We start from the raw sequence: 72,089 nt of genomic DNA, 5'->3' as shown, positions 1-72,089 counted from the left end.
GGATCTGATACGTCTGACCACGTGGCAATTATCGATCATGATCATACCTGGAGTCTACGGACTGCAAAATTCTGCGAATGGATTTGACTACAGGATTTTTTCTTATTATTCGCAAAAAAGCGAATCCTAATTTCGATTCGAGTCTGACTAAATCTGGGTCTCAAGCAGACTTGCAACAACTACTTGATCTTCACCATATGAAACTATTACTAGGACTACTCACAATTTAAAACTAGAACCTATTATTAAAACTAACGGAGCCAGGGACAATTGCAACAGTTCTCACACTATTTGCGAACATTCAATATTTATATTATCAACTTTACACTGGATATAGAATCAAAATCGGAGATAACATTAATAATACAACATATAACTATTGGGTTAAAAATTAAACCACTTGGTAACATTGGTGATATAAAAAAGGTCACAGTAGAAGTAACAGGATATTACAATTGCCCCTGACACAACGGCTGATGAAACTTGTACGGTGCTTCCCTAGTCTGGCCAGTCCTAGTTTGCATATCAACATGGTACGCCGTAGCAGCAGCATCCCAACTAACACGGTATATTGAAACCACCCAAGCTCCTATTCTTCATAACTCGACATCGGGATAATGGCTAAGGGTACCCTCAAGACACCTCTCCGGCTGGAAAGCAATACCCTAGGGCAGTTGTTATCAACCGCCGGTCCGCCAAATCGAGCAAAATAGTTGAACTAACTATTCATGCAACAACAGAAACAGGACTACAGACACAGACGCCGTATTTATTACTCAGGCTACCTGTGATGTTTCATCGCTCTAATGAGCAATTTGGAAGTCAAAATCTCGATTTACAGGCAGTGTGTATGTACCCTCAAGTTTGTAAGTTTGTGCTTAAATCGAAACGTGATTTCATGGCTACATTTGAGATATTATATTTATTCTATTTTCTCGACGGTTGCGACAAAACATTCTCTTCTGCCATGCTGAAACTTAGATTGTATTGCACAGCAGGAAAACTTGAAACATTAAAGTTTTTAAGCGTAAGTTTCATTGGTCCCCAGGTCCTGTTCCTTCCAAACCAGCGGGTGGGGACCGATGATTCGTTCGAGCAACAAATTTCGAACGTTCATAAATATTCTTTCAATTGGTGGATATTCATGTATATATATCCGGTAGGTAGAGCTTGCATCAAAGTGTTGAGCCAGCAAAATTTATGCTCTTATCAACTGAAGATTTTGAGGCTAGAGATCATTTGCAATTATTGAACCATCGGTACCACATCTCCCCTATATCTCGCAGGACGTTGAATCATTTTCGCGGCCAATCGGCCCTTTTGATGTTTTCAACCCCTTGTTTCACAAAATCACCTTCTGGGGGGCGATATCGCCCACGTTGGAACCACTGCTCTAGGCTAAAGGACTTGTGTGCCTATACGCCACATGTAACATAGTGATTCCCAAGTCTCGGAGGTTCACTGGAGGTCAAGTGATGCTTGGACAATTAGATCACCTTTTTTTATTAAATCATAAAGGGCCGTCACTCCGAATCGAATCCCGAATGACCCGCTCGATCGTCCGCATTGCGTATTTCGCTTCATTTATGGCGATTTCCCTCGGGGGACATTTTCTATTACCTGATAAAACAGGACAAATACTCCCAAAGGAGGGTATATGGCAGGGGTGGGCAACCTTTTTGCTTACTACACACAACGAAATCGCGAGTGGTCATGTCATGAATAGTATCTGGGATACGCGATGGGCGCACGAAGCGAAACATTTCTTCATTAATATTAGTAGTTTCACATACTACAATCAAACATTTATCCTTTCTAAGCCCATGTGATCAGATTCGCCGGAAGAGTTGATCGATGTGGTGCTTTGAAAAATTTAGGACAAGTTATAATGATCATGGATCTTCGGGTGGACCAATTGTTATTAATCACTTTATTGCAAGCTGTTACTTGTTGACATCCCATCAGGATTGTCGGAATGACGCATAGTGGATAGATAGATATTGGAATCCCCCAAACGTACCAGAAACCAATTTATTTTGTGAGGAGCACACGACTGCAAGTTGATATTTCAATACGGGGCGCATCAATCGCTAAGAGCATTGCTATAATAAAATCGAAAAATGAAGTTGTATTGAATCGCGTTCAGCGCGAAAAAAGTTTCAGGATTAATTATAATCACTCAACAATTCGGGAGTGAATTCATAAATTCTATTCGCATGTTGACGGCCGCGAACACATACTAATTGAATTACGTGTCGACGGCCGCACAAATTCCTTTCTTCGGCCGCTGGTTGGGCACTCCTGATCTAGAATGAAAGAGCTCAATAAGTTGCCAAGCAGGTGGTGATGAGCGGCATTTATTAAGGCCATAATGCGTTCCGCAGATCAAGCCAAGCAAAGGCAATGGAAAAGTTTGTAATCTTTGGACTGATGCAAAGGTTCTCAGACACGGGCATGCGACTGTATTTTCGGCGTCACGCGGTCAACTTCATTTTTATGGCCACAGCTTTATAACCAGCGTGTCTTTTCTCTCAGCAATGGTCACTAATCAGTAGCCAATTCTGCAGATCTCTGATTAGTTCTTTCATAAAACCAGAGTCATCCAGTTGTTATGAAGGCTACCTGATTAGCACAAGACGACGCATTGCTCTATCAAGTATGCCGGACTCCAATTGTGGAACAGCATCTCACCGGCCGGCCGACAGTCGTCGAGCACGTCCGCATTCAAGTCGAAATACAAGCAATTTCTTCTAAATGAATACTAGCCAGCAATGTTCCCTCTAATTTTTCAAGAGTCTGCGCAAACACGCCAACTCACTGCGCAGGCCCTCGGACAACAGTGCGCAACCACCCTCCAATAGGGTGATAAAACTAACTACTGGGGGGCTTCGCCCCCCAGACCCCCCTACGGCTTTAGGCTTCTTCCGGTACTTATCATGTATATTGGGTGACACTTAACCGCCTTAGACACCACGTCCCTTAGCTCTATCGGTAAATCTGATCACGTGGGAAATAGTATGATATGCAATTACTAATATTATTGACCAAATTCAGTCAGGAATTAGGAAATTATTTTGCTACATAAGACATACACGGTGTGGCTACGTGACAACGAAGTCGGGGCGGAGGTAGCGCTTAAGCTCAAGTGTACTATTTTTCGATGGTACAGATATTGTACTGGAGCTTAAGCTCTCTCTCCGCCCCGATGATTCGATATTTTATGCCGGTGATGTCATATTTAGTGGTAAGATTGCTGATATATAATGTTTTTTTTTTCAACCGTCCACTATTTGAAGAGCTTCTTGGAGGCACAGAACTTCAATATACAATTGAATAGTGCATTCATATTGAAATAAACTGAATATATTCGACTGACACTCATCCGTGGTCATCGTCAGCAACTAATGAGAGAGAGTTGGAAAGAACATTGTATACAAACAAATCTCTACTAGATGCTGACGATTACCCCGACGAGACAAATCCGTTAAGGACAAATATGTCAATTCTCCTACTAGCTGAGACTAACAGAACAATATAACTACATTTCGCTTATTGCTTTTGCTGGTATCGCTTTGCCGAATTTTGTATATAGTTATACCGTATCTGTATGGTCGTAAATCACTGATTCTTACTCGTTTTTACATAACAAACCGGTAAAACATCAACATGAATGTTGCGGAACGGCGAACCTTCGACAAATCAAAATGAACCCAAATTGTAATTTCGACAAATGTATGCAACTAAAAGTTAAATACTGGAAACCTAATTTAATTCTACCTTTTGATTATAGACGTGATATACGCGTTTTATACAGGTCTCTGCCATGCGTAGAAGAAATGCGAGGTTGCTATTTGCAATCGCTATTGTACTGCTAAATGCCGCTAAATTGTACTGTAGAAATTTAGAGCAATTGGTTTCACCCCGTTGTATAGCGTTCACATACAACTACATTTAAACAATTTCGTACAACACTTGCAGCATTTGTGACGTATACGCCAAGTACAAAGAAGATCGTGAACTCTATGTTGTGACACCGCATCCAGTAAAATTCATTTTATTCAACAGATAATTTTATGTTCTATTTCTCTAATGCATGGACAAGCGTCCCAGTTCTTGTATTTTGGATTTAAGATATAACGTTTTAATATATTTGGCGTGTTGGCAGAAAACTTGCTGCAGACCGGAGGTTGAAAACCTTTGCTCCAAAACACTTCACGTGACTTTTGTAACTGGATCTTTGCTGCAAATGGTTGAGCCATCAACCATTGAGAATATCTAACTATTTCCGAAACTCTGCACCAAACTAAAGACTATAGGACTATATTCAAAACATGGTTTGCATGCTACAGGACGCGGACCCGACGCTTCGTCGCTCGCTGAGTTATCGACACGTTATCTTTCCTGCAAAAACTCGCGCGGATTTGAACTAAGAGCTCGGATCTCTCATACTTCGAATCCCAAACACCAAATTCTATCAGCGGTTCTATGTCGTGCTCGTTAAGAAGGAGGAAAACATCTAGTGAGTTTGATCGCGCGTGAAAATTTGGGCCAAACGCGAACTGAGCCTGTTTCGAGCGGAGGCATTCGGGTCGGAGCGAACTGCACGCGGCGTTCTACAACGAAGTCCCGCTAGAGAGCGGCGTAGAGTTACCTTTTCTTTTGAAAATCACCGATACTCCATGGAGGAAAGGACGGGTAGCGTATTGATCGATACGATCAGATACCGGGTCGATACTCAAAACCGGATCTGATACGTCTGACCACGTGGCAATTATCGATCATGATCATACCTGGAGTCTACGGACTGCAAAATTCTGCGAATGGATTTGACTACAGGATTTTTTCTTATTATTCGCAAAAAAGCGAATCCTAATTTGGATTCGAGTCTGACTAAATCTGGGTCTCAAGCAGACTTGCAACAACTACTTGATCTTCACCATATGAAACTATTACTAGGACTACTCACAATTTAAAACTAGAACCTATTATTAAAACTAACGGAGCCAGGGACAGTTGCAACAGTTCTCACACTATTTGCGAACATTCAATATTTATATTATCAACTTTACACTGGATATAGAATCAAAATCGGAGATAACATTAATAATACAACATATAACTATTGGGTTAAAAATTAAACCACTTGGTAACATTGGTGATATAAAAAAGGTCACAGTAGAAGTAACAGGATATTACAATTGCCCCTGACACAACGGCTGATGAAACTTGTACGGTGCTTCCCTAGTCTGGCCAGTCCTAGTTTGCATATCAACATGGTACGCCGTAGCAGCAGCATCCCAACTAACACGGTATATTGAAACCACCCAAGCTCCTATTCTTCATAACTCGACATCGGGATAATGGCTAAGGGTACCCTCAAGACACCTCTCCGGCTGGAAAGCAATACCCTAGGGCAGTTGTTATCAACCGCCGGTCCGCCAAATCGAGCAAAATAGTTGAACTAACTATTCATGCAACAACAGAAACAGGACTACAGACACAGACGCCGTATTTATTACTCAGGCTACCTGTGATGTTTCATCGCTCTAATGAGCAATTTGGAAGTCAAAATCTCGATTTACAGGCAGTGTGTATGTACCCTCAAGTTTGTAAGTTTGTGCTTAAATCGAAACGTGATTTCATGGCTACATTTGAGATATTATATTTATTCTATTTTCTCGACGGTTGCGACAAAACATTCTCTTCTGCCATGCTGAAACTTAGATTGTATTGCACAGCAGGAAAACTTGAAACATTAAAGTTTTTAAGCGTAAGTTTCATTGGTCCCCAGGGCCCAGGTCCTGTTCCTTCCAAACCAGCGGGTGGGGACCGATGATTCGTTCGAGCAACAAATTTCGAACGTTCATAAATATTCTTTCAATTGGTGGATATTCATGTATATATATCCGGTAGGTAGAGCTTGCATTAAAGTGTTGAGCCAGCAAAATTTATGCTCTTATCAACTGAAGATTTTGAGGCTAGAGATCATTTGCAATTATTGAACCATCGGTACCACATCTCCCCTATATCTCGCAGGACGTTGAATCATTTTCGCGGCCAATCGGCCCTTTTGATGTTTTCAACCCCTTGTTTCACAAAATCACCTTCTGGGGGGCGATATCGCCCACGTTGGAACCACTGCTCTAGGCTAAAGGACTTGTGTGCCTATACGCCACATGTAACATAGTGATTCCCAAGTCTCGGAGGTTCACTGGAGGTCAAGTGATGCTTGGACAATTAGGTCACCTTTTTTTATTAAATCATAAAGGGCCGTCACTCCGAATCGAATCCCGAATGACCCGCTCGATCGTCCGCATTGCGTATTTCGCTTCATTTATGGCGATTTCCCTCGGGGGACATTTTCTATTACCTGATAAAACAGGACAAATACTCCCAAAGGAGGGTATATGGCAGGGGTGGGCAACCTTTTTGCTATTCACGGTCGCATTTCGATTTCTCATGTAGCCTACCTACGGACGCATTCCTGGGGGTAGTCTTGATGTACTATCTGGATGCCAAATATGCACGTTAAACTGCCCATGTCCATTTCCGAAAAACTCTGGATTTATCTATTTATTAACTTCGGCTTACTACACACAACGAAATCGCGAGTGGTCATGTCATGAATAGTATCTGGGATACGCGATGGGCGCACGAAGCGAAACATTTCTTCATTAATATTAGTAGTTTCACATACTACAATCAAACATTTATCCTTTCTAAGCCCATGTGATCAGATTCGCCGGAAGAGTTGATCGATGTGGTGCTTTGAAAAATTTAGGACAAGTTATAATGATCATGGATCTTCGGGTGGACCAATTGTTATTAATCACTTTATTGCAAGCTGTTACTTGTTGACATCCCATCAGGATTGTCGGAATGACGCATAGTGGATAGATAGATATTGGAATCCCCCAAACGTACCAGAAACCAATTTATTTTGTGAGGAGCACACGACTGCAAGTTGATATTTCAATACGGGGCGCATCAATCGCAAAGAGCATTGCTATAATAAAATCGAAAAATGAAGTTGTATTGAATCGCGTTCAGCGCGAAAAAAGTTTCAGGATTAATTATAATCACTCAACAATTCGGAAGTGAATTCATAAATTCTATTCGCATGTTGACGGCCGCGAACACATACTAATTGAATTACGTGTCGACGGCCGCACAAATTCCTTTCTTCGGCCGCTGGTTGGGCACTCCTGATCTAGAATTAAAGAGCTCAATAAGTTGCCAAGCAGGTGGTGATGAGCGGCATTTATTAAGGCCATAATGCGTTCCGCAGATCAAGCCAACCAAAGGCAATGGAAAGGTTTGTAATCTTTGGACTGATGCAAAGGTTCTCAGACACGGGCATGCGACTGTATTTTCGGCGTCACGCGGTCAACTTCATTTTTATGGCCACAGCTTTATAACCAGCGTGTCTTTTCTCTCAGCAATGGTCACTAATCAGTAGCCAATTCTGCAGATCTCTGATTAGTTCTTTCATAAAACCAGAGTCATCCAGTTGTTATGAAGGCTACCTGATTAGCACAAGACGACGCATTGCTCTATCAAGTATGCCGGACTCCAATTGTGGAACAGCATCTCACCGGCCGGCCGACAGTCGTCGAGCACGTCCGCATTCAAGTCGAAATACAAGCAATTTCTTCTAAATGAATACTAGCCAGCAATGTTCCCTCTAATTTTTCAAGAGTCTGCGCAAACACGCCAACTCACTGCGCAGGCCCTCGGACAACAGTGCGCAACCACCCTCCAATAGGGTGATAAAACTAACTACTGGGGGGCTTCGCCCCCCAGACCCCCCTACGGCTTTAGGCTTCTTCCGGTACTTATCATGTATATTGGGTGACCATTTAGTACACTCTTAGCGAAAAGAGTGGGTATACTCACCCCAAAAGGTGGTACACGAAAACAGAACTTACGTAACCCTGCGGGTGTATATGACCAGAATCCGCCCCATTCCTTGCGGTGTATATCGCATATCTCACCCTAGCCATTAGAATTGATAGGGGCGGAATTTCAATATATACACCCTACTTGAAATCCTGTATCTTCTGCCAAATGACACACTATTGCAAATAAACATTCTTGATTGCAATGCATATATTCGATATCAATTGAACCATGTTAACATAAAATGGAAACATAGTTCGTGAAATAACAAAAACAGAGATCCCAGCGACGGAGAAAAAAATTCACTGAAAATAAGACTCGAAGAATATTGCCCCTGTAATATTGGGAAGCCGCCTCCTCCAGGTTTCCTCAAAACACTCTTTGTACAGCGAAGGTTGAGTCACTATCTTCAGCAAGAACTTGTGGCATCATCCTGAAATCAAAATGCATACTCACAACCCAATTAACAGGCACATATGCTATGATAACTTAACGAAGTCCACAAAAATAGAAGCCGTTACCAAGTATATATATTTTCAGAGTACTTACAAAAAATCAGATGTTTCACTCGCTAAGGCATTGCAGTACAGACTGCGGCCCGATACTGTGAACTTACCGCTATAGGAAACATATTCACACACGTTCACTGATGTGTGGGCAATTAGGCATCGACAAGATGGAAATTTATGGATAAACCGCATGTACCAGGCAGACTTGGACAGGACAACTAGAAAATGCTCCCTTTTTCCAAATTAGATTTTTTTTTCGAATTAAAGTAGAATTAAAATTATAGCTACACAGTTTGAAATTAGATTAAAATTATAATTCTAGCTAACAAATTAGATTAGAATTAGCATGACTGAATCGCGAAAAGTTGAATCAAACTCAGTTAATATCAAATCATAGTTCATCTTATGAGCATGAGAATAGCAAATGTCTGTACACTGTACGTGTACAGTAGTTTTCCCAAATCTCACTCGCTTAGTGTTTAAATTATCAGGTTGTCTAAGAAGACGATGCACACCAAATTTGAGTCAATTCCAACCAGTAAAGGCCGTGCAATCTTGAATTGAAATTTTTAATTTATTAGGAAAAAAATGAAAAAATTTTCAAATTTTCCTGTCAACCTCATGAAATTGTTGGGTTGTCTTCAAAAACGCTGCACACCAAATTTGACTCAATTCCGACCAGTAAAGGCAGTGCAATCTTGAATTGAAAGTAGAAGGAGAGCTATTTTGAGTTTTTCGTTGATAATCCCCAGTCCAATGGGGATTCCAACTAGTAGAAGCAGAGCTCTATGAGTTTTTCGTTGATAATTCCCATTGAATTATTGCTACATTGCATTGCCGCATTGCTACAGGAGAAGAAAGTTTTTGTTTATTATATAAAAATGAATAAAAAAAGACTTGAAATTTTCTGTTCACCCCATTAAATTGTTAGGTTGTCTATAGAAACAATGCTCAACCGATTTGGCTCAATTCCAACCAGTGGAAGCGGTTGGATTTGAATATTATAGCATTTAAGGGGACTGATTCTTTAATCATTTATTACAATTGTGGCCACCGTAAATACTATTTTATTCAATTTAAATTTTTTCAACATCAATAACTCCGCTTCGGCTGGTTTGTATTGAACCAAATTTGGTGGGCATCGTTTCTATAGACAACCTAACAGTTTCCTGGGTAGACGGAAAGTTTTGAATTTTTTTCACTCATTTCTAAATAATAAATAAAAAACTTCCTTCTGCAGCAATGCGGCTTCTGGTTGGAATTGAACCATATTTGGTGTGTAGCCTTCGATTCGCTAATCTAATAATTTTATCAAGTAGCCAGTAGAATTTGAGAATAAAATCATTTTAACACCCTTATTGTACAGCAAGCTTGGCCGTTTCGCACTATACAGTTCTGCTGTAGCATTTCCAAGAAAACCAAACATTAAATTAGAAATGAAACCAGGCTATAGAAAGATTTCATACATTCGATTAGAATTGGAATTAGAGCTTAGAAACATTTCACAAATTAGAATAGCTTCATTTAGTATAATTAGACAACTAGAATATCTATAGTTGTCCCAGTTCGGCAACACCGCTTGTATCAGAAATAACTGAATATATTTTGAAGATTCTTTCTGTTAGAAGTGTCATATGCCATTAGTAATTTTATATTAGTCGCAAACATTCATATGGTAATTTTCAAAGTAGAAACCACCGAAAAACTGCTTACCATACTTGTCTATTTTTCCGACATTTCGTATTCTACTTCTACTTGACGTAGCTTTGACTTGTACTGGGGACTGTGCATCTACTTGTAATCGAGTATAAATTGACGACGGTATTTCTACATCGACTTGAGTAGCAACGCTGGTAACTTTGACCATCTCTGCTTTGGTTTACCTCATATATGCGACTACGAAAGTTGACATCAGGTGTCGCTAACAAAATTGTCATACCTGCTGGCTTGATAACGATTCTTTCAGTTTTCGCATCATACCCTCAAACTCCGTTAGTTCCTGTGATAGAATCTTGCTCTTGCAGCATGCAGTCTTTAAGCAGCATCCTAAATTTGAAGAAAATCAGAGAAAGACATGCATGGACTTGATTTAAATCTGACTACTTGGTATTAATACAAAACACGAAACGTTTCCTGGTTGGGCAATATTAACTTTCAGAGTGGATTCAAAGCGACCACAGATACTAGTCTGATTATACAAACCTTGACTTGCCTCATATATGGAAATTAGCAAATTAGCTGGAAGCTAATGATTACCTTGCAATATGTGCTGTTTGATGAAGGTCCATCACTGTTTCTAAGCATACGGTTTTACGGTTCAATGCGACGTCGACTTGGTTGATATGCCCTGACATGATCGTGTATCATAACATCCTAAAATTGAAAAAATAACCACGAAGTATAAACCCAAGTCATCTGATATGTGCACTAGGGGTCTTCAAAAATGACTTTTTCTCTCAAATCGTACTGGCTACTTGATAAAATTGTTAGGTTACCTAATTGAAGCATGCACACCAAATTTGGTTCGATTCCAACCAGTAGCCGCATTGCTACAGGAGAACAAAGTTTTTTACTTATCAGGCCTATATGAAAATGAGTAAAAAAATATTTAAAATTTTCTGTTCACCCATTATATTGTTAGGTTTTCTATAGAAACAATGCTCAACTGATTTGGCTCAATTTCAACCAGTGGAAGCGGAGTTATTGGCGTCGAAAAAGTTTGGATTTCAGTAAAATAATATTTACGGTGACCGATTTTTTAAATCATTTATTACAGTTGTGCCCACCGTAAATACTATTTTATTCAAATGCAAAGTTTTCGACATCAATAACTCCGCTTCGGATGGTTTGAATTGAGGCAAATTTGGTGGGCATTGTTCATAGACAACCTAACGGTTGCATGGGTGCACAGAAAATTTTGAATTTTTTTGACTCATTTTTACATAATAAATAAAAAAAACTTTCGTCTCCTGTAGCAATGCGGCTGCCGGTTGGAACCGAACCAAATTTAGTGTGCAAGCTTCAACTAGGTAACCTAACAATTTCATCAAGTAGCCACAAGAATTTGAGAATAAAAAGTCATTTTTGAACACCCCTGCAGTACAGCAAGCTTGGCACGTTTCGCACTATACAGTACTACTGTAGCATTATCAGGAAAATCAGACATTGGATTATAATTAAAATTAGACCATAGAAAGATTTCGTAAATTCGATTAGATATAGGACTTTGCTATGAATTTAATATTGATTCAAAACACGTTTGAAACGTTTCCTCCTCAGGCAATATTGCCTTTCAGAATGGATTCAAAGGGACCACAGATCAGGATTGTACTGGCTCGAGTCATGAATTGACTCGACTCACGAATTTCTGATGACTCGACTTGACTCGAGTCATTTTCTCAAAATATGGAAATGACTCGACTCGAGTCAATCAGTGTATTGACTCGACTTGGACTTGAGTCATTGCGCATGACTCGAACCTAGTCATATGACTCAAGATTCAGACGGCCAAAACCTACATTTCTTTGAAATTTCGGAGAATAGTAAAGTACCTCACTATTTAGATTACGCCTATTGGTACTGGTACTTAAAATTTCGACCAGTGAGGGAAATTAGTATATTTATGAATGCGAACCATTCGATATCACCAAACAGAGTTATAAAAAGTGGATTGAACAAGATTTCAACTGGAAGCTGATCAGTCAACACAATGACTTGGACTCGGATTCGAGTCATAATACCATGACTCAGTGGTCAAAGAAAAATGACTCGACCTGACTCGAGTCAAAACTATATTAGTGAGATTGACTTCTTACTCGGAGCCTCGTGACTTGGTTACAACCCCGCCACAGATACATGTCTAACTGTGTCTTGATTTGAAAACGTTGACTTAAGTCTTATACTTCGAAATTAGCAAATTATCTGGATGATAATGATTACCTTGTAATATAAGCTGTTTGATAACGATCCTTTACTGTTTCGCATCATACGCTTCTACCGTAAAATGCGACGTCGATTTGGTTTAAATTCCCCGATATTTTGCTTGTATAGCAGCATCCTAAAATTGAAAAAATAACCATGAGGCATACGGTAAACATTCAGTTGATAATTTGGGTTGGATTCGAAACGCCCAAGACATCCAAAATGTGTACTGATGTTGTAGCCTTGACTTGCTTTATTGCTTGTTAATAAGCAAGTTAAAATACAATTTTGCAACTCTCCTACGCATAGTATATTACTCACCAATAACATATTTGATTTCACATTCACAGAGTAAGAGTCTGCTACTAATAGCAATCAGTCCTTGAATCTAACAAAAAGCAGATTTGTGCATGTCATGTCATTTGTGTATGTCATATCATGAGTCAAGAAGTGCATATATTATGATTTGTTTATATTGATCAAAAGGACAGTTTGATCAACTTTGGCAAGGCTATGTTTGCCTCTTCATATTGGTCAAAACATTGAAGACCCAGCTAATCCGTGCATTGTTGCACACCCAGTTGACCGCAGTAATGCGCATTGCTACTCAAGCAATAGATGTAAATTTCTACTCAATGACAAGCATATAGAAGTGACTAAGCCAAATCCATGTCAAGCTGCTTTAAATTAAAATAAATATATGAACAGAACTCAGAGAAGTAGTTTCAAAAGAAGTAGTCTAGTTGATGGGTCACATACTCTTAGCAGATAGTCTGAGGGGGGCACTGCAAAATATGTTCAATACTACTGGCAAGCCTGCTCCTAGTCAAGTCTCTCATATTCATAGTGATAGCAATATAGCATTGTCATATTTTCACCCATGTCATAATATCATTAACATTTACTGGCCCCAATTTACGGGGATCGAAAGCTTTCATCATCAAATGTCCATTGCTCACCTCAGATACCATTGCTTCATATTCTTCAGCCCTTTGCTGTTTGTATGTTACACTTGTTTTCTCATGAGCAGAAATCGATAATTTCATTCTTCAAGAGCCCCAAATTTGCGATCTATGCCCATGCAAGTCTGAAGTAGAATAGATAATATGTTTACCTTCCTGCCATAACATAACATATAATGTGTATATAGCTTAGTGATAATGACAGGGTGATAGGCTGATAACATAACCCTGCATAGTCAGTGGTAGGCTACCTTTACACTTAAACAGGTCGTGATGTGCTTTGATAATCATAATACTTACCTATATAACGACAATCGATTTTTTTTCAATGCACTTACAAACGATGTTGATCGAGCCCAAATTACCGTAGTTTATAATCATAGCTGATGCTGCCCCTGTCAACAGTATCTCCATTAGAGCCATTGAGCTAATGTGTCTTGGATATTGGTATCGGTACTGGTGATACAACAATGTATGTGAATTCAATGTATCGTCACTACCGGTACGTTTAAAATTCCAGCTTGCAACATATAATTCTGTTCAGTACAGCTGCAACACTGAGTAACAGGAATCGGATCTGTACCGGAAACGCAACGGAACAAATGTTCTCTACTACTATAGTACTGATACGAAATGTAACTCACCATTCAGATATTTTCAATCTCGAATGAGACTTTCTTCACAGATTCGCGACAACTAATACGGCCAGTCGATAGCCAGTCTGGTCTCGTAAGCGCGGAAATACGGCATATAACGAAACATTTTACATAGCTGTAGCGAAACATAGCAGCAGCTGTTCTGGTGACGACGGTTTGTTTGTTCCATTATGATGTCACAATTGACAAACTGATGCAATAACTATATTGAAGTTAAGGATCTCCGGAATATTTGTATGTATACTATAATTGATTTATCAGAAATGTGGATTTGATAGCTGTGAAGCTGCAGATTACATCATAATAAGCTTAAAAAAGTCTTGCAGTACTAGATTCATCTTCATAGATCGAACCATTGATACGATCCGAAAGCTGTATGCGAATTGTCGTTGTCGGTTAGGCTTAGTGTGCAATTCATAAAGCTACCAAATAGTGAATAACATAACAATATAGATATGAAAATAACCAGGAAACTTTTCCCCAATTTAGTCCCTCTTTCGCCCACATCAATGATTGTTCCGTGACGTAACCTCGTGTCCCATTTTAATTTGAATTCTTGCTACGCCCATATTGCGTACTGCTCACGTAAGTTTGTGGCTAAAATTTGACTCCTTCTCGTATTCCCAGCTTTAAATACCCGTAACCTGCATTATACTGTGGTTATACACTAATTCCGTGCGGCATAGGCCCGATATGTTTTGTACATAGATATAGCCTACGTACATTCGTACAACCGTGCATTTGACGTGGCATGAAAGAAATTATAAACCAATATCGTGGCAACTTCATAATGTGTCGTATTTTTGCCACACACTTGAGATACATCGGTCACACTATAGTAGCCAGGGTGAAACTTCAGCCAAAGTACGAGTACTGCAGTGCACGATAAATGTGAATTACAATATGATATTGTGGACTTGACTATTATTCATTCATGTCGATGTAGCACAACACGAAATAATACAACGAATGCTTATTTGTCACTGAAGCTGAAGCTATATGCGTAAGCGAATTTACTTGATCGAACCGGGTTAAATCCATAAAAACTGAACAATGCAACATTGCCTAAGCCTACCCAAGAAGCCTTAAAGACACGGACAGCAATAAAGTGGGTGAAAACACGCATTTTCGGTGGATAATTAAAACCCAAAGAGAATATGTCCTACACGACCTACAGTTAGACACAATAGGCTTAACCAGGCTTCTGACCGACACAGACTTAAAACTTCAACAGTTTTGTGGAAGCTTGAGGAAGCGGTTAGCGCGGATTGAATCCCAAACTTCATATTTGTCTGACAAAAGGTGTGATCTCTAACAATTCACCCCAAATGCCAATGCTTCGGGTGTATATTTTATGGTATGTGTGTATAGGGGTGTATTTGGCTTATTTCCACCAATAGCTTAGGTGTAAATGACAAATTTAGTACCCAATAAGTGTGATGACTCAAAACTCACCCTACGCTAGGGTGTGAATTGCGAAAACACACCATTTTCGTTTACAGTGTAGTAGCGTCCCTAAACGCGCGAAGCGCGAAAAAATTTATATAATTCATAATTGCTTCGGCCAATATGATCGGGAATTGCATATTTATTGCTATCAATTTTTATCCTCTCCCTGCTCACATAATCAGATTTACCGGTAGAGCTGATCCAGTGAGGTGTGTTGGAATAGATAGGCCCTCTAAATAATAATAAAACATCTTCGGGCGTACCCGTTGATATAATGACTTCGTTACATGATGCTATTTCGTGACCCCCTATCAGCTATGTCAAAAGATATTGAAATCGCCAAAACGTACTAAAGTAAAAGACGTACACGATTTCAAATTGGTATTTCTTAACTGGAAAATAATGCTCCCTCGATATGGCATTTGTCTTGTTGTGGGACTCGGATCGCCAGGACAGGAACATTCGGCGCCAGCCATTTAGGCGTCCATGGACATGAACAATTACACATATAGTTGTATATATCGAAGTTTTCGGTCAGCACCGGGGCAGTCTTTTTCGCCCAAGGTTTTCTCGCGGCTGATCGTTCTGGCGCACTTCTTGGATTCGCATGTTACATAGCCTTTAGCTTCATATGTCTTGGCGCGTCATGATGTGGTAACGACCGACGCCTAACTGCCCATTTCTATAAAGCATGCCTAATTTTTGTTGGGAAAGGGTACCCAATAATCAGATATCTTACAATAATAAAACGCGCGTAGCGCGAAAAAAAATTCCTGAAAATTTCAAAAAATACACCATGATTTATGATAATTCTCGAAATAATTTTGGACCCCCTTCGAGCTCGGCCCCTCCAATTGGGGGGTTTGGGGTGCGAAAGTCACGGTCCTGAGTAAATCTTACGCAATGTTCATGCCACGCGGAGAAGACTATCATTCGTTAGTTTCTCGCAGATTAACTTCGAGCTAGCCCATTGTTATTTATAACTTTGTTCAACCATGTTATTTCGCCATTCCCAGAAAATAATGCGCTATTGAAATGATATCAGTATCGCTCACGTGTACGAGGCCATACTAACAAAATATCTTCCGTGAGGCGCAGGTGATTGTGAACTCTCATTTCTTCACGGAGCGCAATAGTTACTTTTGCGGGGCGCACTTTTACCTCGGTTTCAGACTTCAGTGATAACACTATTTGGCCCTGGCAATGTTCCATCTTAATTTTCACGAATCTGCGCGCCTGCGTGGTCCATTGGACAACAGTGCGCAACAACAACAAAAAAAAATCACTTCTGATTTTTTGTGCGCAGCGTAGATTTTCTGTGCGCAGAGACCGTTTCAGCACTGCGCATTTGCGCACGTGCGCAGCTTAGAGGGAACATTGCTAGCCAGCCTTCAGGATTACCGGACCACGACCTAATATCGACCTCGCTCTCCGCCAGATGCCACCTCATTTTGTCGCTTGCGTCTTAATTCTCAGCATTACTTTTCATTCAGTGTGCATGCCGCTTCTTTACTTCGCCTAGGCTAACGTGGGTGTCTGATCTCAAAGGCTACTCCAAGTTGTTTCGACACCTTCCTTCCTTCCCATCTTTTCATTGTATCGCAGTCTTTTGACGTTTTGAAACGATGAAAATATTATTAAACCTGATTGATTGATTGACTATTGCAATTTTCAGTTCTTGGTTATGCACAATGATAAGCAGGATATAGTTTATGGGGCGGGTCTGTAAAAGTAAAGTCGAATAAAGTAGTGCCAAATGTACAGTTGCGACTTGCGAGCAAGATTTTACAAGCCAAGACAGATTCCGCGCTACAGTTTACGTTGTGCATGAATCATGACGAGTGTCATTTTAAAACACTGGCAAGAATGGATTTATTCTCGGAGTAACGTCAAGCTCAAGCGACGCAGTGAAATGATGTGCGGTAAATGCGCGGTAATTCCTTGTTCTTTGACAAATTCCGCAGATAAAGTCAAGCTGTATAAATGGGAAAGTTTGTTATGTTTGGACTAGAAACAGCGACATAATCTCTCATAAACCAAAGCGAGTTCTTGATTGATTCGATTCTAAATCAAGTATTAGGCTTCGAATCGAGTCAAGTTTTCGAGGATCGCTGGCTATGACGTTATGACAGTATGAATGACGTGGAGATCTCAAAATACGCACCTTTGATTCGACCGCAAAGAAAATATTGCCGCTTCCGTCCTGGTAAAGATAAGTTGGTATTTTTGACCATGACTCCACGGATCTGTCATTTATAGTAATTCTTACCGTTAGGATGACCACTCAGATTTCCGTGAGTTGAAGGTTTTTGTAGCAAAACGCTTTTCGTCAAAGTCACACTTTCAAAGAGTGAAGAAAAATCGTGTATATCATGCTGATTTGCATCATGGCGTTGGTTGGAAATCGAGTAAACACGGTGCTTACACGCAGACTTGGAGAACTTGAAAATTATTCAGTTTTTCTAAATTAAATTAAAATTAGAATTATTGATACGCAGTTTATTCCCAATTAGACTAGAATGAGAATTATAGCTACAGTGTTTTTTTTAGATTAGAATTAGAATTATTCTGAATTCGCGAAATTGGAAGACAAATCATCTGCAGTTCGTATCAAATCCTAGTTCTCATAAGTTTGACAATGACAAATGGCAAAAATGGAGAAAATGACAAATGTATGCACAGCGTGCTTGACTTGTTTCTCACTATACAGTTGTCCTGAGCATTTTCAGGAAACCCGGAAATTTGATCGGAATTAAAATTATGACATGGAATCATTTAACAAATTAGATTAGACTCAGATTACCGGTATTTCGCTGTAATTAGTATAATTAAGCAACTAGAACTATCTAGTTGTCCAAGTCTGCTTCCAATTACCAAACTGTGCATTCACACCCTAACAATGGGTGAAAATGAGTCAAAAACACCATTAGTATTGATATGAAAAGGGTGTAATGGATTCTCTTTCCGTGTAGCAACCATTCGGAATTTTATGGGTGATACGCGAATACAAAACCCACTACACCAGGTATTTATGTTTATGTAAAGATTGCTGTATTTGAATCATTTTGACCAATTCGAAGGATGTGCAATTGAATCTAGTTAGTTGCGGATCTTTGAAGGTCGCTAGTTCTAGCTCTGGTTCTAGTAGCGAGATATATACAGCGAGTATTTCTAGTTGCGATTTTTAAAAGTCATTCGGTATAGTTGTGCACTATGAAAATCCAGTAGCTTCTACAAGCGTGATTTGGACTTCAATCTATATTGCAGTGTGATCTTCACGCATAACAAACTTCAAAGCACGAGAGATACTTTTGTTGTTGCCAGATGGCAACAATGTCACGATTTCCGTTTGCAAAGTGGGATTCTCCTGCAATATCGACTCGACAACGCAATTTGAAAGAAACTCAGTAAAAGAGTGCGTATCATATGCTTATCTGAAAACTGTTATGTACAAGTAGAAGTAGTTCCGAATCATAACCACTTGTGTAATGTGGTCAAGTATTCAAAACCTATAAAGTGGTCTGAAAAAAGTAAAAGTACTTCTTTACTAACCACGTCTGCTTGGAGGTGTCCAGATGCAGCATTTCTAGTTTATTTCATGTCCATTGTCCATTCATAGCGTTGGCGGCATAACTGTTCAAATAAATGCTGTGAAGTTTTGGAAAAGCCCTATTAGCTCGACAGGACTTCTCAAGCTGTGGGCCATGGCCCACAGGTGGGCCAGAGGATCATTTTGAGGTGGACCACGGATCTAATTGGAAAATTGTAGAATAAGTGAACGCTTAGTTATATTCGTTATGTAATTCGCTCATAGGCTACATAAAGCTTTTCATCCGATTCTGATTAGACGTTGTGGCACGTATGGAGTCACAATGTACGATTCGAAAATGAGAGGGGGAAACATCGGATTTTGTCCCCCGGCAATAACAACCTACGGCCAATAGCAATGAAACTTTGGATTTGGGATTTAGCGCAGCACATTATTCTTTGGGTCAGTATAGAATGAACGGACCTGAACTCATTGCACATAAGAGTCTCATGAAATGATTGTATCATTGGATTGAATGTTCTGACATCGCAACTTCAGTAGGTACAAGACACAATATTACACAATTACACAATTTTTCTCCACTTCTCTGTAGCATCACATTCACCAAAGAATTTTTTGAAGCCGGCCCAGAATGGGTATATTATTCCCCACCATAGTGGAGCTAAAACCCCAATCACACAGTGGTTCTAGTAATTAGATCATTGGGTTTATTGACGTGAGTGGAACAGCGGACGTCCATAATATGCGCAAGAGTTGTACGATCAACCAAGTCCATAACTGCCGTCCATCAAACCCCCAATCGAGGGAGCTCGGAATGGTCCAAAATTATTTCGTTTGTCGTTTGTTGTAGAATATTTATTCAACTTGAAAATTTTCGTGAACCCCGATTTCATGTCCTAAGAGGTCTACATTTCAATGTGATTAGTAAGAGACCAATGCGCATATTTTTTAGAGAAATAGGCATATCGGCGCCGGCAATAACCACACATTGGACATGACTATGAGACTAGGATAAGATATGGGCCACAGAACATTTTGAAAGCAGAAAATGGGCCACAGTTACCAAAAGGGTTGAGAACCTCTGAGCTAGATGTAATGTCCTTTGAAAATCGATCAATTATATCCGGGCTATCAGTGACGATGGTAGTTATGGGCTTTATCGATATCGTATCAAAAATCAGATATCAGCCCGGCTATTGTTATTACAGCCCATCCGTGTCTTTGCTGCTCAGGTGAGTTGTAATAACACTTGTGACAGATATCTGTCACGGTAGCAAATTCAAACTATCGCCAAGTACTTCAGATTCAAGATTCATGATTATCCGTTATGACACGTTTATTTGGAGTGTTTTGCAAATGACAAGCAAAAATATCTTTCAACAGCGCTTCAAGTTCTTGGCACGCTATATGTCGGCATTCCGGTCGATAAGCACAGTACACTTTTCCTTGTATTCTGTCGTATGCTGTATAATGGTTCATGTTGGATTCAGTACACACTCGCAGTAACTGCCCCGAATACTCGGAGATGGTCAAAGCAGTCATCATTGGTAGTCTACTCAAATAAAAGTAGCGTCGTGAATTTAAGTCAAAGGGTTAAATTATCGATTTCTGAGTAAGTAAATCCAAGTGTTCTGGGCGTAGTTTTACCGAGAAAACCGAATACTATAAAGTTGAAACAGGGAATAGGCACAATGATTTGACTAGTAATCATTCTTATCATCCAAGCCGAGCATTGAGAGAGGATTTTTCAAGTGGGCCTACTGAAATTATATACGCTTCTTGCCACTAAAATTAATTTATCACGAGAATTACAATAGTGGTATAATCCACAGCTGCAACACCAATGGGTTGTGGGTTCGAGTCAGACCGAGGTCGACTCTAGAATTTCTACCCAAGTGTTGGAGGTTTATCTAGGCTCCTCCTCGCCATCTCATCCGTGTAAGCGGTGTCTTATAAAGAGCCAGAAGTGGGCCGTGCCACAATTCCGCAGCTACGGAATAGCAACTAAGAAAATTGGCTTGGTGTAAATATGACCATAGTAGTCGACAGACACCATGAATACCACAAACAACAACAACAGAAAAACAATACCATGTACCAGCATGGACGCCTTGAAACGTTGTAACCTCGATCGGTTGTGTGCCAGCAGACGAAACTAGCCGTACGTTCCTTAGCGGAAATAACACAACTGTGAAGTCGTGATCAACCCACATCTTGGAAAGGGCAATGAAATAGGTATGGTTAAAAAGTTACCAAAGTATCTTCACAGCTGACATTGCATACTTTGAGGGCGCATAAAAGGCAAATCTTCGAATTGCCCATGTTACTCAACTGCTATGGTGTCGCTATGCGATACACGTCTCGACGCCTAATACTCGATTCCGGAACGAATCACTCAGGTATGCTTGATTTTGCCAAGCCTTACTTGTAGCTTGAAGTAGCTTGAATTCCTTGACAAGATAGCTCGTTCATTTGCTTTCCGTACTCTGATACGGATTTGTGCGTAGCTAACCATTTGCTAGGACCGTGAAAATTTGTGCGCCCGTTGAATTTTGCACCTAAAGTGTAGCGGCAGCGACGAACAATAACGTATCGTAATCGTAATTTAGGTGAAAAGCGATGGTGTGGTCGCAATCACTTCAAATGATAGTATTGGGGTGATGAAGTAAATTAAATCTACACTGCGTTTCGTGTGAAATGGATAGTTAGTCTGAACCAGGGTAGTAGTGACCCGACTCCACCTCATTGAAATTTTCTCGGTGACTTGACTTGGTAAATTTTTCAAAGAGGGAAAAACTTGACTTGAGTGACTTTGTGTATAGGCTGGACCTGTACCCGAGTGACTGCGCATGATCCCATCAAGTCATATAACTCGGGACAAATCTTTATTAGGCAATATATAGAACAAGAATACTTTTTTTTTGCTTACTTCATTTCTGTAACGATACTGTTCCGATTCTCAACAAAGAAATTAATGTCAGTTCTGTACAACGTAAAAGTAATTTGGTAATTTGTCGACCATGTCTATTCACGTAACGCTGTCAATTTCAAATTCTTTAGATCGCGAAACCCTCATCAGCCTCGGAAAATTAACAATGCTAACCCTGTTTCAAGTTCGAGAAAAATTCTTAGAAATAGTCCGGAAACCATTTTGGATAACGTAATCTTTATTTTAAAAGGGGAAAAAGGTCATGGCCCCACAGGTAAGATGTAAGACCACTTGTAAGAGATAACCGTCACGGTATGGAAGTCAAACTATCACCGCGCACTTTAGATTCAACAGCACATCATCAACCGTAATGTTACGCTTCTGTGGATTGTTTTTAAAAGGTAGTATACCTCGTTTCTGACCGTCTCTGCAAATACCAGATTAGAGGACCGACTGGAATGGGCAAACATGAATTTAAGACTTCGCATTCGCCGAAGTTATACATGGATACATAACCATACTTTCAATCTCATCAGTTATATGCGCGTCCTAGGCATAATCCGTATCTCTCGTTACCTATGGGGGTGGACAGTGGGCACGATGATTCGAGTACACGAAGCTCAATTGAGTATTATTTCTAATGATTCGATTCGAGTAGTGAAAATTAATCTTTTCGAGTGCTGCAGACATACGCTCCTTGTTACTAACCAACGAATATCACAATTTTAATACTACTTTCCAGTGTCGAATCCTGGAAACTTCAATCGACAGTATCTCTACATACGAAAACAGGCCGTACTCTGCTACTCACGTCAGTGGAAATGATATGACCGTGAATTCGTGATCGACCCGCAGCTTTGTCACAAAGTCCAATGAAATAGGTGAGGCCGAAAAATTTTGAAGTATCTTTATTGTATCGTAGAGCTGACATTCTATATTTTGCGGTATATATTTGAACTGTTCACGTCATTCAATTGTGATGACGTCATATTGAGCGATTCTCGACCCGCAGTCTAATATACTCGATTCAAAATCGAATACCGAGTACTCGGTTTTTGCCCAGCCTTAAATATATGCCTTCAAATCAGTGGAAATATAGTTCATTCATATGCTACCCGTACTGTGAAAGCGTCTTACGGATTTCGTGTATAGCTCACGATTTGATGCCTCCGTGAAAATTTTAGGTTGTATGGAATTGTGCACGCTGGCGTAGCGATAGTCATGAAAATGTACAATTCGAAATTCTAAGGTACAATGATTGAGTACTCGAATCGGATGATTCGATTCGGGTAGAGAGAGATTTTTTCGTGCACTGGAATTATACGCTCCTAGTTATTGTAGAACTAATGCTTAGATGGGTCATGCATGATTTTAGATGCTGTTTTTTTACAAAAATTACAACTTCTGCAAATCTATTGAAAAATAATAGTCCTTCACTTTTACCATCACGATCTATGTATGCATTTTACGGTTGCTTGACTTCGGGCCGCTACGTCTTTTGGTGTGCTCCTACGCACAGTAAAAGCAAAACATAGACGACAGAAAAAAGTTATGTGACTATATAAACGCAACCTGATAGCATAATTTATTAGAGAGAGTTCCATCAAACGAGGTATAACCGGTCTTTTGTGATCATTGAGTGCTGATAGAGCCGGGATTTTCTAATACGGGGCTTTTCAAATTCAGGATCGCACAGAGTACAGTTGACCAATGTCACACGAATTACTGCTCACTGTGCTATGGAACCATAGATCGTTCGTTTTGGCAATTTATGTTGATTGAAAATAATATGGAGTGCAATTAGGTTTCGGGCATGTGCCTTGGTCCGATGATAATAGTAATATTAATAATAATTATTTTGTTGCTTGTATCTACGTATGGTTGTATGTTCACGATACCTTGATATTTTCTCGTGTTGCGTAGGACATCCCACTACATTGATGTCTCAAGGCCCGCGAAACAATGCTGATTAAATGAGAAAATACTAGTAATAGTCAAAACATTTCCTTCGAAAATTAATATTTCTCACTAGAAATACTAGTCTTCGACATCGACACCATATTTCGGGAAAGCAGAAAAGTACACAGTAACACACTCAGGATTTTCCTGTTAAAGTGGGCGGATAGGTTGTTCACAGAGGCCAAAAGGTGGCGTTACCATACGTCCACCGTTAGGAGGATTTGTCCTTCTTTTCAAAGAAATGTCCTCCGTTGGCACAAATGTCCTCCTTTTTGACAGTCTGCCCGCTTCCGAGCTTAAAATACCGAAAAAGAACACGAATAACGCGGAATGTGGGCCGGATTGACGACAGACGGGTATTTTCGGAGTCGAGTTTGAAAAGTGACCTGTTTCAGTCAACTCAATGACTTTAGCTGTATAAATTATAAAATCACCGGTTTCCGACGCGCTACTGTAACTTTTGCAGCATGTGAAAAGTGTTTTCCTCTACGGATCTAAAAATATGGCATACCGATCTAGAAATATGGTAACGCTACCAAAACTCCAATGTGATACCATTGTATGCAAGTTACATCTTGCTCAAAGAATAAAATGTAATTATCAGTGGTCGCACTGCTCCATACCTTCTGACTTGAAAGGCACCAGATTTGGTCTATTTAATGTCCATGAAATGTGCATTTTAAAAGAATATTAGTCCCCGTAAAAATAATTTCTTGAGTCTCCCTCTTTTTTTGTGTGATGAGTAGATGTGGTCAAAGTAGTGAGCTTTGCTACTCAGGTAGAAGAACAAGAGCCTAACGCCGTTGACAGATGTTTGATTACAAGCACAAGTAGCGATTCCCAAGAAGTGCGGAACTTCAAGGGGAAATAGAAAATGCTATAAATCAAAACCAATCAAGTGAGTAGTTTGTAACAGTAGACGTGCCTAGCGTTAAAGCACACAGACTGCAATGACACCTTCTAAACTATATCCAGCAGTTACCGTGATGATCATTTCACGCTGTTTTATGACGATTACACACATAATCGTGAATAAAAACTTATTCCAAAATTCGAGCAGTTTAATATTCAAATTGCAAAGTGTATAGAGGAATCCAAGATAGCTATACATGTACTGTTACAATCGTTTTATAAGGATAGCTCTTATGAATACGCATACATCGGACCATGTATAATCTATTATATCAATGTATATCCTATTTGAAATGAAGATTGAACACGCAAAAACGTTTCCAGCAAAATTGAATTTGTAACGATGTTTGCTTGAATGAACGCCTGAAATGTAAACCATTGTAACTTCCGTTCTAGACGTCATATAACCAGTTACAGTTATCTTCCATGACTTGCTGTAGATTATACCATTGTATGAAAGCCCTTATATCGAAGATTAGCACGTAGAAGATGTTTCAAATTGAATTGAAAGAAAGCAATACCTTGCCACGTGAAAATCATGGCTGCGTAAGAGCACCTGGCTGGTTGCGGTTTCAGAGAGATGTATAATTGCTTCAGGCAATTGCAAATTATACATGTAGTTAGCCATTATCCTGGAAAATCCATCAATATCCCTATCGTGGAGCTTAGTTTTGTATGAGACAACCGACACACGCCCCAACACTGAACAAATAAGCGTGCGAGTTAGGCTATTTCGGTAGTCGAGCCTGTAATAACAACATCACATAGAGGCAGCCTATGTCTGTTTTAGATGGCATAGAAAGTTACTGTTCACTTCTATGAATAGTGTTGATCATACGTAAAACATTCGCGCTATAGAAGACAGTTCAAATGGATGTGAAATGAAGCAATACTGTATCGTGTAAAATGAATTCTCAAGCGCATATGGGCTGTGTCGAACAAGGATAAGCCAATATATGTTCACTTTGATTGCCTTATTGCAGTTACACACAATAACCAACTGAAGCTGATAACACTTGAATAGCAGGGAGATATATAACTCAGGCAATGTCGCCAGGGCAGTGCCTATTATGCATTATGTTACGTAGAACTGGACACGTGCGTTGCCTTCAGCGAGAATACGCGATTACGTAATGATTACTTATCAGCGACGGCCGCGTGAGTCATGCTTATCCTCTCTGTTTTCCAATATCGTAGCGCTGGGCTATGAAGCGTTATAGTAGCGTGTAATGGCTCGTTGGAACGTAGAGATTCATGCGGAGAACAATCAGGCGGTCATATACCAATAGAAGCGATATGAATGACATCAGGATAAATTGAAGAACAAAATTCTCTTCCATTTTCAAAAAATTGACAACATTTCCTCGCATAACGCCATTCCCTCTCGCGTCTGAGCCGCGCGAGTGCCTCAGTCCGCCAGGCGGCTACTTCAGGTTTACGGCAATATATTGGGCATCGATTTAAGCCCTATGGATCGCATTTTAGCGGTATATTTACGGATGCAGTAAAATTTTGGTCGGTAGGCCGGCCGATCACAAAGGGTTAAGTATATATTTTTTCTAAGAAACTGTCGAAGTAGAAGTGAATATAGTATAAAAACAAAGCTACGTGAGTAAGTAGTAAATGTAGGCTAATCCTACTTGAGTAATTCAAAGAAGTTGAAGCACATCGTTACCGACAACCTCTTCAGTAGATGTGTGGCATGAAACAAATCTGCTGAAGTTCACGTGTCTAAGATACTAACGTATCAAACCTCGGAAATACATATGCCTCAGTAGTGTAATTACCCGCTCGTGATTCGTAAAATACCGGAAACAAGAATGTTGCATTTCGGAAGTCAGAAACGGTGCATTTTGAGCTAGCTAGCGGTCGAAAATCGGCCTATGGAGCTTCGGAATAGCGTCATTGTGTTGCTTCATGGACGTGCATTGTGTATTTCGTCGAGCAATTACATTGTATAACGTGCATATGGTTGATTTTCCACGATCGGTTTTGAAAACAGGTGTTCAAGCGCGCAGTGACCTAAATGTTATGTGCAACAAATGACTCTGACATCCTGCCGAGACCAATAAATACCTGTGGTAAATGTGATACGGGGAATCAACGTTTGACAAGCTGCATGTATAGGATTAACCATGCACGCGTTAAAATGCACGGCCCTTGCGCCAAGTAGACATGATAAATCTACAATCGCTCAACACTCAACTGACTCTGTATGACAAAATTATTACGCGTAGATATACAATCACTGTGTTAATTTTCACATCCGAAATCCAGATGATCTTATCTCAACCGAATCCATGTGATATATTGGAATATATCGTGATGCTGTGTTGCAGAATCTTATGATGTGATTATCAGCTAATATTTCACAAACCTAATCGTTTACACTAATCAAGGTCATCAAACAGCAGTATCAAGAGTTGAAACCATGCTACTCGATCAGTGATCCGTTTTTTTTCCTGTGTCAAAATTGAGTTTCTGGATATGGTATCACCTTTGCGTCCTAACATGTCGACATGTTACAACCCAACAGATTCAATTACTGAAACATTACTTACACCACACCTTACTCGACAAACTCAAACAGAGTATGTATATGATTAAAAAAAAGGTTGAATGAGCATAAATCACTGTAACCAGCAACCTAAATAAATCCCGGTTATATTTATGTTTTAACGACCTGTCTTTTTTATTCAACTGTAAAAGGAGTTTATATTCTGTGGGACAAATGACTCGGGTATCCTGTCGAGTCCAATTATTTACTATGTTAGTTATATCGCAAATGTAATACGAGGATGCACCGTTTCGCAAGGCGGATGTCGGATCAATCGCTTACCGTTACCATGATAAATACAATCGCTCAACTGACTCGCTGCATGACAAGTATATAGATTCACCAATCGCTCAACACCCAACTGACTGTTTATGACAATATTACACCACGATATACAATCACTGTGTTAATTTTCCACCCCGAAATCAAGGTGATTTTATCTCAAGCTCACCTAGACATGGTGATATGTTATATTCATTAATTTTAAGTGTTTCTCGGGTGTAGTGTGTCAAAGAATTCACAAAATGATTTGAAACTCAACTCAATCAGTGATCTATTTTACCCGTGTCAAAATTGAGTATTGGAAAATGCTATCGCCATTGCATCCGAAATATCGACATCTTACAAAACCTAACAAGGCCAATTACTGACAGATCGCCATGTGTTATATCCAGTTATACCTTCCCATCTAACTTAACCGTTGTATGTACGATAAAATAAAAGTTGCGCGAGCATATAGCGTGTGGCCGGTTTTGCATGTCGCGGGGTGGATATTCCTTGAATTCTTTCTTACTATATAACGTCCCCAATGTAAAACATTCAGGGTCTACAGATTTATCACAAACACTTCCATCATCGCAAAGACGCAAAAGCGATTGATAAAATGTTCATTACATCCAACATTGTGACTTTGAGATTAACATGTTGTGTATTGAGTATACGAGATGCGAATGTCTGACCAATGATAGATTGAGATATATTTTGTCGCAAGTGAATCCATGTATTATAATGTAAGATATCGTAATGCGAGCAAATTCTTTACGGATTACATATTACCCAATTTATTCGCAACACGAGATTCAACTATCCGATCAGTACTCAATTAAAATGATTTAATGTGTACCATATCTTACATTGTAGTGAAGGTCGAATGCACCAACTCACACAAGTCATATTATCGGTACTTGTGACGGAAAGCTAAACAGATACTCATAGCGTCGTTACATCGCAATGTGCATCGGTTCGTATGATCACTATTCGAAGCGTGTGAGATATTACATATGGTGGCTTGATTCGTGCTTGAGTCTATTCGCAGCACCATCCAACACGCTCAATGTAAAATATGGCGAGATACAGCGATTTCACAAAGTTTCATGATCACAAAACAAATTGGGATTATGCTTAAACTAGTTGGGTAAAGTTATTGTTTTATATGTTGAATTCGGAACATCAAAGAAATCGGAATTGTACACCGTAATATGGTGAATCTGCTAATCTGGTGTTTTGTATCACTGTTCACTCGCAGTCCAGGAACCAAATATTATCACAAGATCCAAATCACCGAAAGGTATTTTTCGGTTAATATGAATTTGAGTTGTGATTGAATTACTACCAATTTACCCACACATAGCTAAATTCAGCAATACACAGAAGCATCACTGAGTTTTCAACTTAGTGCGCATATCCAAAATATCACTTACTCTAATTCATCAATCAACACCTAAAGCACCGACGAACGACCAACATAAATTATTAATCGCTGTGTTGTTATTTTTTCGATATCGAAAATCATATAATACAATTGTTATTTTCGATATCGCACATCATATAACACAATAGGAATTTTTTCGATATTACACTTATAATATAATTGATGTTTTTGTGTGACGCGAGGTTGATTTTGGTCAGATCAAATTCAAGGTCCGTTTACTCACTCCCATAATGCAAATGCTTATCCCACACTACCATCTTCATATTAAACAGTTATTTACAAGATACCAAAGGTACATAAAAATTTTGGTCGAAATAAATTATTAACTTGATTTTGCATACCACTGATTGATTAATACTTCATTTCGTTTCATCCTCTCTACCCAGCGTGCTAAAGTTTTAAAAAACACTTTGATCACCACGAAAGCAAATAGAAATATGTTTGCAACGTTGAGCCTAGTCGGATAGGTAGAATATGATATGTAGATATGTAGAATGCCGAACATCAAATAAATCGTAATATGGACTACTCCAAAATCGGGTTAATGTGTTCTCGATCCACCGATACATACTTTTTCCATTTTATCTACGAAAATAATTACCTTCACAAAATTCGAATCATTAAAAGAACTTGATTTCGTAACACTAATTCGATTTAGTTTTAGCAACTTGTTGGATCCGCCCCGCGACGTGATTTTGAGCGCCCCGCGGACAGATACCTGATTTGTTTGTTTTGGGGTATTCGTGGTGTTTGTCGACTACGATGGTCATTTACACCAGGCCGATATTATTCTTATTTTCCGTAACTGTCGACTTATACCACGGCCCACCTCTAGGCTTTTGTAAGACACCGCTGACACGGATGTGGTGGCGAGGAGGACCCTAGGTAAACCTCCAACACTTAGGTATCGAAATTCAGAAGTCGACCTCGGTCGGGGCTCGAACCCGCACCCACTGGTGTTGTAGCCGCGGATTATACCACTGCGCTATCTCGCCACTGACAGATACCTGTCTTGCATGACAATGTGCCCCGCTACACAAATCTGCATGGATTTGCGTGAAACATTTTCGATCATAAACATTAACAAGACGTTCCAATCTAACTTATGCTCACGTACAGTCTTTACTAAGGATTTGTGCGTCTAACATGCAGCCAGAGTTCAAAGAACTTGTCCACAACTTTGATCGACCACAGATGTCTGATTGACTTCTACGGCTATTGAAGTACATTACGTTAATAATTCTATTGACTAGTGTCTTGCTATCTTAACACTAACATTAAATACGATTACTTTCTGCTATCGATGGATAAATACGCGATTAATGTATTAATTCAGGAATCCGGTCCCCCTGCAGTAAATCGTTTTCTCATATCCACCCCGAAGACTGGATAAGTTACCCGACCCCTGTCTTACCCTATGGTTGTTATAACAACCTGGATTTGATCCGGTAATAGCACATACAATTATAACTTTAATTAGTCGAGAGGTCTTATAGTGAATTCCCAAACCGAAACCGGACTTTGACCATTTACCCATTGTTTTTACTACAGTCCTTAAAATAGGGCCGCCAGACCCAGGCATTTTTTTTGAAAGGGGCGCCGGAGAGTAAAGGTTAAGAACCCTTGATCTATACCTATAGCACAGGCAGACAGACAGTAACAGTAATCTATCAAGCTTTATTTACATCCCGTTTTCACACCATAACTGCACAAGCAACAATTTCTTCAAATACTGCTCTCCTCACTGAAAGATCTACTATGAATAGTCTTCTAAATATATACCCTATCTTGTCTACGTTTATATATCCTTGACTAAACTAAATAAATATCTATACTGTCTATAACAAGTGACACGAAACTGATGCCTTTTCACCACCCCAATCACTACTGACAACGTAACGTATTGAGTGATAGGATTAACAGGCCTATATTTTATCTCATCTCATTGAATATTTCCTTGAATAAATAAATGCAACTATGAAGCAATGACGAAACTTGCCAAACCTGGTCAAACAGGTGTGAACCGAAAGAAAAAAAAAAGACATTCGCATCTCGTATACTCAATACACAACATGTTAATCTCAAAGTCACAATGTTGGATGTAATGAACATCTTATCAATCGCTTTTGCGTCTTTGCGATGATGGAAGTGTTTGTGATAAATCTGTAGACCCTGAATGTTTTACATTGGGGACGTTATATAGTACGAAAGAATTCAAGGAATATCCACCCCGCGACATGCAAAACCGGTCACACGCTATATGCTCGCGCAACTTTTATTTTATCGTACATACAACGGTTAAGTTAGATGGGAAGGTATAACTGGATATAACACATGGCGATCTGTCAGTAATTGGCCTTGTTAGGTTTTGTAAGATGTCGATATTTCGGATGCAATGGCGATAGCATTTTCCAATACTCAATTTTGACACGGGTAAAACAGATCACTGATTGAGTTGAGTTTCAAATCATTTTGTGAATTCTTTGACACACTACACCCGAGAAACACTTAAAATTAATGAATATAACATATCACCATGTCTAGGTGAGCTTGAGATAAAATCACCTTGATTTCGGGGTGGAAAATTAACACAGTGATTGTATATCGTGGTGTAATATTGTCATAAACAGTCAGTTGGGGGTTGAGCGATTGGTGAATCTATATACTTGTCATGCAGCGAGTCAGTTGAGCGATTGTATTTATCATGGTAACGGTAAGCGATTGATCCGACATCCGCCTTGCGAAACGGTGCATCCTCGTATTACATTTGCGATATATCTACCTTAGTAAATAATTGGACTCGACAGGATACCCGAGTCATTTGTCCCACAGAATATAAACTTCTTTTACAGTTGAATAAAAAAGACAGGTCGTTAGAACATAAATATAACCGGGATTTATTTAGGTTGCTGGTTACAGTGATTTATGCTCATTCAACCTTTTTTTAATCATATACATACACTGTTTGAGTTTGTCGAGTAAGGTGTGGTGTAAGTAATGTTTCAGTAATTGAATCTGTTGGGTTGTAACATGTCGACATGTTAGGACGCAAAGGTGATACCATATCCAGAAACTCAATTTTGACACAGGAAAAAAAACGGATCACTGATCGAGTGGCATGGTTTCAACTCTTGATACTGCTGTTTGATGACCTTGATTAGTGTAAACGATTAGGTTTGTGAAATATTAGCTGATAATCACATCATAAGATTCTGCAACACAGCATCACGATATATTCCAATATATCACATGGATTCGGTTGAGATAAGATCATCTGGATTTCGGATGTGAAAATTAACACAGTGATTGTATATCCACGCGTAATAATTTTGTCATGCAGAGTCAGTTGAGTGTTGAGCGATTGTAGATTTATCATGTCTACTTGGCGCAAGGGCCGTGCATTTTAACGCGTGCATGGTTAATCCTATACATGCAGCTTGTCAAACGTTGATTCCCCGTATCACATTTACCACAGGTATTTATTGGTCTCGGCAGGATGTCAGAGTCATTTGTTGCACATTACATTTAGGTCACTGCGCGCTTGAACACCTGTTTTCAAAACCGATCGTGGAAAATCAACCATATGCACGTTATACAATGTAATTGCTCGACGAAATACACAATGCACGTCCATGAAGCAACACAATGACGCTATTCCGAAGCTCCATAGGCCGATTTTCGACCGCTAGCTAGCTCAAAATGCACCGTTTCTGACTTCCGAAATGCAACATTCTTGTTTCCGGTATTTTACGAATCACGAGCGGGTAATTACACTACTTGCGTCAGAGAGAGAGATATGATATTCTTTCTCGCCTGCATCATCGAGATGCTTTGGCGACGGAGTTGCGATACGGCCCCATGAGGTCATCTAGTCTGCGCCCCCGTTTTTTTTTCTCCTCCATGCTATCCGTGATTGCTGAGCGCCTAGCAGGATAGCTGCGGATACCATTTTTCGAGTCTTTGGTATGACGCGGCCGGGGATCGAACCCACGACCTACCGCTCGAGAAGCCGGACGCATAACCATTACACTATCTCGCTCGGTCAAAACGTCACATCTGATACAAGTCTCATCAGAGGCCTTATAACAGGAGCATATACCGTGGTATCTCACTAAGACGTTCCTGATCTGTTACTTAGGTTCTAACTTCTGAAGTTTTGCATCTTTTGTAGCATTCGATGGAATTCCTTATCCCCTTCCTGATGTTTTTATTTGCCTTCAACATGTCGCCAACATTGGCAACAAACGCACGAACCTCGCGTTTGAAAAGAATTGTCACCCAACAGTGCCAGCAATGGTGTGCGAATACAGGCCCCCAGGCGGAAATTAACATGACTCCGATCGAACAAATCATGGATAGAAAAATCAAGAAAGGTAAGATTTCCGTCGCTGACAATCGTCGAGTGACGTTTATGAAATGAATTCGATGATGTCTAGTTCTTTAACTGTTCGACGCGAGCTGTTGTAATAGCGGTAAATTGGAATCAGCATCAGCACGCAATGACTCTGGTGGTGACTTCTACACATATATACCCGCAGTCGGATTCAATGGCTTATTCATATTCTTTAATTTCTAGCTGTTCAAATGATCACCAGGAGTAGTTGTGCATTAGCATCCAGTGACTCTGGGGGTGTCTTCAAATTGATCATTCCCGAGGTCGGGGTCAGGAATGTGTTCTGTGACGTCACCGACGATGGTGGAGACTGGACCGTGAGTTGAATGCGCAAATCCTGTGCATAAATGATACATTTTCGGTTCAATAAAAGGTTTTCCAGCGAAGAATGAACGGAAACGTGAATTTCTACAGAGGTTGGGATGATTACGTGAATGGATTTGGCGAGCTGCAAGGAGATCATTGGTTGGGTAAGACTCGTTATATATAAGTTTTGTGGCCGATTTTATCTCATGTATTGCGCCCAGCCACACGTCATGAGAGCATGGATGAGGAGAAAGGAAATATTTTTGTGATTTAAATCACGACTCTTTAATTAGAACGCGTGTAAATCGAGCTATCGGAAGTGAAATCCTTATACCTAATAGGCTTGATTCGCCATCAGAAATATTCATACTGAACAGCACGTCGTCTAGTTGTCTAGTTACATAATTGCTGTTGACGTCATATTATGTGATACGATTGTTGATATACAATGTTCTTTCCAATTCTCTACTAGTTGCTGACGGTTACCCCTGACGAGTGTCAGCCGGAAACATTCGGGTTTATTTCAATATGAATATACTATTCAATTACATAATTGCATGATATCAATCATCTCATTGAACGATTTCACCTTGTTTTATGAGGTTGCGCAGAGGTGCCATAGCCATTGGTCCCGATCCATGAGATCTAAGGCAAAGTAAATTGACAGTGGGTGAATTTAGAGTTAGCACTACTGGAGTACTGGAGTCCACGCCAAGAGCTCCTGCGCATGTTGGTTTTTAATATGCTGGCAATCTACTTTTTCCAGGCCTGGAAGCCTTGCATCAGATGACTAAGGGCGGGAATATGGAGATGAAAATCAAAATGATCACGAAAGATGGGGTTTATTGGGTTGCTAAATACAGGTGAATAGGAATTGTTGATATTAGCATATCGGTGCATTTCATAATTCACCAGTGGTTGGCAACCTCTGGTCCGCGAAACGTTCGTGAACATTAGGTTCAGATTTATAGTGGTAAAGATGACTGATAAAAATTAAATGAAATTAAAATTCATCTCTCTAATGAAAACGTGTTTACCTGCAGTGGCGTAGGAAGGGAGAAGTCACGTATATACTAAAACGCCCCGTCCAGGATGGAATGTTCCGTACTTTTCGAATCATAATTTGTAGCCCTACTATTTCTGACCATAATCGCTCATTCGTGATTAGATTCACGCTGAGCGATTTCACCGAATAATATGACGATGCTGTTTTTCTCTTGTCAGGGAACATGAGAGTTATTTTCTGATCGTTCTTTCAAGCGCACAATCACACGAATGGTGGGCGAGACATATTACATTGGGGACTCACGACGCAAAACAGTGCTATCAATGTTTGATGTAATGTGGTAATGACACAATAAGTTAGTCTTGGACGATTCGCAAGTGTTACATTCTAACTACACCGCAATTGAACTCGAGCACATCAAGAAACCAAAATGATATTCAATAAACAATGCGAAGTAGCTAAATTAATATGTAACAATACCAGACATGGGGTAATCGTGATTAGTGATCGTAATCGATCACGACGATTACAGCATTTTCAAGTAACCGTAATAGCAATCGATTACATTCGAAAAAATGCAAAGTAATCGTAATCATAATCGACTATTTGACATATCAATCGATTTCTTTGTGAAAGAACGATTACTTTTTATCTGTCCAAGGACTGATGACATGAGTGTGCGATATTATGCCAGGATGCAGTGTTGGGATCAAGTCACTACCTTCGAGTCACGAGTCATCTCGAGTCATTTCACATTTTGACTCGAGTCAAGTCAAGTCAATCGATTTTCGAAGGTGACTCGAGTCAAGTCAAGTCACTCGTTTTTGGATATGACTCGAGTCAAGAGAAGTCAAGTCAAGTGACGAGTCAAGTCAGAATTCAAGTCAAATTGAATTTTCGAAGTATCAGTGACGATTCAAAGTCATTACATTTTGCTAGCTGTGAGAAAGACATGATAATTTGCCATTTATCTTGCATCAATTAACGAATATAAAGTTTAATATGCACACGTAGAACCGCAAATAAAATACGCGACTAACTGTATAGCAATGTGCTACAGTCTACTACTACTACTAGTAGTACTACTACTACTACTACTACTACTACTACTACTACTACTACTACTACTTCTACTACTACTACTACTACTACTACTACTGCTGCTACTACTACTACTACTACTACGACAACGTAACCTGTGATCATTTCGTTTGTGGTCAATGTATTTGTGATGGAGGATCATTCAAACGTACATTCGAAACGTCGGATTTGCAGATGCTACTGCCCATTATTATAGGGTTATCATATTTTGCAAATGTAAAAAGAGGACACTTTTTCAGAAATTTGAGACTTGCAAAACCGTAGAAGAATTCTCAAAAATCGGTGAATTTTTCCCACTTTGTGATCGGTTGACTAAAAAAAAAAGGTCAACTTTCTCGCCCAGAACCCGAAATAGCTTTTCTCCCTCTACATTGCCGGGTGGTTGACTAAGAAAAAAAAGGTGAACTTTGCGCCCAGCCAGAGCGTAACTGCTGTGCTAATTTACGGCATATCACTCGCAATTTGCTCTAAATATGACCTAAATTTTCTAAAAAGAGAACAAAATCTCAAAAAAGAGGACAAAAGGGCGTCCTCCGAGGACACTTTCAAAAAAGTCAAAAAAGAGGACAAATCCTCCTAAAAGAGGACGTATGGTAACCCTACATTATTATGTCACAAATATTGGCTTTGCTCGTCATTGCGCAACAATTCGATGTACAATTGTACATGTAGTTGTGTGCTTGTACTCCCGCCATGCCTTATATCAGGTTATCAATAAACTCAGAAGCCACTACCTCGCAGGAGGATAATAATCACAACTTTGCATAGTTTCAAATGGTAACGTAGGTATTGATGTTTGGTTATGCTTAGTTACATGCAGTTTGACTATAGATTACTAACCTACGGATAGATACGCAAGTCCCGTAGTTACGCTCCGACAAGCAGTTACACTTGTTGCTGAGCAATCTAAAAGCAGCATAATTGGTGGAGTTATAACTTGCGACCCGAGGGCTGAAATGTAATGAAACTGGTCTTAATCGAGAGCTACTGCCGCACTGATTCGGAAAATACAAATCAAAATCTTGTCGGGGATATGGAGCCACCTCAAAACAGCCCTCAAAATCTGAAAATCGTCATTTTTCAAACAATGGCACCACCGCAACACGATGAACATAACAATGGCCAATTTCGTGAAGCCATTATTCAGAGCAATGCTGATTTTCAGACTTTGAGGGATGTTTTGACGTGGTTCCATTTCCCTGACAAGATTTTAATTTGTATTCTCAGAATCAGTGCGAGTAGTAGCTCTCGATTAAGACCAGTTTCATTAAATTTCACCCCACGGGTCGCAAGTTATAACACCACCAATCATGCTGCTTTTAGATTTATCAGCAATAAGTGTAACTGCTTGCCGGAGCGTAATGACGGGACTTGCGTATCTATCCGTAGGTTAGTAATCCATAGTTTGACTGTTACTGTTTGACGAGGAGTAGGCTTACGTACACCGGACAAAGATTTGAAATTTTGTACTCGTCAAATTGAACATGACGATTGCCACATCGAAGAATTAAATATCAACTGCATGACGCGTAACCAAGTTATTATTTGCCGTTACTCGTAGCGGCAGTTCACAATATCTGGATTGTAGGACGAATTTTATGTTCACTTTAGCTCATTCTCATATGGCCCTACTAGAAACGGTCATTAATCGTAATTTCGCAATTCGCCAACATTTGGATCTGCCACCATAGCTATTCGCTTACTATGCTAGCGTGGGTTGGAGCTAGAATTAGGACCAAAACAGTACGTCATACTAGAAACGTTAGTCTCGGGGCCCCACAGGATGATCAATCAAACTTCTTGCGGGCGAAGTCCCCCTGACCCCTTTTACTCGCGGGAATTTAGCCACAACTGGACGACACGTTTTGATGCCTTGGTGATGATTTTTGATCCCCTCTCAGCCAGTTGATCCGATATACCGGTCGAGCAGGGGAATGTGATGTATTTGAAAATTAATTAATTATAAAATTATCGGGCGGACCCAATTCGTGGCCTCCCGTCTGCTATAGTCAAGACATATTTGAGTCGCCTAAACGTAGCAGACTATCAGAAATCTAAAGAAAATCTTTCCTGAGACGCACACACAGATTGTCATTTCTGCACGGGTGCATTTCCTCTGTGGGTGCGCTGGGGGACATTTGTATTGTGGGCTCAGATTGAGAGGACATGGATATTCGCCCATCCAGCGCGGTTATGGACAATGGATACATACACAAAGTCTCGCCTAAGGTCTTTCCTTGGTAGCGTGAAGTCGCATGCTCACCGAAACTGCATATGCCTTGGTGTAACGTGACGCGGTAATGACCGGGACCGGAATGGTGTAAGCTTATATTACCTTGCAAGTCCTCGTCGAAATTGTTGGCAAAGCGACGGAAGATATTGATCTTATTGGATTATTATATCATTTGATTGCCGCAGTTGATACATTTGGCCACGTCAATATCTACTTCAGCATTGCGGCATTATGTGGACCGAGTCGTCGCTAGGTATCGTGCACATTAATATAGGCTATCACTTCACTGAAATATACGGTTGGGATTATCAATATGACGTCACGTGACGTCATTAGGTTCACGTTCGCGTTCACAAGAACCTGAACCTTACAGAGGTTCACACTATCCCTATAATTTATGTCGATTTACGAAATAATTTTGTGTCCCCTTCGAGTTTGCTCTCTACCCTCTTGAGAGGTTTTATTATGGCACTGGCTGGAATGCAAATCGTTGGGTGCAAGAAAGCACCAGCTATAAAGTTGAGCAAGGGGTATATTATGACGTAAACAGCAAATGACGTCATGACGTCTCATTTAAAAAGAAAGTTGTTCTCTCGTGAGGCATTTTCATCACAATCGTTACATTATAATCCAATATGTGTCCAAAGAAAATTGTAAGAAGCAAAATCAATGTAATCGTGAGTAATCGTGATTACTTTCCCAATATAATCGTAATCGACTACTTCCTTATTTTGCTGTAATCGTAATCGCGAGACTCAGGAATAAGCGTAATCGCAATCGATTACATTCATGAAGCAATCACCCCATGTCTTAACAATACCATTTCAGTAGTAACTGCTTTCATAATCGAAGATGTTGCTAGCCGCGTGTTGAGAACTGCACTATAACATTCATTGGTCTTCACCATATCAACACAACAAGAACGAAATTGTACGCTAATTAAAGTAGGCTAGATTTAGGGATGGTGTGAACCTCTGAAAGGTTCAGGTTCGTGTGAACGAAAACCTGAACCTCATGACGTCACGTAACGTCATATATTGCTAATTCCAACCCTACATTTCGGCCACATAATGCCACAATGCTAGAGTACATACTAACTTTTTAAACGTCGCCAAATGTATCAAGTGGAGCAATTAAATGATATCATAATCCCGTAAAATCAATATCTCCCTTCGTTTTGCCAATAATTTCGACGAGGACTTGCAAGGCAATAGAAGATTACGCCTTAACGGTCTAGGGCAGTGGTTCCCAACCTTTTTCGGTGACAGGGCCAAATTTAGAATTTCAGAGTACGGCAGGGGCCGCACGAATACCAAGGCAATGAAAGGAACCCAAAATAGTCACAAAAATATGAAAATTGGCATTGTTGCGATCATTCGCTTGACGCGCCATTGGCCATTGTGTTGCCGCGCTCCCGTTGTTCAGAACAATCAACCTTTGCTGGCTATTCCGGAGTAGTTTTATTGCCTTGGCAAAATTTCAATTCTTATTTTTGGAATCAGTGCGACACTTGCTTTCGATAAACACCTACATATCAAAATATTCGGACGCTTGGGTCGCGAGCTATAGGACTACTAATTATGCTGCTTTTTGCCGGCTAAGCAGTACGCATCTCGGCGTATTCAATCGTGAGTCACTTGTTGCACATCTATCCGTAAATTAGTTATCAATACCAAGGGCCGTAACAGCACTTCGTCAGTCCCCCCCAAAAAACGTTGCTCTTGCCCCCCCCCCATAGGGTGATAAACAGAACTTCGAAACCCCCAGACCCCCTCCGGCTAGATGGCTGTTTACCGCTATTTATCATCTAAATCGGGTGTCCGTTTTAGGCAGCCTATCTCGACTAATCGCGCGAAGCGCGAAAAATTTCTCTGATTCATGATTGAATCGGTCAATATAATCGGGAATTGCATATATATTGGTATCAGTTTTTATTCTCTCTCTGCTTACGTAATCAGATTGACAGGTTGCGCCGAGTGAGTTGTGTTTGAAAAGGTAGGATCACTCAATAATAAATAAACATCTTTGGGCGTGTATACCCGTTGGCAGGAACGAAACAGCACTTCGTCAGCCCCCCCCCAAAAAAACACACTTAGGTCGTGAGCTCCCATAGGGTGATAAACCGACCGCCCGTGCCGTTGTTCGCTTCTGCCACGAAATCAGGATCCCCGTTTATCCGTTCCCGTTTAGTGAGCCAGCGTGGAGCGGGAAAATTTTCGATAATTCAAAATAAAATAGGTCAATAAGATCGTGAATTGCATATATATTGCTATCAATTACTTGTCATCGCTGCTCACGTAATCAGATTTACCGGTAGAGCTGTCTTGGAAATATATTCGGACGGGCGGACCCGTTGGTACGACTTTGTTACATGATGTTATTTGTTATTTCGTGACCTCCAGTCTGCTATATCAAGAAATATAGAATCACGCAAACATACTAAACTAAAAGATGCACACGATTTCAAATTGGTATTTCTTCACTGGAATATAATTTTTCCCTGCGGGCTGGTAGCCTATTTGTCTCGTGACGTTCAGATTGCCAAGAGAGGAACATTCGGCGCCAGTCATTTCGGTGCCTATGGTCAATTATACCTATATGTATTTTGAATATGCATAACGAAGTTTTCGGTCAGCATAAGGGCAGTCGTTTTCGGCCAAGATTTTCTCCCTGCCGATCGTTCTGGCACACTTCTTGGAGTTGCATGTTACATGGCCTAAAACTTTATATGTCTTCGTGCGTCGTGGCGCGGTAATGGCCAACGCCTATATGCCCACTTCTATAAGTCTTGCGTATTTTATCTTGGTCGAAGAGTACCCAATAATTGAGGTACTTGGAAACTTGAAATCGCACGCGCGAAAAATCTTTGAAAAAGCTGCATAATATTTCATAATACACTCTATAATTTATGCTAATTCACTAAATAATTTTGGGCCCCCTTCGAGCTCGCTCCCCCAATTGGGGGACTTGGGGGAACGGCAGTTACGGTCCTGTCAATACCTATATATCTATACCTATAGCTATAGGTACTGCCCGTTCAACTGAAAAGTTAGGGCATATTGCATTGAAACAGCAGTGACGTAATCTTAGCAGTCTACTCACAACTTTCCTGCAATCCTTATTGAAAACTCCAGACTCCAAGCCAAGCAAGAGTATTTTACAAATATAATTTTTTTTCATAAATCGATTTCTCAATATTTTTTTGTGGGGGCCGCAAGAAGGCTAGCTGGGGGCCGCGGTTGGGAATCACTGGTCTAGGGCAAACCGGACAATGTATTCGGCGTCTGAGTGTGGCTACGTTGAAATTGAGCAGAGTGTAAAACGGGTTTCACCCAATTAACGAGTTATACAGCAGTAGCCAACACCTCAATCGCACGGATTTGGCTGAATATTCACAAACAGAAAGCTGGGTATTTCGGGCAAACTTTTATAACAAAAGCAGGTAAAATTTTTGAGATTGTCAAGGTGCAGGTTGGTTCAGTGTTGATTTTTTCATGCTGCCAGCACCATGCATAGAGTGGCCTGCAGTTGAAATGTAATAAATTTCAACCAAAGATGTTATAGTGACGTATAAATTGTAATATATGAAAAAGGTTTACAGTGCAGAACATACAAAGACTCGTTTGTAAACGCGAACCTCCAAATTTCTGAGGTTCACACACAGAACGGGACGTGAACCTCACGTTCACACCATCCCTACTAGATATCATAACACTGATCAACACACATTTTGATGCCAAAAAAGTTACAACGGTTTTTGGGTATTTTATGTCACTGAATTAAAAAATGACATTAGTTTTTCCGAATTGGCTCTATTTTTTGAGATACGCAATATTTTTGTTTCGAAAAGCTCTAAAAAGTGATAAAATACGCCAATACACAATTTTGACTCCTTGTATATTTGTATACTAAGGTTTTAGGGTATTCTTATGTCGCTGAATTCAAAAATGACATTAGTTTTTCCGAATTGGCTTTAGTTTGTGAGATAGCCTATTCCGTACCAAAAATATACAAATTTGTCTACATCTGTCTTTTCAAGTGTGTACATCAAGTATTCTTTTATTCCTGATGCGATACCGTTAAAGACGTAGTCGTTAACACGGAGAGCCTTCTATACGCGAATCCTGTTTCATGTGAAAATCAAGCAAACATTTTAAAAATTTGGCGATATTAGCAGTAGACAACAGAGTTTAGCAATGTAAAAACAGGTGAAGTCAAAGCACAAACACTACTCTTACTAACGCTCAAAGTTCGCGTTCGCAAAGTGTTTCAGCAAACCAAGTTTTATGTGCAGCGGTGGAATGATGATCTCCCTCCCCGCAGCAACTAAAGGTTCGTTTATGATGTTAGCTTCACGTATTCTCATGGAACCTCCAGGTGACCACTCTTTTGTCACTCAGTGATCAGTGCGCGCTCGGCTATCCCACAAGCAGATAAAACATGGGTATTTTGTATAGTCGCTGTGTTGGCCAAGCAACACATTTACGATTTTCGAATCTACACAGATTAACTATTGGTGAGAGTCCTAATCCAGTTTCTGTAAGACCGTTAGTAGTAGGATGGGATTCGTTTATGCCCCGCCAATCAGAGAGCGCCACGTCATCCTAATTGCCACGCCCATTTTCATACCCTAAGGGTACATTCATCTGCTACGTCATCTGTGCCACATCATCATCAAGCGCCACGCCTATAGTGCCACATCATCCATCCATTGCTATATCATCGCTGCATTGATTGCCGCATCTTGATACTTTTCTCAGATATTGTATTATGTGTATTTAGGACTAATATCATCCATCCATATTTTTTAAACTTGATTTTATGTGTACAAGTTACGGTTTCTGCAGTTTCCACATTTTACGACTTATGATTGCCGCGTCAAAACTTACATTGGCACTTTACTCAGTCTCCTTGAAATAGCATTGTATAGTGTACGAGTTCATTTTATTTCGAAAAAAGAGCATATCAATGATATCGTTGATCGTTATTGCATCGATTCACTAGCTGAAATCCTCCAGATCGGTTGATGTTTCGAGGTACACCGCTTTGCTGCCGTCCGACACTGCGATCCGAGTTCTTGCGTTCGATCTGACCGTTTTGTTTGATGTAGCGATCACTGGCTTGTAGTATATACGATACGAGCGGAAGGTTGGGATTATGAACAACTACGCTAGGTGAATAGATGACGAATTCATCAGCTCGCAGTATAACCGCTACCTGTATAATGTTTGCATGTCGAGTATAAGGGTATTTAACTCGACACTAAAATGCCAGCGGAATAGCCGCAGGGACCCGGTTCTCGTTGCTATAATTAAACGAACACCTTCGCTGCAGGTACGCGATCACCGACGTTATAATGATAGGGACAAATTAGCCGCATGAAAGCGAGTCTAATGAATATAACGACAGACAACAAGTTAGTTGAAAAGTAAAACTAATCGTGACCGATGCAAGACGGCGTGAAACAACGCTTTCGCTCGATTCTTGTAGTGACCACAATTCATACGATTCAGTCCTTTTCATGTCACTAGAATAAGGGTGATTAAACCGACAGTGAAACGCCGCTTCACAATTGCAAGTTAGTGTAATGCAAATTTTACCCTATCAAGGGTTATAAAAGTATGGACGGCAAAAGGTATAATTTTGGATCGACATGGTGCCTTAGCTATCTATCAATAGGTATGTAATATTTGTTGAAATAGTTGCTATTGATCATAGACCAAGCTTGCTTTCAGAGCTGGAAACTAAACGCATATGAAAATTTACCTAGGTGTTCCCCACACGCATCAAATGTAGGCCTACTCAAGTGTTTATGAGGTGGCGAATAGTTCGACGGTTGTTGGCATGCAAGGACGTCACATAGAATTGTGACATTTCGCGCGATCAACTACGCATGATTTTATGTGAATTTCACCGATAGTGTCCGAGTTCTATGTGACATAAGTACAATTTCAGCATCGGTATTTGCAATAAAGCCTAAAAATTAGAGTTGCACCTTTTCGCGATTTATGCAGCTATTCGCGCAGATTTGCGTTAATGAAAAAAGTAAAAATTATGTACTCAAGTAGGTTGATGAGCAGAGTGCAAAACGGGTTAATATACCTGCTACCGATATTACCCCATTAACAAGTTATACAGGTGCAGCCAACACCGCAATCGCACGGATTTGGCTTTTATGATAAGTAAACATATGAAGTCAAGATTGAGCCCGTACGCCTGCTAGATATTTACATCAGAAAACGAGGTTGTAGCTTGCGTTGCGTGTTTTGATTTCTAAGCAGGTCGGTATGGCAAAAATTGGTATTATGTATCTTGATGTATAGTTAGTTACATCCTGTGTGATCTTGGGTCTCATTATCCATGATATTGTCGCCAATTAAATTCGGCGAGTAACGTAATGGCAGCCTACGCCCCACAGCTGTAACACCAATGGATCCGTCGGCGATTTGACATTTCTATTGCTATATGGCACATTAATCATTATATTCAAGTTGTCATTGATCTGTTCCAATAGTCGAAGGTAAATCTAACGCTGATTTAATTTGACTTTGGTGATGACATGATTAATAGCCTAGTTATCTGGAGTATGGCTAAAACCCGGATTAGGCTGTACCGCTCCAATGCTATGATCTCAGGTCAATATTTGTCAAATTCTATAATATTAGACCTATAATTGTGGCTCGTCAACTGTCCGCTAGCTGCAAAATTATAACGCAACAGTTTTCGCAGCAAAATCGGTATTGCTCCGCGATAATTTTGACCACTATGTTTTGATAATAACTTGCTTCCGAGAAATAAATAACATTCATTATATGTTAGATGATACTTTTCCTTGATATTCTATTATGTGTATTTAGGGCTAATGCGACATCACTATATTAACGACAGGCCTGATTCGAACACACTAATTTTGCGAATTAAACTTTTATCCCGGAACGCAACAAAATAAATCATATGAATTTGTAAACTACTTATTCATGACATAGTAATAATTCTACTTGTGTACTTTTTCATATTTTGCAGCAATTTTAGTAGTACTTAAATAAAATTCGGAATATAAACTAATCGAAAAATTCGGTAACCAATTTCGCATAGGCTATGCATACAAATGAGGAAAGTTACATCAACGCGTGTTAACTAATTGCATTATGTAGCTTGTAATTCATGCAAGTTTCGAAACTTCTACACTGAATCCTTTAAAGTAGATAGAATCGAAAAAACTAATCGAAAATATTCACGAAGTTTGGATGCGACATATTTGGGTTTTTTAAAATCATTCATACCCATGATTCGAAATACTTTAACTAACTTATGTTTTCGACATAAGATAAGCGTGAAATGTACAAATTTCTATGTTGCGCAAATACCAGAAACTTTGCTTGCTTTCAGAGCCGGCAACTAAATGCAAGGCAGAATTTACGCAAAAGTTGCTATTCTGAAAATTTTGTCAAGGTAATAGTTTAAAAACTTACACTTGAGCACTACGAAATGTTCAAGTACTTTATCTTTACACGACGTTTTTTGTAAAATGAATACTAATATTATGGAAAAAATAAAAAATAAAAAGAGCGAAAAATTACATTTTATCCCGGAACGCAACAAGAAAAATCGTATGAATTTGTAAACTACTTATTCATGACATAATAATAATTCTACTTGTACACTTTTTCACACTTTATAACACTTTAAGTAGTACTTAACAGTTTCAGTTTTAAATAAAATACGGAATATAAACTAATCGAAAAATTCGGTTACCAATTTCGCGTAGGCTATGCATACAAATGAGGAAAGTTACATCAACGCGTGTTAACTAGCTGTATCGAGTTATCGAATGATTTTTTTCTTTACATCAAAATAACTAGAGTGTGTAACTACATTAAAAACGTATCTAAATGAGCTCCAGGTCATTGTGATTATGCAGCATACCAAATTTCATCACACATTTCATGATGGAACAACTTTAAAACTAACGCAGTTCTATAGCAACTTTTGCCTAAATCTGTTTTCGGTAGCATGTACATATCCATAGTCAGCTTTAATAACAGAATTACCATGCTAATATGTGACTCCTCACCTTGAAACTTGGTACGTAGTTGTAGGACATTGTGATTATGCAGCATACCAAATTTCTTCACGCATTTCATAATGGAACAACTTTAAAACTAACGCGGCTCTACATCGACTTTTTTGCGTACATCTGTTTTGCGGAGCGTATAGCACGTACCTATACATAGTCAACTTTAATAACGGAATTACCATGCTTAACATTGAATCCCAACTCTAAACTTGATTCGTAGTTGTAGGACATTGTGGCAATGCACCATGCTAAATTTCATCGCACATCTAATGATGGATCACCTTTAAAACTAACGCAGTCGAATACCGACTTTTAAGCATATCTGTTTTGCGTGAACATAGCATATACCTATGCATAGTCAATTTTAATAGCAGAATTACCGTGTTAAACATTGAATTCCCACCCTGAAAGTTGGTACGCGATTATAGGACACTATAACAATGCACCATACCAAATCCAATCACACATTTCATGATGGAACAACTTTAAAACGAACGCGGCTCTACATCGACTTTTTGCGTATATCTGTTTTGCGGGGGGCGTATAGCACGTACTCATACATAGCTAACTTTAATAACGGAATTACCATGCTTAACATTGAATCCCAACTCTAAACTTGATACGTAGTTGTAGGACATTATGGCAATGAACCATGCTAAATTTCATCACACATCTAATGATGAAACACCTTTGAAACTATCGCAGTCGAATACCGACTTTTACACATATCTGTTTTTCGTGAACATAGCATATACCCATACATAGTCAATTTTAATAACAGAATTAGCATGCTAAACCTTAAATTCTCACCTTGAACGTTGATACCCAGTTGTAGGACATAATAACAATGCACCATACCAAATTTCGTCAGGCATTTCATGATGTAACACTTTCAAAACCAACGCAGTTCTATACAGGCTTTTGGCTAAATCTGTTTTTCCGTAGCGCGTACCTATACATAGTCAACTTTAATATCAATACATGTTTATCGTAAGTCCTACACAGTCATGATATCCGGCCGAGTTTGACTTTTAGAAAACATTATACCGACAACGCGACATCTTACAAAATTGAAACCGCGGTGACTGCTTGAGAGACCTACCAGTGATATTGCGGTAATCTAGTTACTTCCACAAAATAGTATGTATTCAACTTACTTTCCACAAATCTAACGCGCAAAACAATTTACTTTGCTAACGAAAAGTGCTGAGTCATCATATCATTATCCACGCAACAATACACCTAAAACATACTATCGTACAAAATGGTCGCTAACCTCTTTGTGCACCAGCTGTAAATCTCACAAGCAACAAGTTTCAAGATTCCAGTTATTGAAAAAATGTTAAAGTGTTTCTCCTGCGCCAAGTCGTTATGTTTACGAAAGCGTATATTGTAATATCATGATCGATTTGCATTCGTTGCTCACAAACTGTCACTACTCTAAATAATTATTTTTCACTCAAACACAACAGCATACTTGTCGCCATTCGTTTTCATCAAGCACGAGTTCAATAAACTTACTTACTACGACATGAATTGGTATTTTTATGTTGTGTAAATAGGTAATAAGTAATTTTAGTAACACTATACCAACATCATCGAGTTGTGCGAATAGATTTACATGTGGTGTTATGGTTTTAATCGAAGTGCACTGCACGATCTAATGTAGAGTCATCTCTATTGTATAGCAACTCGGTAATCGAAATGCATGCATTAACATTTAAACAGCGATCGTGTTTCATCACGCGAAAAATATGTTCACTACTGCGATACTCTGCACAGGGCATGCAAATCCTTCTCACACTCGTAATAGTATACCAACGGCTACCGGCGACAACGTTTAACAATACCAACGACACTAAACATACGATACCTACCCAATCTGCAAATTGTTTCGATTTATTCTGTCTGTTTCAATTTAAGATAAGGAAGCCCATTTCACTCAATGTATCGATGCCTACGGTACTCTACAAAATTTTCTGATTAATTCTCCCTATGCTTATTTATCACAAGAAAGATGATTTGATGCCTAAAGTACGAAATACTTTTTCGCTTGAGCTAAGCCGCAGCGCCTGGAGTGGAATTTTACGGGGTATGTGGGCTCATTTCGTAGGGCTCTATGCCATAGGAGCATACTTTACGCTCCAATTCGATTCCCACACATTCCATATAATTACTAACAGAACCATTGAGTACCAGCCTTGACATTTTCCGTAGTACTAGATGGCATGTATACAATTTCACGACATCCGACATTACGACGAAGACTATCAAAATATCGAAAGAAGCCCTCTATTCTTTTCTGAAATAATCAAGGTTTTATCAGGACTTCCCTTCATATAAACTCCAGCAGAATCACAAATAACCTCCCAAGTGTACTCTATTTACTCTAATTTGATACTCGTGTACCAAATCCCTATTTTCCGCAAGTATGATAGAGGCTATCGCTCGATACTCAACGATTCGTAATTTTGCTGGAATACAAGTACAATTAGTTTAAAGTAGTTTGAGGTTACGTTTGTATCACCTCGACAAGTGCTATTATCAAAAAATGCTTTTGCTAAACTCTTACACTTTTACTAAACTTCTACACTGAATCTTGTAAAGTAGATAGAAAAGGAAAACTATTAACATAAGGTAAGTGAGAAGCACGCAAATTTCGATTGCATACAAATGCCACAAACTGCGCTAACTTCCAGAGTTGTTAAGTATAGAAGTACTCGTACGTCTTGAGAATACCCAAGTAGGTTTTTTGCCTACATGTACCAAATACTCTCAAGTCCTTATGATATTGGAGTACATCAACTTCATGATAGCTACAGTATTAAACAGAAATAGACCTAGAGTACTAACGTTTTTGCGCAGTGAGAGTTCGCAAATTATCGAAGTATTTTTGTTATTTTTATTGCGATAAGTCATTCTGCAGCGCAAAAATGCGTCGTAGGATATAGATGAAACTAGCACCACTCATCAAGACCGCTGATAACAGTACATTTCAACATTTAGTTGCAGTAAATTTCGAGTAAAGTACAAGAAGTGATGATTTCCGAGTGAGTTAAAAAGTAAGTATTGCAGGTATAGTTTACCTGAAAACCGAATACTCTGAAATAGAAGTAGATGCAGTGTAAATAGTTAATCACTTGATTAAGTATAGCGCAAGCAGATAAAACCTATACTTGAGTACTACAAAATACACGAGTACTTCGCTATCGACTCGCTCCACGTAATAAGTGACTACGGTTTAAGACTGCTTTTACCGATACTCGTCAGTTTCCGTTTTAGATAGAATTCGGAAACCAAATAATTTCATAAACATAAGCTAATTAAATGAATTTACTCGAATGTACTATGCCGCGCTGATAAGATTAATTATAATATACTTGTCATGTTAGAGCGATTTTTCTAGCGTAGAAAATCTTTAAAATGTAGTAAGCAGGCCAATATGAAGATATTCGTTGAGCTGAATAAACATAAAAAATACTCTAGACTACTTTATCGGTACTTTACAGTTTCAGTTTTAGATAAAATTTGTCCCTTTCACTCCTCGCTATCTAAACATGTTTAGAATATATTATTTGCGATGATACGAACCCGTAAAGTACTCAAGTAGCTTTTCGTTGGATATAGATGAAACTGACACCATTCACCAAGACCACTGGCCCACTGACAAAAAGTACATTTCAACATTTTAGTAACAGTAAAGTCCTACTAAAGTACAAGAAGTCATGATTTCCGAGTGAGTTAAAAAGTAAGTATTGAAGGTATAGTTTGCTCGAAAACCGAAAAAACTCTGAAATAGAAGTAGATGCAGTGTAAATAGTCAATCACTTCATTTAGTATAGCGCAAGCAGGGCAAACCTATACTTGAGTACTCCAAAATATACAAGTACTCCCTCCACGTAAAAAGCGACTAGGGTTTAGACTACTTTATCGGTACTTGACAGTTTTAGATAAAATTTGGTGAGACTTTAAATTTTAAAGTAGTTTGAGCTTACGTTTGTATCACCTTGACAAGTATCATTATCAGACATGAAAATGATACTATCACCTAATACAGAAGTTAACACACGTCAATGTGCTTCGGAATTCACGAGAAATTGCTTACTAAGAGAAGTATATTCTTGTATACACAATAGTGGAGAGAATCTTTAAAATGTAGTAAGCAGGCCGATGGGTATTCATTGAGTTGTATAAACATAAAAAACATTCCCGCGCGCGTCTTAGTATTAGGTGGTAGGGTAGGAAGTGTTAGGTTTAGGAGCGCGCGGGAATGTTTTTTATGTTTATACAACTCAATGAATACCCATCGGCCTGCTTACTACATTTTAAAGATTCTCTCCACTATTGTGTATACAAGAATATAATTCTCTTAGTAAGCAATTTCTCGTGAATTCCGAAGCACATTGACGTGTGTTAACTTCTGTATTAGGTGATAGTATCATTTTCATGTCTGATAATGATACTTGTCAAGGTGATACAAACGTAAGCTCAAACTACTTTAAAATTTAAAGTCTCACCAAATTTTATCTAAAACTGTCAAGTACCGATAAAGTAGTCTAAACCCTAGTCGCTTTTTACGTGGAGGGAGTACTTGTATATTTTGGAGTACTCAAGTATAGGTTTGCCCTGCTTGCGCTATACTAAATGAAGTGATTGACTATTTACACTGCATCTACTTCTATTTCAGAGTTTTTTCGGTTTTCGAGCAAACTATACCTTCAATACTTACTTTTTAACTCACTCGGAAATCATGACTTCTTGTACTTTAGTAGGACTTTACTGTTACTAAAATGTTGAAATGTACTTTTTGTCAGTGGGCCAGTGGTCTTGGTGAATGGTGTCAGTTTCATCTATATCCAACGAAAAGCTACTTGAGTACTTTACGGGTTCGTATCATCGCAAATAATATATTCTAAACATGTTTAGATAGCGAGGAGTGAAAGGGACAAATTTTATCTAAAACTGAAACTGTAAAGTACCGATAAAGTAGTCTAGAGTATTTTTTATGTTTATTCAGCTCAACGAATATCTTCATATTGGCCTGCTTACTACATTTTAAAGATTTTCTACGCTAGAAAAATCGCTCTAACATGACAAGTATATTATAATTAATCTTATCAGCGCGGCATAGTACATTCGAGTAAATTCATTTAATTAGCTTATGTTTATGAAATTATTTGGTTTCCGAATTCTATCTAAAACGGAAACTGACGAGTATCGGTAAAAGCAGTCTTAAACCGTAGTCACTTATTACGTGGAGCGAGTCGATAGCGAAGTACTCGTGTATTTTGTAGTACTCAAGTATAGGTTTTATCTGCTTGCGCTATACTTAATCAAGTGATTAACTATTTACACTGCATCTACTTCTATTTCAGAGTATTCGGTTTTCAGGTAAACTATACCTGCAATACTTACTTTTTAACTCACTCGGAAATCATCACTTCTTGTACTTTACTCGAAATTTACTGCAACTAAATGTTGAAATGTACTGTTATCAGCGGTCTTGATGAGTGGTGCTAGTTTCATCTATATCCTACGACGCATTTTTGCGCTGCAGAATGACTTATCGCAATAAAAATAACAAAAATACTTCGATAATTTGCGAACTCTCACTGCGCAAAAACGTTAGTACTCTAGGTCTATTTCTGTTTAATACTGTAGCTATCATGAAGTTGATGTACTCCAATATCATAAGGACTTGAGAGTATTTGGTACATGTAGGCAAAAAACCTACTTGGGTATTCTCAAGACGTACGAGTACTTCTATACTTAACAACTCTGGAAGTTAGCGCAGTTTGTGGCATTTGTATGCAATCGAAATTTGCGTGCTTCTCACTTACCTTATGTTAATAGTTTTCCTTTTCTATCTACTTTACAAGATTCAGTGTAGAAGTTTAGTAAAAGTGTAAGAGTTTAGCAAAAGCATTTTTTGATAATAGCACTTGTCGAGGTGATACAAACGTAACCTCAAACTACTTTAAACTAATTGTACTTGTATTCCAGCAAAATTACGAATCGTTGAGTATCGAGCGATAGCCTCTATCATACTTGCGGAAAATAGGGATTTGGTACACGAGTATCAAATTAGAGTAAATAGAGTACACTTGGGAGGTTATTTGTGATTCTGCTGGAGTTTATATGAAGGGAAGTCCTGATAAAACCTTGATTATTTCAGAAAAGAATAGAGGGCTTCTTTCGATATTTTGATAGTCTTCGTCGTAATGTCGGATGTCGTGAAATTGTATACATGCCATCTAGTACTACGGAAAATGTCAAGGCTGGTACTCAATGGTTCTGTTAGTAATTATATGGAATGTGTGGGAATCGAATTGGAGCGTAAAGTATGCTCCTATGGCATAGAGCCCTACGAAATGAGCCCACATACCCCGTAAAATTCCACTCCAGGCGCCGCGGCTTAGCTCAAGCGAAAAAGTATTTCGTACTTTAGGCATCAAATCATCTTTCTTGTGATAAATAAGCATAGGGAGAATTAATCAGAAAATTTTGTAGAGTACCGTAGGCATCGATACATTGAGTGAAATGGGCTTCCTTATCTTAAATTGAAACAGACAGAATAAATCGAAACAATTTGCAGATTGGGTAGGTATCGTATGTTTAGTGTCGTTGGTATTGTTAAACGTTGTCGCCGGTAGCCGTTGGTATACTATTACGAGTGTGAGAAGGATTTGCATGCCCTGTGCAGAGTATCGCAGTAGTGAACATATTTTTCGCGTGATGAAACACGATCGCTGTTTAAATGTTAATGCATGCATTTCGATTACCGAGTTGCTATACAATAGAGATGACTCTACATTAGATCGTGCAGTGCACTTCGATTAAAACCATAACACCACATGTAAATCTATTCGCACAACTCGATGATGTTGGTATAGTGTTACTAAAATTACTTATTACCTATTTACACAACATAAAAATACCAATTCATGTCGTAGTAAGTAAGTTTATTGAACTCGTGCTTGATGAAAACGAATGGCGACAAGTATGCTGTTGTGTTTGAGTGAAAAATAATTATTTAGAGTAGTGACAGTTTGTGAGCAACGAATGCAAATCGATCATGATATTACAATATACGCTTTCGTAAACATAACGACTTGGCGCAGGAGAAACACTTTAACATTTTTTCAATAACTGGAATCTTGAAACTTGTTGCTTGTGAGATTTACAGCTGGTGCACAAAGAGGTTAGCGACCATTTTGTACGATAGTATGTTTTAGGTGTATTGTTGCGTGGATAATGATATGATGACTCAGCACTTTTCGTTAGCAAAGTAAATTGTTTTGCGCGTTAGATTTGTGGAAAGTAAGTTGAATACATACTATTTTGTGGAAGTAACTAGATTACCGCAATATCACTGGTAGGTCTCTCAAGCAGTCACCGCGGTTTCAATTTTGTAAGATGTCGCGTTGTCGGAGAACTGCGTTGGTTTTGAAAGTGTTACATCATGAAATGCCTGACGAAATTTGGTATGGTGCATTGTTATTATGTCCTACAACTGGGTATCAACGTTCAAGGTGAGAATTTAAGGTTTAGCATGCTAATTCTGTTATTAAAATTGACTATGTATGGGTATATGCTATGTTCACGAAAAACAGATATGTGTAAAAGTCGGTATTCGACTGCGATAGTTTCAAAGGTGTTTCATCATTAGATGTGTGATGAAATTTAGCATGGTTCATTGCCATAATGTCCTACAACTACGTATCAAGTTTAGAGTTGGGATTCAATGTTAAGCATGGTAATTCCGTTATTAAAGTTAGCTATGTATGAGTACGTGCTATACGCCCCCCGCAAAACAGATATACGCAAAAAGTCGATGTAGAGCCGCGTTCGTTTTAAAGTTGTTCCATCATGAAATGTGTGATTGGATTTGGTATGGTGCATTGTTATAGTGTCCTATAATCGCGTACCAACTTTCAGGGTGGGAATTCAATGTTTAACACGGTAATTCTGCTATTAAAATTGACTATGCATAGGTATATGCTATGTTCACGCAAAACAGATATGCTTAAAAGTCGGTATTCGACTGCGTTAGTTTTAAAGGTGATCCATCATTAGATGTGCGATGAAATTTAGCATGGTGCATTGCCACAATGTCCTACAACTACGAATCAAGTTTAGAGTTGGGATTCAATGTTAAGCATGGTAATTCCGTTATTAAAGTTGACTATGTATAGGTACGTGCTATACGCTCCGCAAAACAGATGTACGCAAAAAAGTCGATGTAGAGCCGCGTTAGTTTTAAAGTTGTTCCATTATGAAATGCGTGAAGAAATTTGGTATGCTGCATAATCACAATGTCCTACAACTACGTACCAAGTTTCAAGGTGAGGAGTCACATATTAGCATGGTAATTCTGTTATTAAAGCTGACTATGGATATGTACATGCTACCGAAAACAGATTTAGGCAAAAGTTGCTATAGAACTGCGTTAGTTTTAAAGTTGTTCCATCATGAAATGTGTGATGAAATTTGGTATGCTGCATAATCACAATGACCTGGAGCTCATTTAGATACGTTTTTAATGTAGTTACACACTCTAGTTATTTTGATGTAAAGAAAAAAATCATTCGATAACTCGATACAACTAGTTAACACGCGTTGATGTAACTTTCCTCATTTGTATGCATAGCCTACGCGAAATTGGTAACCGAATTTTTCGATTAGTTTATATTCCGTATTTTATTTAAAACTGAAACTGTTAAGTACTACTTAAAGTGTTATAAAGTGTGAAAAAGTGTACAAGTAGAATTATTATTATGTCATGAATAAGTAGTTTACAAATTCATACGATTTTTCTTGTTGCGTTCCGGGATAAAATGTAATTTTTCGCTCTTTTTATTTTTTATTTTTTCCATAATATTAGTATTCATTTTACAAAAAACGTCGTGTAAAGATAAAGTACTTGAACATTTCGTAGTGCTCAAGTGTAAGTTTTTAAACTGTTACCTTGACAAAATTTTCAGAATAGCAACTTTTGCGTAAATTCTGCCTTGCATTTAGTTGCCGGCTCTGAAAGCAAGCAAAGTTTCTGGTATTTGCGCAACATAGAAATTTGTACATTTCACGCTTATCTTATGTCGAAAACATAAGTTAGTTAAAGTATTTCGAATCATGGGTATGAATGATTTTAAAAAACCCAAATATGTCGCATCCAAACTTCGTGAATATTTTCGATTAGTTTTTTCGATTCTATCTACTTTAAAGGATTCAGTGTAGAAGTTTCGAAACTTGCATGAATTACAAGCTACATAATGCAATTAGTTAACACGCGTTGATGTAACTTTCCTCATTTGTATGCATAGCCTATGCGAAATTGGTTACCGAATTTTTCGATTAGTTTATATTCCGAATTTTATTTAAGTACTACTAAAATTGCTGCAAAATATGAAAAAGTACACAAGTAGAATTATTACTATGTCATGAATAAGTAGTTTACAAATTCATATGATTTATTTTGTTGCGTTCCGGGATAAAAGTTTAATTCGCAAAATTAGTGTGTTCGAATCAGGCCTGTCGTTAATATAGTGATGTCGCATTAGCCCTAAATACACATAATAGAATATCAAGGAAAAGTATCATCTAACATATAATGAATGTTATTTATTTCTCGGAAGCAAGTTATTATCAAAACATAGTGGTCAAAATTATCGCGGAGCAATACCGATTTTGCTGCGAAAACTGTTGCGTTATAATTTTGCAGCTAGCGGACAGTTGACGAGCCACAATTATAGGTCTAATATTATAGAATTTGACAAATATTGACCTGAGATCATAGCATTGGAGCGGTACAGCCTAATCCGGGTTTTAGCCATACTCCAGATAACTAGGCTATTAATCATGTCATCACCAAAGTCAAATTAAATCAGCGTTAGATTTACCTTCGACTATTGGAACAGATCAATGACAACTTGAATATAATGATTAATGTGCCATATAGCAATAGAAATGTCAAATCGCCGACGGATCCATTGGTGTTACAGCTGTGGGGCGTAGGCTGCCATTACGTTACTCGCCGAATTTAATTGGCGACAATATCATGGATAATGAGACCCAAGATCACACAGGATGTAACTAACTATACATCAAGATACATAATACCAATTTTTGCCATACCGACCTGCTTAGAAATCAAAACACGCAACGCAAGCTACAACCTCGTTTTCTGATGTAAATATCTAGCAGGCGTACGGGCTCAATCTTGACTTCATATGTTTACTTATCATAAAAGCCAAATCCGTGCGATTGCGGTGTTGGCTGCACCTGTATAACTTGTTAATGGGGTAATATCGGTAGCAGGTATATTAACCCGTTTTGCACTCTGCTCATCAACCTACTTGAGTACATAATTTTTACTTTTTTCATTAACGCAAATCTGCGCGAATAGCTGCATAAATCGCGAAAAGGTGCAACTCTAATTTTTAGGCTTTATTGCAAATACCGATGCTGAAATTGTACTTATGTCACATAGAACTCGGACACTATCGGTGAAATTCACATAAAATCATGCGTAGTTGATCGCGCGAAATGTCACAATTCTATGTGACGTCCTTGCATGCCAACAACCGTCGAACTATTCGCCACCTCATAAACACTTGAGTAGGCCTACATTTGATGCGTGTGGGGAACACCTAGGTAAATTTTCATATGCGTTTAGTTTCCAGCTCTGAAAGCAAGCTTGGTCTATGATCAATAGCAACTATTTCAACAAATATTACATACCTATTGATAGATAGCTAAGGCACCATGTCGACCCAAAATTATACCTTTTGCCGTCCATACTTTTATAACCCTTGATAGGGTAAAATTTGCATTACACTAACTTGCAATTGTGAAGCGGCGTTTCACTGTCGGTTTAATCACCCTTATTCTAGTGACATGAAAAGGACTGAATCGTATGAATTGTGGTCACTACAAGAATCGAGCGAAAGCGTTGTTTCACGCCGTCTTGCATCGGTCACGATTAGTTTTACTTTTCAACTAACTTGTTGTCTGTCGTTATATTCATTAGACTCGCTTTCATGCGGCTAATTTGTCCCTATCATTATAACGTCGGTGATCGCGTACCTGCAGCGAAGGTGTTCGTTTAATTATAGCAACGAGAACCGGGTCCCTGCGGCTATTCCGCTGGCATTTTAGTGTCGAGTTAAATACCCTTATACTCGACATGCAAACATTATACAGGTAGCGGTTATACTGCGAGCTGATGAATTCGTCATCTATTCACCTAGCGTAGTTGTTCATAATCCCAACCTTCCGCTCGTATCGTATATACTACAAGCCAGTGATCGCTACATCAAACAAAACGGTCAGATCGAACGCAAGAACTCGGATCGCAGTGTCGGACGGCAGCAAAGCGGTGTACCTCGAAACATCAACCGATCTGGAGGATTTCAGCTAGTGAATCGATGCAATAACGATCAACGATATCATTGATATGCTCTTTTTTCGAAATAAAATGAACTCGTACACTATACAATGCTATTTCAAGGAGACTGAGTAAAGTGCCAATGTAAGTTTTGACGCGGCAATCATAAGTCGTAAAATGTGGAAACTGCAGAAACCGTAACTTGTACACATAAAATCAAGTTTAAAAAATATGGATGGATGATATTAGTCCTAAATACACATAATACAATATCTGAGAAAAGTATCAAGATGCGGCAATCAATGCAGCGATGATATAGCAATGGATGGATGATGTGGCACTATAGGCGTGGCGCTTGATGATGATGTGGCACAGATGACGTAGCAGATGAATGTACCCTTAGGGTATGAAAATGGGCGTGGCAATTAGGATGACGTGGCGCTCTCTGATTGGCGGGGCATAAACGAATCCCATCCTACTACTACCGTTTTAGTTTAATGGTAGTCTTCTTTTAGTTTTGTTGGGTGGCCAATTGACAGAGATGCATATCTGTGTTCAAACTATTTTTCAAACTGTCTATGAATAAGCGTCACTCTTGAGGTCGTTTTGTGGCACTCCCATTTTCAGCAAAAGTCCTTTGATGCTTTAGCAATGAAAAACTTCATCTTGTTATCTGAAATACGGAAGTAATTATTTTTGTATTATATGGTAGAATGTTATTCAAGCTCCGGTTCCAAGACAATTTTTGTGGTTGAGTCGAAGTACTTCGTCAGAGTGAGGCACAAATCGCCGAACAGATTCAAAATCTGCATAACACCAAGTAGCCTGCTTACGACGATTAAACAAAATAAATATCAGTGGCGAAATAATCCGCAGCTGCAACACCAATGGGTTGCGGGTTCGAGTCCGACCGAAGTCGACTTCAGAATTCCTATACCTAAGTGTTGGAGGTTTATCTAGTCTCCTCTTCGCCACCTCATCCGCGTAAGCCAGTGGTTCTCAGCCTTTTTTTTTTAGACACGCCCCTCTTTTTGACGGTGAAAAATTTTGCGCCCCCCTTATCGTCATATTACAAAATTCCACTGGGATGCTAGCAACCTCAACAGATTGTTTGGTGGTATGGAAGGTTATGAATGATTATGAGAGAATGAAAAAATATGAAATTGGGTCTATATAGAGAGAAACATGCGTGCATTGGAGGTAAATCGCGCGAAGCGCGAAATATTTTTTCAGGTGACCGCTTCTTTGCGCCCCCCTTCAGATGTTTCATGCCCCCCTAAGGGGGAGCGCCCCCAGGTTGAGAACCCCTGGCGTAAGCGGTGTCTTACAAAAAGCCTAGAAGTGGGCCGTGCCATAAGTCTTCAGTTACGGAATAAAAAATGACGAATATCGGCCTGGTGTAAATGACCATAGTAGTCGACAAACACCATGAATACCACAAAACAAACAAAAAAACAAAATAAATAATAAACAAATAAATAAAAAATATATCGATATCTCAGACGCTAGAGCCGATTTAAAGAAACGGATGTCATTTTCGGACTCAGCAGGTCAAACATACCTAGAAAACAATAAAATATCTTTATCACTAAAAAAAATTAGTTGGCTAGTGTAATGATTCAAAACTGATGACGCGAAAGGAAATTAATTCAGATCTGTAATTCACTTTGTGTGCCAAAAGTGGTACAATTCATTTGCGCGAATATTAAAAGATCACTACGCGAAAAAAAAATCATTTTGAAACCGTTCCACGGGGTAAAAAAGGTTCCTGACATATTAGGCGATGGAACACAGTTAGTCTTTCGAAGACCTTAACTTTCACACAAAAGTCCGTAGTTTCATCATAATGCCGGAATTATTCAACCATATTTCATCCTATTTAACGAAATTCTACTTTTTTCTCATTTTGGCGCCATTCTTGTTTGAATATGTGTCACGCACTGATGATTCTGCACCCCGTTTTACCTTCAATCCCTGGAAACAAGGTAGCTTATGGATTTACAAACAGTGATTTAAGACGATCCGGTTGGGAAATTACTGTATACGGGGGGGTAATTGTAAAACCATAGAGTGGCCAACCTTTTTGGCCAAAGGGCCACATGAGATTTAGGAGCCATTGCGCGGCCACTTGAATGTTGCTGTCCTTTTTTAGTCGTCCGATATGAGCGAACCGGACAAGGTAGCGGTAAAATGGAATCATATTATTACGAATCAAAATTGATAACAATTATATCATGAAAACTCTGCGTAGGCTACATGTCGTAGATACGTGGAGCACGAAATTTCTTCACAGTTAATGAATGACTTCGGTCAATAATAATGTTGGTTGCATATATTTTGGGTCGCCTCTGTATACCGATAGAGTCATTTGTCCAAAACATCGTTATTCGGCACTTGGACATATCAATATGACGCTTTAAGTGAACTTGTGACGATCATTTCGAGCAAAAGTTTCATCGCCGCCGATCTTTCTGCGAGTGTAGACGCGAAGTCGCATGTTGGACGACACGTACTCTCATAATTGGGAATATAGTAAGACACAATGCCGTAAACTTGGCGTATTGTTAATTGGTAATTTTCAGTAGGGAGGGAGATTATTTCTAATTTCAAGAATTACCTCGCAGATACTCAAAACCTTCTTTCGGGCCACCGCGGGTTGACCATCCCTGTTCTAAAATAATCAATGAAATAATTTCCCACCGAAAATACCCTATTTTTCAAATATTTCGATGTGGTTGTAAAACCCGATATACTTCGTAATCGGCATAATTTAGCATCCCTTTCTGATCAACCATATTTTCAGCGACTTCTGCATCGGACCCAGATCCGGCAACTACAGACTGCACGTATCCGGATACTCCGGGAATGCAACCCACGATGGCTTCTCATATCACAACAATCGACAATTCTCAACAAAAGACGCAGGTCACGATGGCTTTAATTGCGCTTCTAACAACGAAGGAGGCTGGTGGTATGACCTCTGCGCCCAAAGCAACCTGAATGGAAACTTCAACAAAACAGGACAGAAGGGATTTTGGTGGTGGTCCACCCGCCACCGCGACCGCTTCTTTCTTGTCTTCCTGCATTACTCAGAGATGAAGTTCCGCAAAAGATTATGAAATTGACTTTTGTAGATAAATATCTGTGACGCCACACTCCTAAGGGATCATTCCTGTCAAATGATTGTAACGTCTCATTGATATATGGCTGCATGGTTTGAAACTTTATAGCGCTGTGTAATTATAATAATCATCGGGGTTTTTGAGTTGCTACGTCAAACGTCTTACCAAGCGTTCGGTTTTCAGCCATACTTTATCTTTTTAACAACTTAGATAAGGGGTGGCCAGCCGTTTTCCTATTCTCGGCCGCATTTCGATTACTTATGTATTCTAGAGCCGCATTCCAGGACATAGTCGCAATGAGCTAACTGGACACCAAATACCCATGTTAAACTGTCCATGTCTATTCCCGGCAGTGTTGAGATTAAGTCACTACCTTCGAGTCACGAGTCTTCTCGAGTCATTGCACATTTTGACTCGAGTCAAGTCAATCGATTTTTGAAGGTGACTCGAGTCAAGTCACAATTCAAGTCAAATCGAATTTTCGAAGTATGAGAGATGATTCAAAGCCTTTACATTTTGCTAGATGTGTAAAAGACAGATTAATTGGCCATTTATCTGGAATCAAATAACGAATGTAAAGTTAAATATATGCAAAAAGGCGCTGTATCGCTTACGCACAAGTAGAATTGCTAATTAAATGCGTGAGTAACTGTACAGCTACATGCTGCAGTCAGTTATTATCAGCCAAACTATAAAACCGAATACGAAGCCTCGAGAAATTGAAACAAATTGATATGGTACAATAGCCTACACACCACCCATCTACACAACCGTGAGAATATAAACACACAAACTATAGTTGTTCGATTTAAATCAATCATACAAACGGGTTGGTAAAAGTAAGCACTGCGCAACTTAAGCATTGAACCGTCTAAGAAACAGACACATTGCTATGAGATTAATCTACTACTACTACTACGGCAACGTAAGCCGTGATAGTTTTGGTTGCGGTCAATTTATCTGTGATGTAACAATGGATGATCAGTGTAACGTACAATCAGTGAATGACTGGTTGCTCTCGCAAGTGATACAGGCGTATCTCGAACAATCCAAACATACACAAGATACAGTGATTTAATCGACATTGTTTACTTGATAACTGGAAATTGACTAGTAAATTTTGCTCCGAGTCACGAGTCAATCCACATTTCTGAATTTCGAGTCAAGTCAAGTCAAGTCAAAGCTAAAATTCCAAGTAACAAAGTAAGGTTGGATTCGATACATATTGTCGAAAAACACTTGAAATTACGCATTCACAGAGTAGCACACTATTCATCGTTTTATTGGGCGTGGTATTTCCAATGCACCCTTATTTAGGACGGAATATATGAAGCAATGAATTCGTGCATAGTGTCAGCAATAATAGAACATATGACTACATCGCAAAAGGCATAATCGGAATGTGATTGATCGGCTTGGTCTGTTTTTTGCTGGCGCATTAGAGAAGAGGGCATCCTTTATTTTGCGGATACGGGTTCGGTATATTCTTGGGCTTGTTGAGCAGATAATCCGACACCTCTTGGGTGCTGCAAAAATCCAGTAGTTCTTTGCAGGCCTTCGACACCATAATACGTTCCTGCTTGCTGGCTTCGTATTTTAGCTGTTGAACCATTTTTTCAGCTTCGCGAACCTTCAACGCTGACATGATTGACTTGTTCCGTGATAGTATATTACATATGTAGCGTCGAAAATGATATCTTCCTTTTGGAACAAATGGCGTGTTTGATTAAATTATATTTGGGAGTAGAGGATAGTAACCTCGACGAGTAAATCATTGTGTCTACTGGGTCACTCCCCTGATATGATGGAGGTTGAATGATCTTAACGCGTGACTCGCCCAATTATTCACTTACCGAATGTATCCCTTTGGTCGCCAAGGGCCAATGAATTCTGCTAAATCGCTTGACATTAGAAAGTCATCGTCAGCGCCAGTTATCTGTCCTCTCTTTTAATTGATGGGCCATTCCAATATGAGCGATGACGATGGACCTTTTGTCGTCAGTCAAGGCTGGCTACTAGCAGTTAAAGGGGCGCTGCACTCTAAAAATGATGTGGTCTCAAAGTGAAGGGCAAAACGAAATAAAAATTTTGTACCGCAGCCGTTTTCTTCACAACGCCACCGTAATGGAGCTGCAATTTATTGAAATTTCAATAGCAACTTCACGCTCCAGCAGTCACGCAGAGATCGAACTTGATATAGTTGTCAGCCGATGCTGTGAAGGAAATATGTCGTACACGCCCTATGACAGTGGTCGGTAGCCTTTTTCGTCTGAAGAGCCATGTGAGCCCTATATTTTCCATTGTAACTCCAGAAGAGCCATACATTTCAATCAATAGTTAACCTACGTCACAATTGATAATTCTTGACGTCATGTTAGTACTTATTCGAACTCACTGCATTTGATTCGTCGTGGGCGTCATATTTACTCTGTAAAAACTCGTAGGCTACTAATCATCCTGTGATAGCGCAATCCATCGCAAATAGCTCAGAATTTATAATAATCGATATGAATCTAATATAACTATAGCACTGATTCCAAAAATAGATATTGATCGACTTCTCAATTCGGATGTAACATAAACGTTGCAGTACACTCCTATATTTTAACGGCAGTACTAGAAAGCTGCTTATTAATTTGAACGTGGATAGCGAAGCGTTGTTTGTAATTTGGATTTGTAATTGGAATATCACTTCCAATGCAGTTCATTTCTCGGCGTAGGAAGACAATGTGTAATTGAAAACTAGATTGTCATATAGGCGTCCCCATGTCTGCTATTCTCTTGATCAAACAACGTATTGTGCAATCCAAGATTACGCAGCGCGCGATGCCGGGTATACATCGAATTCGCGAGTGATATTGGTCGCTGGCGCTACAGCAACTTAAACTTGAGGATTTTGTAAAGGGGTCCAAGCTCTTAACCCTGATGGATACGCCACTATGCCTTGACCTCTCAAATACATGTTTATGCTGCCACGGGAATAATTTTTCTGGCAGTTAAGAAAATTTTTAACAAGTTGCTGCAATATCGACAAAATTAAGTACAAAATTAAAAATATGTCAAAGAGCCATATCTTATACCCAAAAGAGCCATATATGGCTCGCGAGCCATAGGTTCCCGACCACTGCCCTATGTCCTAAAGAAATAGAATACACAGGGCCCGATTTTGACATAAATCTCCTGACAGAACATCTTCCGTTGAACGCGGTATCTAAACCACTTTGGCGTGCACGACATATTTCCTTCATAACTTCGGCTGACAGCGATATAAACTGCGATCTCTGCGTGAATGCTGGAGCGTGAAGTTGCTATTGAAATTTCACTAAATTGCAGCTCAATTACGGCGGCGTTCTGAAGAAAACGGTTGCGGCCAAAATTTTTATTTCGTTTTGCCCTTCAATTTGAGACCACATCAATTTTAGAGTGCAGTGCCCCTTTAATGTCCCAGACCTTATTATGACCCGATGATACAATCCAGTTTGGCCCATCACTATCATCTTACAGCACGACAAACTCGAGTGGTTATGTTTTTGGAGTGGATAACCAACAGAATGCCAGGTATCATTACTGATTTTGGATATGAAGTCGTCATATAAATACATTAACGAGCCATATAGCTATGGATTGCTGGTTATACGAACGAAGGTAATCAAGGGAACTGAAATTCATCATAAAAACTCAACTTTGCCTCATTTTGGTTCAACTAATCTTTTATTCTGTCCTTGCACAGCGAATTTGTTAAAGCTAGTAGCTTTAATCTATACACGTAAATCTAATGTCAAGCATTTATCACACAAAATCAATATCATGACACTAGTCAAACACTGCACGTTGCCATTTGCTTATTTTGTCAATAGAGAATGTATCTCTACATGAGGGTATCAAGCCTTGAAGGAAGTATGCAGATGAATTACAGGAAGCATTGGCAACCAATATATTTATTGTGAACCGTGTTGCATCTATCACGTCTATTACATTAAAGTGTCAAAGCGCGGATGCTTCCTGGTACAGCAACCTTTTGTTTGTTGTTGCAAGTCGCCCTCTTGCCTAAAGCGTCGATCGTTTACTGAGCCTTTATCAGTTTGATTTCACAGTCTCATTTTGGGGGACATTATAGGATTCGGTATATTTGTCAGTCTACATTTTCCGTTTACGTAATGCAATTCTTTTCATGTTGTCCGTGAGTTCGGGTCAACAGATAGCGAAAGAAATGCTAGCGCCCGTGTCGTGCATGCCATATGCTCACCTTAAACCCACCTACCGCGCGAAGAAACAACTGAAAATCATGACGCACCTGATGTGCTCGAACGATATGATATACTCGCACTCATGCTCTAATCAGGAGCAATAGCCGATTATGTGACATCGAGAATTTCATAACCTATGTCTTGGTGTGCTGGGATAGCAAAAAGTCTAAAATGACCTTGCTATTGATAACGAGGCAACACGAAAACATACAATAGTAATTTATATATTACAAAATTCGTATTTTAAAAATAGAAATCGGAAAATATAATTCTATTTTCTATAAATCATTGAGAGGCAATGTACATGGTATTTAATCACAATTAGAATCGTTCGATATGAATCATATAGCCTACTGTCGCAACAACTCGTAGGTGCATAACCAAAACCTCGTCTAGTTATATTCAATATAGATTACATTGGTCTACAAATTTCGAAAAAATTTTCGCACCGAAAATTTTAATGACTGATTTAGGCTAATTTAAGGTTGCTGAATCTGGTTCTATGCTCAGAATTTATCCATCACGTCAGATTTTTTCTGTATGAACTTTTCTCATTTCCAAAATTCATTAAATTTCGGCTTTCGTTAGTGACATGACGGTAAGCATACAGTAGCAACAGATCGAATATTGTTATTGAAATCATCTATCATGAAACCTGGATTGTTGTAATACAGGATGAGTGAGTTTTCAGTGAACTTGAATCCAGTGGTTCTCTATCTTTTTCGATCAGGACTTCATTTCGACCCATAAATTTATACGTGGATGCGACTGTTTTTAGTCGGAAGCAGTTACCCTCTTTATATACCACACTTCGTTTAAAGATTATGATTAGTAGCTCTGTACCTAATTTAGTTCCATACGTTATCTATCTTTACACATCCGTCCTTCAGACTTAATCGGTCAATGCATTTTGTGACAGCACTCTGCTCTTTCGTAAAACCGAAAAGTTTGCAAACAATAAACATTTTATTGTTGGTATATTATGTAGAAGACAATTGTTCACTCTGGTACATGACCCGAATATGTGGCCCTTCAAGCTTGTTTTGAAACATTAAAAGAAACAGAATGTCTGCTTTTTCAAAGAAAAAAGTGCTTATCATGATAACTTGAAAGAATTTATCATCATTAATCTCCACCTGTACTTATCATGCTAATTCTTCTTCTTCAATTTCCATATATTGTCACATTTTATCGGAATCGAGGAAAGCTGTTACTGAACTGTTCTTTCTTTTGGTTTATTGCCAAGATATAAAGGGATTCTTTTGCATTGTCTATTATAGACAACCAGATGAATGGAGACTGCTTACTAACAGCTCAACACGAAACCTGAAGTGCATGTTACTTCACAATAGAAATAAATATGCATCGGTTCTAGGACAGTCAATCTCTCTCGACACAGGGCATTATGCGGCCTGCAACAAATACCACGTGTTACGCCAGTTCCAAATACAAAAAGCTTTACATTTTTGGAGGCTTCTGATTTGCCGTAATATTTTACTATGAACTAGAGTCGGTCGAAGTGATCAGCGATGCTACTCAAGTAGCACAAGTAACGCCTTACATTTCTCCTCAATTACAAGTAGAAGTAGTCATTTCTAAGACATGTTAAAACTAAATCAAGTGGAAGACGAAATGAAAGGTCTGAGAATTACTAAAAGTCAGTAAATATCTAAGTATATTTGATCGGGGTAGGGTGGTAGCATACTTTCAACAGTTAGTCGGAGGTGGCTACATACGAAATTGCAAGATCTATCACCGCATATAACGCAAAATGACTATAATGACACCACCCATGGGTAGAATCTTCGAAAAAATATACTCATGTACCGTGATTCAGAGGCTATTTTCAGAGGTGGTCAAAGTAGTCAAGAAAGCTACTCAAGTAGAAGTAGAAGTAGCCACGAAAAGATCTACTCAAGTACGAGTAGAAGTACTTTTTCCATAAGCAACCTAAAACTACTTGAAGTAGAAGTAGAATTGACTGACTTTAAATCTACTCAAGTAAGTAAGTAGTTCTGAAAGCGATCGTAATTCGTTCGCATGGATTGTCAAAAGCTGCAAATTGAGCTATTATGCGAAAGGTGCAGAGCTTATTCATATGGATTATGGATGCATGCCAGGAGGTATTCAATTTTCGACAGCATAAGCATTCGTCCGAATCATGGGATGAAACTGATAGTATTGGTATGGAAATGCGATATTAATCCTCTGTTTATCGAACAGCACGTTTTAGAAAATATCAATGTATGGCGCCCTGCCCCATATTATAAGGCCCGTAGTTAAGTCGAAGAGGAATACGGAGAAGTTGTATCGGATACGGTGTAAACACTTTGCTCGATTAGTGAGCTTTAATAAAAGAAATATAGTGGATCGTAAAAATGCCGTATTGTGTAGCTTTATTTCCGGAAATTAAACGCATTACTGCACTTGCTTTTAGAGGTAGCGAGATAGCGTAGTGGTATAATACACGGCTGCAGCATCAATGGGTTGCGGGTTCGAGTAGTAGTGGTAGTAGTCGACAAACACCACAAACAAACCAACAACACTTGCTTTTATACTTCAACATGTATGTTCTCCAGACAAAAAGAACTGATACTAATTAAACTCAAAGTATGCTACTGGGAATTGAAAGTGAAATATAAATACTACTTCTAAAAGCAGAAAATGTATTTCCTGTGTTTAGTCCAGAAAGTTTCAAAGGTGGTATGATAAAACAGGTCCAAAACTTTAAAAAGTCTGACTCCACTTTTCTAGATTAGGACAGGTCATGGACTGCTAGATTACGATATGATAAATAAATGCTAGATTTCGAAACATCAGTTTCAACGTTATGATGTGCCATATATACTGTGATAAATAGCTCATATAGGCGACAATGCGGTGTTAACGGAACCACGCAACCCGCTACCTAAATTATATTCACCGATACTTTGGTGAAATCATATTGTTCACTCCATATCCACTGTGTGCGACGAAAATTATTGGCTTTGTTCAAGTTTTATGAAGATTTAAAATGTTGATAGTCGGTGAAAACAGCCCCGAAATCCCTCAGACCAGAGGTCTCAAACACGCGGCCCGCCAGAGCATTTTGTGCGGCCCGCGACGACATTTTAGATTTTTATTATTTTGACAATATAAAGGGAAATCTCCCTCTTATATTGCTACGAAAGCCTGAAACTATTCATCAAACTTCACTATCAAATCAAATGCAAGCGTTACCATGCAGTGTAAGATTCACTATTTCGTCACATTTCCAATTCATGATGACAAAACCTGACCCTTAGACGATTCGTGACTGAAATTTGTGAGTTTGACTCGGACGCGAGCTTTCTTAGAAATACTCAGACTCGGGCTAACTCGATGGCAAAATGAAAATGACTCGACTGAACTCGGAGTGACTCGGAATGTCGTGAATTTGTTAGAACCATGGACGCAACACAACTAATCGCGTATCAGGGGAACAGTAATAGATCAGAAGGTCGCAGCTTGGTATTTCGCTATCTTAGCAAGTAGTTATGGAAACCATTGGCAATCTGTTACACATTTTTGTTCGTTAAACCATGTTATTATGTAAGGTAACTTAAGGGCAATGGTACGCTCCATCGATGTAACAACAATGGGCCGTCCGGCGTTCCGACATTTCAATCACTAGGACACATTCAATAATATATTTATATTATTTGAAGATATTTGGCCATGAGATTATTGAATAGCCTAGGCCTACTTATCAGAAGTATACCCGAATCCTGGATTGGAATTACAATGCTCAACCTAAAAATGTTTTGATATCAGATCAGTCTCTATTATCAATCTGTTAAATTCAAAATATTCATAGTAGCTGCAAAAATATAACCCGATAGCTTTTATGATGGCATCATACATTTGTCCATCCATATGGTGTCTATATCTTATAATTAATCAAGTACAACAACAATTCTATTCAAATAGGTATAAATGTGATGATTCTTTTCGTGCCAGGCCTAAATTGATACAAGAGTAAATCACATTTTGACGATGTGTGTTTACTGCCAGTCTGCTGGATCGGCTCACTTTCAATAGGACAATTCATTCCCACCAAATAAGGCCTACTTGAAAAGACATAGAATACCTATAAAAAATTCTGCGGCCCGCGGCGTCGTCAAAACTGGAAAACTGGCCCGCGAGCACATCTGAGTTTGAGACCTCTGCCTCAGACTATCTTTCTTATTGGAGGATTGAACTACTTCTACTTGACAAACTGAAAATAGCGAAAAGTAAGTAAGTAGATCACAAAATATTACGAAGTAGAAGTAGAAGTAGCGAAAATCAGATCTACTTGAGTAAGTACCAGAAGTAGAGGAACACTACTTGAGGACTTCGAAAAAGTAGAAGTACTTCGTTACTGACCACCTCTGGCTATTTTACGCTTTTCTTATGACAATTTACCTCATGATAGTGGTGCAATATTATCACTGAACTACTTTCTACTTTACAAAAACCAAATTGAAAAAGTAATTAGTTCATCCAGAATACAGTTCAGGTTGATGTTGAAGTAGTTGTAAAACATTACCACTTCAGTAAGTACTGCAAGTAATCAAAGTCTACTTGAGTATCCCGAAAAAGTAGAAATATTCAACATAAATATTATTTGAGAAACGTGACGTGATGGAGCAAAAATAACCTCAGATTCGTATTCAGCGCCGCCAAATTAGGTATAATTTACCCAAAGAAGTCCTGGCACAAAAATCGTGTAGACCAGTGTTATCAATACCGAACAGCACCGGAAATTATCATAAAGCGCAGTGGTTGTGGCATGCACAATCATAATATACGTTAACCCAGGGGTAGGCAATTATTTTCCTCCGCGGGCCAAATGAGAAGTAAATTATACGTTGGCGGGCCGAATGAAAATTTTTAGCTATATATTCTCTGCCGTGTTTTAATTTTATTTCTAAATTACATTGTTAATAAATGCTACTTAAAGAATGTGTTGATGTTAAATAATGTGTAAGTGACGGTTATTTGAAGAAATATCTATCTGCCATCATGATTCGAATCAATGTTGAACATGATACATTTCTAACATTCTTTAAACCCCTCTTCACGTTCTTCTATTAGGACTCTAAAACAGTGCTCTAAAACGTTTTTAGGCACGCCTCCCTTCATGATAGTGAAAATCTTCGCGCTCTTTATCATGATATCACAACATATTAAAAAGTGCAACCAGAATGCCACTAATCCCAACAGATAGTTGGGTGGCATGGAAGGTTATGGTTGTTGATGAGGGAATTCTGAAATATAAGATTCGGAAAAAATACGGAGCACCGGGTATAAGCGGGAGGTAGATCGCGCGAAGCGCGAAAAAAAAATTGAAGAGCGGCTTCGCACCCCCTTCAGATGCATTCACGTCATCTATTTCTAGAACCACTGAACCGAAATGTATATGCGATAGTAGAAAGCTTATTATTGTCTTGGTCGCGGCCTTCCGAGCAGCGTGCAGCTTAAATAGCCTTGATCTTGAGCGAAGAGTGCAGCTTTTCTGAAATTCGCCGTACCCTTACCGAGTGTTTCGTGCTTTTGTCATAAGACCCACATTAATTAAAATCCTTAATCACAGCGACATCCTCTGCAAAAATTAAAAGGACGGGATTCCCCTATCCCCAGTATGCAAATATTTAGTGCTCTAACCCTTCTTTGAATTTTTGTTTTACGCTTTCCTTTTATGACATGCCCGTTCTTCCTTTATCGGTGATAGATATGATGAGTCATATAGTCATCGCAAGCACTGATTGACTTGTTTTCTGAAGTAGGGATTTGGTACGCGTTGCGTACGCGATTCTTTTACCTTCGCTGATGAGATGCGTCGCTCACAGCTATCCGCGCGCGATAATTTCCTAGGCTCATTCGACATAAAGAGCCTTTTCACCAACGTACCACTAAATGAGACGTTGAATATTTGCGCTGATGCTCTATATAACGGTAAGCTAATACCCCCTCCTTTCTCGAGAGCTACCTTCATTGAATTGATGAGAAACGCTGTGTGTTCTGTTGAATTTAGTTTCAATAATATCATGTTCCGACAATCTGACGGTGTAGCAATGGGATCACCATTGGGTCCTATTCTAGCCAATATATTTGTAGGATTTCATGAAGATAAGCTCTTCTCTTCTTGTGTTAAACCGCCCTTATCATACCATCGCTATGTCGATGACACGTTCGTGATATTCGATAATGAATCTGACTGTGATAGTTTCCTGGAAAATTTAAACAAACTACATCCAGCATTGCAATTCACGTCGGAAAAAGAAATTAACAATCGCCTGGCATTCCTTGACGTTCTTGTGGAGAAACGGGATGGCAAATTCCTTACCTCCGTTTATAGGAAGCCCACATTTTCGGGTCATTACCTTCGATGGAGCTCTTTCAGCCCAAAAAGTCGTAAAATCAATTTAATCGGCACCTTGGTTCACCGGGCGTTGATGATTTGTTCCGAGGTCAAATTGAATAATGAACTTGACTACATCCGTAAAATTTTCATTGACAACGGATACCCAGAGTATGTTATTAAGCGGGCAATAAGTAAAAAGTTAAGTCATTGGAATGATACCAAACCAGAAGAAACCCCCGAAGTAATTTCGCGTGAAAATAGGGATGTGTACATTCATCTTCCTTGGATTGGCCCGGTTTCTTATCGATTTGAGAAACAGATAACTTCAGCAGTCTACCGCTGTTATCCAGCGGTGAAAACCAATGTTGTTTTTACCACGATACCAATGTTTCCTGCAACCCGAAAGGACGTTCTCCCGGCTATAAAACAAAGCAACGTAATTTATGAATTCAAGTGCCACTGCGATTGTCGGTACGTAGGGAGAACTTCCAAACGGTTGCAGGACCGTATCAAAGAACACATTCCGCCGTCTGTCAAATCTTATATCTCAAATTCGCAGCTTAACGATCCGCTTGTTCTTGAACATAACCAGGCCATGGGTCAAAAATCTTCTATAGGCAAACATTTACTAGAAAATCATACGTGTGCTGCTAACTATCACGAGGACATGTTCTCTATATTGGCTAAGGGTCGCAATTTATTTCATTTGTCTGTTCTTGAGTCCACCATCATCACTATGAGCAAACCTAGTCTATGCCAACAGAAAGAATTTGTGTATCATTTGAAAATCGCGCATTAACTTGTTTTGCTTCGCTATCTCCATGCCAACGCTTCAGT

General features: G+C 39.1%; 1 protein-coding gene and 3 long non-coding RNA genes across 5 annotated transcripts; 3 read left to right on the top strand and 1 right to left on the bottom strand.

Annotated features, from left to right (window-relative positions):
* Window positions 1-8,091: 8,091 nt before the first annotated feature.
* LOC145453316 (uncharacterized) lies at window positions 8,092-14,628 on the bottom strand. Of its 2 annotated transcripts, XR_013919715.1 has the most exons (6): window positions 13,936-14,628; window positions 13,289-13,416; window positions 12,348-12,465; window positions 10,665-10,781; window positions 10,348-10,454; window positions 8,092-8,332 (listed from the first exon to the last, which is right to left on the bottom strand). It is a non-coding gene; the product is annotated as an uncharacterized LOC145453316 (long non-coding RNA). The 2 variants fall into 2 exon arrangements; XR_013919714.1 differs by lacking the exon at window positions 13,936-14,628 and having other exon boundaries at window positions 13,289-13,633.
* An 8,849-nt stretch (window positions 14,629-23,477) lies between these two features.
* Window positions 23,478-27,018, top strand: LOC145453557 (uncharacterized). Its single transcript, XR_013919818.1, has 2 exons — window positions 23,478-24,022; window positions 24,114-27,018. It is a non-coding gene; the product is annotated as an uncharacterized LOC145453557 (long non-coding RNA).
* A 5,831-nt stretch (window positions 27,019-32,849) lies between these two features.
* Window positions 32,850-62,352, top strand: LOC145453554 (microfibril-associated glycoprotein 4-like). Its single transcript, XM_080331521.1, has 5 exons — window positions 32,850-33,387; window positions 33,591-33,724; window positions 33,781-33,877; window positions 34,480-34,576; window positions 60,320-62,352. Exons 1-5 carry the CDS (start codon window positions 33,192-33,194, stop codon window positions 60,633-60,635), a joined length of 840 nt encoding a protein of 279 aa, XP_080187647.1. The 5' UTR covers window positions 32,850-33,191; the 3' UTR covers window positions 60,636-62,352.
* LOC145453556 (uncharacterized) lies at window positions 42,084-59,002 on the top strand. The gene is made up of 2 exons (XR_013919817.1): window positions 42,084-42,607; window positions 58,010-59,002. It is a non-coding gene; the product is annotated as an uncharacterized LOC145453556 (long non-coding RNA).
* Window positions 62,353-72,089: the final 9,737 nt, after the last annotated feature.

The sequence above is a fragment of the Botryllus schlosseri genome, chromosome 13, assembly GCF_051294905.1.
Source record: "Botryllus schlosseri isolate E-star chromosome 13, Bs_hap1, whole genome shotgun sequence".
Taxonomy (NCBI): Eukaryota; Metazoa; Chordata; class Ascidiacea; order Stolidobranchia; family Styelidae; genus Botryllus; species Botryllus schlosseri.
Note: the sequence above shows the minus strand (reverse complement) of the source record. Positions and strands in the feature narration are given on the sequence as shown.

Bases quoted from the DNA above. Each gene is read 5' to 3' on its own strand.
- LOC145453554 (XM_080331521.1), top strand. From the start codon at position 33,192: ATGGAATTCCTTATCCCCTTCCTGATGTTTTTATTTGCCTTCAACATG. The intron at 33,878-34,479 runs GTAAGACTCGTT...TACTTTTTCCAG, and splicing joins GCAAGGAGATCATTGGTTGG to GCCTGGAAGCCTTGCATCAG. The intron at 34,577-60,319 runs GTGAATAGGAAT...CCATATTTTCAG, and splicing joins TATTGGGTTGCTAAATACAG to CGACTTCTGCATCGGACCCA.